Source organism: Amblyraja radiata, chromosome 47 (assembly GCF_010909765.2).
Source record: "Amblyraja radiata isolate CabotCenter1 chromosome 47, sAmbRad1.1.pri, whole genome shotgun sequence".
Classification (NCBI taxonomy): domain Eukaryota; kingdom Metazoa; phylum Chordata; class Chondrichthyes; order Rajiformes; family Rajidae; genus Amblyraja; species Amblyraja radiata.
The window spans coordinates 6,698,315-6,768,634 of NC_046002.1; the positions used below are offsets into that span (position 1 = coordinate 6,698,315).

The following is a 70,320-nucleotide window of genomic DNA, read 5'->3' on the forward strand; positions in this document are numbered from 1 at the left end:
GTTTGATTTCCAGAAAATCGAGATCCCTGTTTGCCCGCTTTCATGCACCCATGCAGTTTGTGCTCGTCTATAGCAATCTTTCTCTTTCCCTCTTGCACCCCTCCACCCCCTCCACTTTTTTCCCATCTTGATATGCATTGCTTTTAGATACATAGATACATAGAAAATAGGTGCAGGAGTAGGCCATTCGGCCCTTCGAGCCTGCACCGCCATTCAATATGGTCATGGCTGATCTTCCAACTCAGTATCCCGTACCTGCCTTCTCTCCATACCCTCTAATCCCCTTAGCCACAAGGGCCACATCTAACTCCCTCTTAAATATAGCCAATGAACTGGCCTCAACTACCCTCTGTGGCAGAGAGTTCCAGAGATTCACCACTCTCTGTGTGAAAAATGTTTTTCTCATCTCGGTCTTAAAGGATTTCCCCCTTATCCTTAAGCTGTGACCCCTTGTCCTGGACTTCCCCAACATCGGGAACAATCTTCCTGCATCTAGCCTGTCCAACCCCTTAAGAATTTTGTAAGTTTCTATGTTGTCACTCTTCGTTGAATCTTCCTCTTAAAACTTGTTGATTCATTTTTGTTTTCTTAAGTTGACACTTTTTTTGTCAGGACGTTCACACCAGTCTGTAGCTGAAAGGATTTTTAATTTTGTAATTTCCTAAAAGTTTGATTAGCGATCAAGGGCAAAGCGTTGACATTTTCATCATATTTATATGATATTAAAATTGAAGTCAAAGTGTGATCTGAATTTAGATTTACTGTCAAGAAAGCCTGTGTTTTCTGGGAGTTTTTGTGAGTTAAAGCGAAACTTAGTTAACTTGGTGTATGAAAGAGGAAGGGTAAAAAGTGTGATTTAACTTGTGGATCTACGATCAAGAAAGTAAGTCTTTTCTTGGAGTTTTCATGAGTTAAAATTAAACTTGGTTATCTTGCCTCAGGAAAGAGACATGGGTAAGATCCTTTCAAGTGGTGTGGTTTCATTATATTGTTTTAAGGTTACATTTTGAAGTCTGAGTTGGTTTGATGTAGTGTCATCTGAAGTGAGGTATCGCTGTCCGCTTTTGCCAACCCTTCAAAAGGACGCAGTCACAGCTGTTGATGGAAATGTCCTCATTCTGCTGAGCGTTGCTTTAAAATCTTAACCTTAATGCGATCCTCAAGCCTGATTGTGGCTGGAGTGCTTTCTGAGCCTGAGTTTTCAGGTGCACTTACTGGAAACAAAGAGCCCGCTTTATGAAAAGTGAACGGCCTTTGTTGAAGACCTTTTTTGTTCCTCGTTTGAGATTTGTGTGTGCAACAATTGACCCCAAGTTCCCCTGATCCTCTTCAGAAATAACCAGGAATCTCACTTGTAGGATGTTTGAACCCGCCTGGCTGAAGTTTGCTTTTAAAGTTGAGGTTGTAAGCTCAGTACTACCAGTATTCAGACTTTGATGTCATTCCGCATTATAAAACCGTGACTTGGTCTGTACACTAGAAACATAAGTGACATTGGGGCAGGTGAGACGTATCTTTGAGTGCTTGTCTATATTTAGGATATGTTATCTTTATAATTGAAGTGCTTTTTTACTGTTTCCAAACCAACACACATCAGTGTATCATTATACATTGATAAACACAAAATGCTGGAGTCACTCAGCAGGCCGGGCAGTATCTCTGGAGAACATGGGTAGGTGATGTTTCAGGTCAAAATCACACCCAACCTGAGATGTCACCGATCCATTTTCTCCAGAGATATTGCCTGACCTGCTGAGTTACTACAGAATATTGTGTCTATCTTCGGTATAAACCAACAGGTTGCAACCTCCCCCCCATTGACGAACTGTGCACTGCAAGGGCCAGGAAGCGAGTGGGTAAGATCATCTCTGACCCCTCTCACCCTGGCCACAAACTCTTTGAAGCACTTCCCTCTGGGAGGTGATTCCGGGCTGTCAAAGCCTCCACAGCCAGACATAAAAACAGCTTTCCTCGAGCAATAGTTCTACTCAACAACCAAAAGCCTCCTTTTGCTCTGGTATTTTATTTTATTCATCACATGTTTAAATTATAATGTTTTATTTTTAATTGTCTACTGTATATTGTGTTGTTACTTGCGGGCAAAGCACCAAGGCAAATTCCTTGTATGTATACATACTTGGCTAATAAAATGTATTCCAATCAATTCAATCTGCAGATCCTTGTTATATCAGTATACTTTGCATACTCGAGACGCAAGGAATTGCAGATGCTGAAATCTTAAGTAAAACACAAAGTGCTGGAGGAACTCAGCAGATCAGGCTTCTGACCCGTAACATCACCTATTCCTTTTCTCCAGAGTTGTTGCCTGACATGCTGAGTTACTCCAGCATGTCTATCTTCGGGATAAACTAGCATCCGCAGTTCCTTCCTACACAGGTCGGGCAGATTTTTGGAGGACAAGAATGGGTGATTTTTCGGGGCGATGTTGAAGAAGGGTCCCAAGCCGAAACGTTGTCCGTCCATGCTCTCCAGAGATGCTGCCTGACCCGCTGAGTTTCCCCAGCAGTCTGTGTAATATACTTTGCATTTAATCTATTACAGCCATGCACCACTTATGATAGTTATGAACTTGAAATCTGGTTTGCTGAGTAAAATTGACATGGGATGTTTTGGCTATAGCAGAGGGTATATATAATCTGATAAATAATGAGTACCACTTTGAGGATATGATAATTGAATGATGAAATGGTTCTGGTTTATGTTTGCAGCACCTATTGAATTTCTACAGTACTGAATGGTTAAGTTACTGGATAATATCCATGGGCCTGGACATGAGTTTGAATCCCACCACAGAAAATGGAGAATTTTAAATTCAAGTAAGCAAATAAATTTGAAATAAAATAGGTTGATTAAAAGATTGCACTGGTGTCTGCGAGGATTTTCAAAAATCAACAGTGTTTAATTGGGTGACGTTTTTGGTTGAGACCTTTCTTCAGACTTGTTTAATTGTTGCTCGACTAAGTGGGTCCCATCGGGTACCGTCCCCTCAACGCGGGGGGGGGGGGGGGGGACGCGGACGTGGGAGAGAAGGAGGAGGAGGCCTGCGGTGTTAGACAGGCACACAGACAGACAGGCACACACACACACACACACACACACACACAATATTAATATTATTCATTGGCTTCTTTTACCTCATCCCCGCCCTATCCACTGACGCATAGCCCCCAACTCGCAGACTTGTTTAATTGTCACATATACTGCCAATGGAACAATTAAATTCTTACTTGCAGCAACATAACGGACATGTAGATACTAGATACTACCCCAAATACTAGTCCAAAGAGCCCCAAATCCTTAGTGCAACCACAGATAGTTCATAGTGGAGGTTAGTGTTGTGTAGTGTTCCATTGCCTGGTAGTAGTTGGGAAGAAGCTTCTTTTCTTACATGATTCTGTGATAACCTCATGTGCCTGTGTTGTTTCGAGTTTCGTTTTGATATGCAGCATGGAAACAAGCCCTGGGGCCCTTCAAGTCCGTGCCGAGCAATGAATACCCATTCACACTTTCTCATCCACTACCCTCTCATCCTTCATAACAAGAGGAGTTGAGTATAGGGGCAAAGAGGTCCTTCTGTAGTTGTATAGGGCCCTAGTGAGATCACACCTGGAGTATTGTGTACAGTTTAGGTCCCCTAATTTGAGGAAGGACATTCTTGCTATTGAGGGGGTGCCGCGTAGGTTTACAAGGTTAATTCCCGCGATGGCGGGACTGTCATATGCTGAGAGAATGGAGCGGCTGGGCTTGTATTATCTGGAGTTTAGAAGCACGAGAGAGGATCTTATTGAAACATATAAGATTATATTAACGGTTTGTACACGCCAGAGGCAGGAAACATGTTCCCGATGTTGGGGGAGTCCAGATCCAGGGGCTACAGTTTAAGAATAAGGGGTAGGTCGTTTAGAACGGAGACGAGGAAATACTTCTTCACACAGAGTTGTGAGTCTGTGGAATTCTCTGCCTCAGAGGGCGGTGGAGGCCGGTTCTCTGGATGCTTTCAAGAGAGCAAGAAAGGGCTCTTAAAGATTGCGGAGTCGGGATATGTGGAGAAGGCAGGAACGGGGTACTGATTGTGGATGATCAGCCATGATCACAGTGAATGGCGGTGCTGGCTGGAGGGGCCGAATGGCCTACTCCTGCACCTATTGTCTATTGTCCCCACACACGAGAGGCAATTTGCGGAGGGCAAATTGCCTACAAACCTGCACGACATTGGGACGTGGGAGGAAAACCCACACAGTCACAGAGAGACGGTGCAAACTCCACACACACACAGCACATGAGGTCAGGGTCAGGATCACGGAGAGGCTGCTGCTCCATCACACAGTCTTCCTCAAGGGAAAGAAAATCTTGCATTGTTACCCAGTCTTAAATGTCTGCCAGTACAGGCTTGCAAGCCTCTCCGTTGGAAGGGCAACGGAGAGGCGATAGGCAGCCGCAATCACACGAATTACGACTCGCCTATGTTTAGAATAGTTCACCTGAATATCCTTTCACAGAAACCTGTTTAATCTTAACTGATCTGAGTTAGGAGTGAGTTTACAGGGCATGTCACTTGCTGTGTGCTTGTGGTGGAAGGAGGCTGGGGATCAGGTGACAGCTATTTGTGTGTTGCCAGCAATTACATCACCTCCACATCAATGGAGTTGAAATGGTCTACTCTTAATGTTATTTTTGTTTAAAATAATATATTATTGGGAAGTCTGATAGATGACTTGGTTCCCATTAACCAACCTGATGTCCCGGTGGCTCAGCACTTCAACTCCCCCCTCCCATTCCAAATCCGACCTTTCTGTCCTGGACCTCCTCCATGGCCAGTGAGGACCACCGTAAATTGGAGGAGCAGCACCTCCTATTTCACTTGGGGAGTTTACACCCCAGCGGTATGAACATTGACTTCTCCAATTTCAGGTAGTCCCTGCTTTCTCCCTCCTTCCCCTCCCCAGCTCTCCCACAGCCCACTGTCTCCGCCTCTTCCTTTTTTCTTCCCCCACATCAGTCTGAAGAAGGGTCTCGACCTGAAACGTCACCTATTCCTTCGCTCCATAGATGCTGCCTCACCCGCTGAGTTTCTCCCGCATTTTTGTCTACATTAGAAGATGTCTGGCTGCGTTTGGTATGTGGAAGATTTATTCAGGATTTAAACTTTAAATTAGCACTGTTTACCTGGATAGAGTGAATGTGGAGAGGATGTTTCCACTAGTGCGAGATTCTAGGACCAGAGGGCACAGCCTCAAAATTAAAGGATGTTCCTTTAGAAAGGAGATGAGGAGGAATTTCTGTAGTCAGCAATCTGTGGAATTCATTGCCACAGATGGCTGTGGAGGCCAAATCGATGGACATTTTTAAGGTGGGGATTGATTGAATTTTGATTAATAAGGGTGTTATGGGGAGAAGGCAGGAAGATGGGGTTGAGAGGGAATGAAAGATCAGCCATGATGCAATGACAGAGTAGGTGATGGGCCGAATGGTGTAATTCTGCTCCTAGAACTTATGAACTGTTTAAATATTTTGCAGACTATATATCACATTTGTCTGTCTGATACTTTGTTGTTTTACAAAATAAAGTTCTATTTAGCAGTTTGGTATGTGAACACAAGACCTCAAAAACCAGAATGAAATAATTGTTTGTTGATCAAAGTGATTATCAGAAAGATAATCTTGCGTTAAGTGCAATCTTGTACAATCTTGGTGGGTGCAAACCTGAATCCGCGCACTTTTCTTTTTGCAAAATCAGGGCGCTTTGCAACCACTTCTTTTGAATTGCGGTGACTGTTGTAATGTAGAAAGTGAACCCGTTCGTTTCCTGCTATTTCGAGAAATTCATCTGTAAATCTGCAGACGACACCACTGTGGTTGGCCGAGCCTGGGCGGGGAGAGATAGAGCATGTGTTTGTGTGATGCCCCAACGATAACCTCTCGCTTAAAGTCATGGAACTGATCATGGATGTCTGTGGAATTCTCTGCCTCAGAGGGTGGTGGAGGCAGGTTCTCTGGATGCTTTCAAGAGAGAGCTAGATTGGGCTCTTAAAAATAGCAGAGTCAGGGGATATGGGGAGAAGGCAGGAACGGGGTACTGATTGGGGATGATCAGCCATGATCATATTGAATGGCGGTGCTGGCTCAAAGGGCCGAATGACCTACTCCTGCACTTATTGTCTATTGACTTCAGAAATGTTTAAGAAGGAACTGCAGATGCTGGAAAAATCGAAGGTAGACAAAAATGCTGGGGAAACTCAGCGGGTGAGGCAGCATCTATGGTGACGTTTCTGGGGTCGAGACCCTTCTTCAGACTGATCAAACCGAGGCTGTGACCTCTAGTCCTAGACTCCCACGCGTGGAAACATCCTCTCCACATCCACTCTATCCAGGCCTTTCACTATTCGGTAAGTTTCAATGAGGTTTCCCCCCCCCCCCCCCCTCATTTTTAGTAAACTCCAGCGAGTACAGGCCCTGTGCTGTTAAACGCTCATCGTATGTTAACCCACTCATTCCTGGGATGGTTCTGGTGAACCTCCTCCGGAGCACTGTTGACCACCTCATGCACTGCTCCAGTTTTGTTTGTTTTCTAATGGGGTAGCACAGTGGTAGAGTTACTGCCTCACAGAGCCACTGACCTGGGTTAGATCGTGACTGCAGGTGCTGTTTGCACGGAGTTTGTACGTTCTCCTTGTGACCGTGTGGGTTTTCTCTGGGTGCTCTGGTTTCCTCCCACATTCCAAAGACGTGCAGGTTTGTAGGTTCATTGTCCCTAGTGTGTAGGATTGTGCTAGTGTACGAGGTGAGTGTTGGTCGGCGCCGACCTGCTGGGACGAAGAGGTTCTTTATCTCAAGTCTAATTGTGTCGTGTAAAAATCACTTTTTTTTTTTTGCACAATTCTTCCTGCACGTCATTGTGCTTGTGCATATGGCAATAAACTTGCCTTGACCTGAATAGTCTCAGTTTGCCGTACATAATAACTTCATAAGTGATAGGAGCAAAATTAGGCCATTCGGTCCATCAAGTCTAATTTGCCATTCAATCTCTCTCCTTCCTAACCCCATTCTCTTGCCTTCTCCCCATAACCCCTGACACCCGGACTAATCAATCTATCTCTCTCTGCCGTAAAAATATCTATTGACGGCCTCCACGTGAATTCCACAGATTCACCACCTGCTGACTAAAAAAAAATTCCTCCTCATCTCCTTCCTAAAGGAACGTCCTTTAATTCTGAGGCTGTGCCCTCTGGACCTAGCCTCTCCCACTAGTGGAAGCATCTTCTCCACATCCACTCTATCCAGGTCATAATCTGGAGTATTTCTGTGGGAGTGCTGCATTGAAGCATGGGGCATTTTTTAGATAGCCATGTATTATGACATTGCTAAACCCAGCAAGATCGAGGTCAGTCAAACTTGGTGACCAAACTGGTGATTGGATTTTCATATTTCTTTGTAATTGTCCTTTGCTCTTTTCCTGGTGAAATGATCTTGCTTTTATTGGGAGATGTTGTACTTTTTGCTGCTTTTGATCATTGAATGGTTTGTTTTCCGAGTGTATAGTGAAAGGCCAGGATAGAGTGGATGTGGAGAGAATGTTTCCACTAGTGGGAGAGTCTGGGACTGGGGATGTTAGAGACATGAGAAGGGATTGTCACTGGGCTATTTTTTTAAATATACTTTTATATCCACAAGTAGCTCATTTATGTTTATATATAATAAAAACATTAACAAGCTACTTGTGGATGCCTGCAGAGTTACCCACTGAGTTACTCCAGCACTTTGTGTCTTTTTTTGTAACAGTCTGAAGAAAGGCCCCGACCTGAAACGTCACCTATCCATGTTCTCCACAGATGCTGCCTGTCCTGCTGAGTTACTCCAGCACTCTGTGAAACGTCACCTATCCATGTTGTCCACAGATGCTGCCTGACCCGCTGAGTTACCCCAGCACTCTGTGGAACGTCACCTATCCACGTTCTCCACTGATGCTGCCTGACCCGCTGAGTTACTCCAGCACTCTGTGGAACGTCACCTATCCACGTTCTCCACAGATGCTGCCTGACCCACTGAGTTACTCCAGCACTCTGTGGAACATCACCTATCCATGTTCTCCACAGATGCTGCCTGACCCGCTGAGTTACTCCAAGACTCTGTGGAACGTCACCTATCCATGTTCTCCACAGATGCTGCCTGACCCGCTGAGTTGCTCCAGCACTCTGTGGAACGTCATCTATCCATGTTCTCCACAGATGCTGCCTGACCCACTGAGTTACTCCAGCACTCTGTGAAACGTCACCTATCCATGTTCTCTACAGATGCTGCCTGACCCGCTGAGTTACTCCCAACGCATTGCCCTTTATTAACTATTTAAGAAGGAACCGCAGATGCTGGAAAAATCGAAGGTAGACAAAAATGCTGGAGAATCTCAGCGGGTGAGGCAGCATCTATAGATGCTGCCTCACCCACTGAGTTTCTCCAGCATTTTTGTCTACCATCTTTTATTAACTGGTTACTTATTTGTTTACCTCCTGTGGCATCTTGGTTTGCACAAATGAGTTGCTGTATTTGCGGTTGTAATTATGCCATACTCTGTAACTGATTAGTTGTGAGGTGTTTGGCATTGCATCTGTTTGTTTTTTAATCTGTCAAAGAGGCCAAATAACAATAGTGCTGCCTGTGTATGAACTGCCAACGTTTTGGAGAGGCTGCAGTCTATTCACAAGTCATAGGAACAGAATTAAGCCATTCGGCCCATCAAGTCTCCTCCGCCATTCAATCGACGACCTTGAAAAAAATTCACCCACACATTCATCTCCTCCCTTGACTACTGCATCTCCCTATACACTGGCATCAGTTAATCATCCCTGTCCTGCCTGCAATTGGTCCAAAACGCCGCAGCGAGACTTCTGACGGGCACCCGTAAAATTGACCACATCACCCCGATCCTGGCCTTTCTCCACTGGCTCCCAGTACGGTACAGAATCAACTCCAGGTCCCTCAGGTCGGCCGACTTGGGGATAGTGACTATCCCGCGGTCTAGGTTTAAGCTCAGGAGTGACTGTGCTTTTGCGGTTGCAGCACCTAGACTGTGGAACAGCATCCCTTCCCTCATCAGAACTGCCCCCTCCATCGACTCCTTTAAGTCTAGACTCAAAACCTATTTCTACTACCTAGCGTTTTTGAGCCCCTCTGAGGGGGCGCTGTAAACAGTTTATGCATGTATTGTTAGGTCTGTGAACCATTGTATGTAGCACATTAGTACCTGCACTGATGTGAAGCACTTTAGTCAATGTGAGTTGTTTTAAAAGTAGCGTTTCTTGGGGCTTCTCATGATATCTCCGTCTTCTAAAGCAAAGATCCTATAGCAAGCAAGATAGTAAACTCGACGAAAAAGACGAAAAAGACGTAGTACAGACATGGGCAGATTCATGGGTAATGTTTGGCCCCATTTCCGTAACCGGCTTCCGTCTCCGCACCAAAGATCCCATAGATCCCATAGAGCAAAGATACTAGTGTGGAGACGGAAGCCGGTTACGGAAACATCCTCGTAAAAATAAAAACACAAACTGTTCCCCCGCAACGTTGATCACACTGCGAGTCGGGTCGGGTTACTGAAATGGATGAAAAAAAGGCCCACGTTCCGCTCCGTTGCGTACTACACGTCAGCCCATTGCATTTAGCAGGAGTGGTCTATCTTGGATCTTTGTTCTCAAGGGTTTAGTTTAGAGATACAGCACGATACAGCACGGAAACAGGCCCTTTGGCCCAACGAGTCTGTACCAACTCCACTGATCCCCGCACATTAACACTATCCTAACACACACACACGCGCGCACACACACACACACACGACAATTTTACATTTATACCAAGCCGATTAACGTACAACCCTGTCTATCTTTGGAGTGTGGGAGGTAACTAAAGTTCTCGGAGAAAGCCCTCGCAGGTCACGGGGAGAACGTACAAACTCCGTACAGACAGCACCCGTAGTTGGGATCGAACCCGGGTGTTGGGCGCTGTAAGTTAGCAACTCTACCTCTGCGCGGCCCAAGTCAACAGTACAGTAAAATTAGTTTGTTAATTCATGTTGCATCTCTAATTTGATTGACGGCATGTGAAAGAATTGGCGTCTGAATGGATGGGTTGTGACGTTGTTTCTTGTTTGCTTTGAAGTTGATTAAGAAATGAGCTGGATACCTTGTGGGCGCTGGGTGCAGTTCTTTAACCTGCACTGCATATGGTTTTGATAGTTGCTACTTCACCTGTTTGTCATACAGTGTAATGTTTCTCCAAGTTGTGGACAACGGGGGGGGGGTGCATTGTAGTCATGAGCAGCATGTTTCTGCTGGGTCGTGTTCATTGTGTAAGCCATGGATGCTTCAAACTAAAGGGTTGTGCGATTAGGATCATTAGGAGTGAGTGTGGATGTCAAGGGATGTCTGGAACTCTCTGCCACAGAAGGTAGTTGAGGCCACAGTTCATTGGCTATATTTAACAGGGAGTTAGATGTGGTCCTTGTGGCTAAAGGGATCAGGGGATATGGAGAGAAGGCAGGTACAGGATACTGAACCATGATCATATTGAATGGCGGTGCAGGCTCGAAGGGCCGAATGGCCTACTCCTGCACCTATTTTCTATGTTTCTATGTTTTTGTACAGTTCTTCGTATGAATCTTACTTTTAATTCTTGAACCTATCCCAGTTCTCCCTCCACTCTTACTGTCTCTGACTACATTCTATCTTTGTCCTGCCCCCTCCCCTGACATCAGTCTGAAGAAGGGTCTCGACCTGAAACGTCGCCCATTCCTTCTCTCCAGATATGCTGCCTGTCCCGCTGAGTTACCCCAGCATTTTGTATCTACCTTCGATTTAAACCAGCATCTGCAGTTCTTTCCTACACATTTTTTTGCTGCATTACTGCGCCGGATTTGATCCTAACTATGGATGCTGTCTGTACGGAGTTTGTATGTTCTCCCCGTGACCAGCGTGGGGTTTCTCCAGGTTCTCCGGTTTCCTCCCACATTCAAAAGATTTGCCGGTTTGTATGTTGATTGGCTTGGTAAAATTGTAAATTGCCCCTAGTGTTCGGGGATCGCTGGTTGGCACAGACTTGGTGGGCTGAAGGAGCATGTTTCCGCGTTGTATCTCTAAACTAAACTAAATGCTGGCAACATGGACAATAGACAATAGGTGCAGGAGTAGGCCATTCGGCCCTTCGAGCCAGCACCACCATTCAATGTGATCATGGCTGATCATCCCCAATCAGTACCCCGTTCCTGCCTTCCCCCCATATCCCCCGACTCCAGTATTTTTAAGAGCCCTATCTAGCTCTCTCTTGAAAGCATCCAGAGAACCGGCCTCCACCTGAGGCAGAGAATTCCACAGACTCACCATTCTCTGTGAGAAAAAGTGCTTCCTAGTCTCAGTTCTAAATGGCTTCCCCCTTATTCTTAAACTGTGTGTGGCCTCTGGTTCTGGACTCTCCCAACATCGGGAACATGTTTCCTGCCTCTAGCGTGTCCAAGCCCTTAACAATCTTATATGTTTCAATGAGATAACCTCTCATCCTTCTAAACTCCAGAGTGTACAAGCCCAGCCGCTCCATTCTTTCAGCATATGACAGTCCCGCCATCCCGGGAATTAACCTTGTAAACCTACGCACCACTCCCTCAATAGCAATGGATGGATAGGTTCAAGAATTAAAAGTAAGATTCATACGAAGAACTGTACAAAAACATAGAAACATAGAAAATAGGTGCAGGAGTAGGCCATTCGGCCCTTCGAGCCTGCACCGCCATTCAATATGATCATGGCTCAGTATCCTGTACCTGCCTTCTCTCCATATCCCCTGATCCCTTTAGCCACAAGGACCACATCTAACTCCCTGTTAAATATAGCCAATGAACTGTGGCCTCAACTACCTTCTGTGGCAGAGAATTCCACAGATTCACCACTCTCCGTGTAAAAAATCATGTCCATTACACAGCTACATCTCTTCACCAGATAAAAGCCGTCCAGGGTCTGACCTCCCCAGAGGAGCGTGGGTGAAGCTCAACAGACTTGGTACTGGAGTTGGGCGTTTCAACGCCAGCGTTTGGAGATGGGGGGGCTCCGCCAGAACCCAGCCTGTGAATGTGGAGCAGAGCAGCAGACAGGCAACCATGTCATCTCTACCACCCACCAAATGGAGCTGTGTCAGGGGCCTGGCAGACATTGATGCCAACAGAGACAACAATAGTGGCGAGAGGAACAAATTCCTTGAACGATATAATAATCTGCCACACTACACTGGCTGCTCAACACCCAGCTTGAGATCTAACTATTCCTTTGGTTTATGTTTCATTCGCAAGAAGAAGAAGCCAGTTCAGCTATGTTTAAAATTTTAAAAAACAGATGCTTTTTTAACAGGAAGTGCGTGATATTTGACTGAGGACCTTGGCCAGTTTTTCTTTTGGGGAAAAATGTGCCTGCGTTGCGATTGTCACCTGGATTTTAAACAAACACTTCAGTAATGATGCCATTTCTGAGCCTGAAACGCGTTCTGTCAGTGCTTGTTACCACAGTGACTCTTGTGAGCGCTGCAAATCTGGGGCGGAGTGAATGAAAATTGCGAAACACAGCCAGTGAGGGTGTTTGTAACTGGATTCCATTTTATGCTGGGAAGCTGCACGCTGCTTATAACATTTTTTTAAAGATATAACACATGTTTTTGATGTATTTTTCATGCTAATTTAATTTGTTAGCTCAGTGCTCTCAGGAATGTGTCTAGTTAGTGCTGTTGGAGGGGAGGGGAGGGAAAGTCTCCCTTAATTACGGGAACAATAGAGTAAAGGGCCTGTCCCACTTTCACAACTTAATTCTTTCATCCTGACCTTTTTTTTCCCCTTGTGGACATTTTTTAATGGGCTGGAACTAAACGTCCCGACTTACCTGATGCCACGAGTACCTACAGCTGGCATAACAAGCCACTATGATATATCTACGAACTCCTACGGACTCGTTACGAACATTCTGCGAGTTTGAATCGGGGAGAATTCGTGAATTACCTCGTGAAAGTGGGACAGGCCCTTAAGTTCATTGCGCAGGAAAGAACTGCAGATGCTGGTTTAAATCGAAGGGAGACACAAAATGCTGGAGTAACTCAGCGGGACAGGCAGCATCTCTGAAGAGAAGGAATGGATGACGTTTTGGGTCAAGACCCTCTTCAGACGGTTTTTAAAATATCCTTGCTTCGTTCAACAGGAGCTCTCTGATTCACTTCTGGAATGTGTTCCAAAGGTAATAAGATGTTGGTACACAAAAATGCTGGAGAAAAATGCTCAGCGGGTGCAGCAGCATCTATGGAGCGAAGGAAATAGGCAATGTTTCGGGCCAAAACCCTTCTTCAGGTGCTGCTGCACCCGCTGAGTTTCTCCAGCATTTTTGTGTACCTTAGATTTTCCAGCATCTGCAGTTCCTTCTTAATTAGTTGTTGAACTGATTTAAAGCTGTGTAGATAAATATAGTATTCATTAGTAAATAGAAATAGAAATAGGAGACCCTCAGATTATCTTTGATCGGACTTTATCTTGCACTGAATGTCATTCCCGTATGTATCTGTACACTCTGGATGGCTCGATTGTAATCAAGCATTGTCTTTCTGCTGACTGGTTAGCCCGCAACAAAAGCTTTTTACTGTACCTCGGTACATGTGACAATAAACTAACCCAAAGGTAGACAACAATGCTGGAGAAACTCAGCGGGTGAGGCAGCATCTATGGAGCGAAGGAATAGGTGACGTTTCGGGTCGAGACCCGGAAGGGTCTCGACCTGAAACGTCACCTATTCCTTCGCTCCATAGATGCTGCCTCACCCGCTGAGTTTCCAGAGGGTCTCGACCTGAAACGTCACCTATTCCTTCGCTCCATAGATGGGTCTAGACCCGAAACGTCACCTATTCCTTCCCTCCATAGATGCTGCCTCACCCTTCTGAGTTTCTCCAGCATTTTTGTCTACCTTCGATTTTTCCAGCATCTGCGGTTCTTTCTTAACCATAAACTAACCCAATATAGGCAACCCTATAAATTTAGACAGTGAACCTTTTTTGATTTTTCACAAATTATGTTCATATGGAGCAGAATTAGGCCATTCACCCCACTGAATCTAGGCTGCCATTTGATCGTGGCTGATCTATCTTTCCCTCTCAACCCCATTCTCCTGCCTTCCCCTCATAACCCATGACACCCGTACTAATCAAGGATCTGTCAATCTCTCTCTTAAATATAGCCAAAGACTTGTTTTCCACAGTCTTCTGTTACCACAAACTGGCCAACTTGCAGACTGGCATGCAGACTTTACAGTAATGGATTCAATTAAATTACAATGGGTTATGTATAATAATCCAATGGTTACCTCCACATCTAATTTTCATAATTACCACCAGACGACATGGTTAAATTGCCCTGATTTAAATTTGACTAAAGTTTTCATTCTGGTCTCGTGGGCACGTCGACATTTTTTTTTTAATGCAGAAATTTAAGCAAGACTGGATTTGGTTTGGAAGGTAGACACAAAATGCTGGAGTAACCCAGCGGGACAGGCAGCATCTCTGGAGAGAAGGAATGGGTGACGTTTCGGGTCGAGACCCATGGTCTGAAGAAGGTTCGCAACCCGAAACGTCACCCTCTCTCTCCAGAGATGCTCCCAATCCCGCTGAGTTACTCCAGCATTTTGTGTTTATGGAAACATAGAAAATAGGTGCAGGAGTAGAGGCCATTCAGCCCTTCGAGCCTGCACCGCCATTCAATATGATCATGGCTGATCATCCAACTCAGTATCCTGTACCTGCCTTCTCTCCATACCCCCTGATCCTTTTAGCCACAAGGGCCACATCTAATTCCTTCTTAAATATAGCCAATGAACTGGCCTCAACTACATTCTGTGGCAGAGAATTTCAGAGATTCACCACTCTGTGTAAAAAATGTTTTTCTCATCTCAGTCCTAAAAGATTTCCCCTTTTTCCTTAAACTGTGACCCCTTGTTCTGGACTTCCCCAACATCGGGAACAATCTTCCTGCATCTAGCCTGTCCAACCCCTTAAGAATTTACAGTAGATGGGCATCTTGTTTAGTATGGACAGGTTGGGCCAAAGGGCCTGTCTTCATGCTAAAGGGCCTGTCCCACTTTCACGACCTAATTCACGACCTCTGCCGAGTTTGCCCTTGACTCGTACTCGCAGCATGGTCGTCACGAGGTCGTGGGTAGGTCGTGATGCTAGTCGTAGGTACTCGTGGCATCAAGTAAGTCGGGATTGTGTGAGGATCGGTTCTCTTTCAGATGGGAGCATCCATTTCATTTCTGTCCTGGGCCTCCTCCATGGCCAGAGCGAGCACCACCGGAAATTGGAATACGAGCAGCACTTCGTATTCCGCTTGGGCAGTCTGCACCCTAGCGGCATAAACATTGACTTCCCAAATTTCCGGTAGCCCTTGTTGTCTCCTCCCCTTCTCAGCTCTCCCTCAGCCCTCTGGCTCCTCCTCTTCCTTTCTTCTTCCCACCCCCCCCCACCCTACATCAGTCTGAAGAAGGGTTTCGGCCCGAAACGTTGCCTATTTCCTTCGCTCCATAGATGCTGCTGCACCCGCTGAGTTTCTCCAGCACTTTTGTCTACCTTTGATTTTCCAGCATCTGCAGTTCCTTCTTAAACAAGTAGGTCGGGGTGTTTTGGAAAAATGTCCACGAGTAAAAAAAGGTCATGAATTTGGTTGTGAAAGTGGGACAGGCCCTTTACTAACTCTGAATCAAAACGTGTTGTTTTGGCATAGAGCTGAAGCTATTGGCTAGTGAGAGACCAGAATGGCAGTGGGTGTATTATTGTAAGGTTGGAGAGTCCATTGTGACTATTCTCAGTGTGACATCTTTTTATTTTATCAGTCGATTCCCCCCCTGTAAATGACAGAATAATCCCCCTTTGAATCGCTGCTATGCAGCCAGTGGAAGATGAGCAGTTTTATTGAATCGATGTGGATATGTTCCTTGATGCCAGGTAGGGAGGGGAGATCGTCACTGATAACAGGTATTGCCTTCTGCACAGTTGCTCTTTGTAGCAGATGAGTGGAGAGCAATTACAATGTTCTCCCAAACACTCCCGCTGTTCTGTGTTCAGTGGAAACTTGTTGAGAACTCTTGTGAGAATAATAGCTTCTGGTTGACCTATTTTTAAAAGGTCCACGATATAGAAATCTACAAGCGACCGCAGGATTGTGTGAGGATCGGTTCTCTTTCAGATGGGAGCATCCATTTCATTTCAATTAAATGTTAGCCTCCACTGATCAATGGCAATATAGTTCTGGTGATGGATTTCACAGCTGGACACCGAAATGTGGCACTTCACCTCTTGTTCTCATTTATCAAAGTTGTCTAAATTCTAGCATTTGCTCTTTTCCCTGGGCTTAATAAACTGCACTGGCACCAATTAGCAGCAGGTAAAATAGAATGAGTGCTATGCTTCGGTATGTGATGGTAATAGACTGCCTCTATACATTTACCACTTGAGTTTGGAATATGCTTTTAAAACTATCAATTCCAAAGTTTAGTTTGGAGATACAGTGTAGAAACAGTCCATGCCGACTGTTGATCACCCATAGATAGACACAAAAAGCTGGAGTAACTCAGTGGGACGGGCAGCATCTCTGGAGAAAAGTCACATTTGACTTTGTCCTGTGCGTGGCTGCCCTGCCAGCAGTTGTCTGTCTTTTCACCGTTTTATTTTATTGTTAGTTAGTTTAACTCGCCCCAGCCACGGTCTGTTTACCCTCCTCCCATCCGGGAGGCGCTACAGGTCTCTCCGTTGCCGGACCAGCAGGTCCAGGAACAGCTTCTTCCCTGCGGCTGTCACACTACTCAACAATGTACCTCGGTGACTGCCAATCACACCCCCCCCCCCCCCCACCCAGACACTCCTTCCCCCAGAAAAATTGCACCACTACTACTGTATGTACGTATATATATATTTATTGCTGATTATTCTATGTTCGCTCATCTGGGTGAGATGCTAACTGCATTTCGTTGTCTCTGTACTGCACACCGCACAATGACAATAAAGATTGAATCTGAATCTGAACCCGAACCCATGTTCACATTCTACACACCAGAGGCAATTCGCAGAGGCCAATTAACTTGTAAACCTGCACGCCTTTGGAATGTGGGAGGCAGCTGGAGCATCTGGATTAAGCCCACGTGATTATAGGGGGAATATTCAAACTCTGTTCAGACAGCACCCGTAGCTGGGATCGAACCCGCGTGAGTCTCTGACTCTATGAGGTAGCTGCTGGTCTGATTAGTAAGTTTGTAGGCGAAACAGAAATTTGTGGCGTTGATTGAAGATAAAGGTTGTCTAAGGATACAGCAGGACATGGATGAGCTGGGGAATTGCCAGCTATAATCTAGGCATGTGAGGTAAAGCACTTTGGGAGATCAATGGAGTAAATGGAAAGGACCTTGGGAGCGTTGATGTACAGAGAGACATCGTCTTTGGCCTTTGAACGCAGCTGAGTTGCATTAACGCTGCTCATCCATTGTAAGGCAATTTCCAATTTCCATTCTGCGCCTCCGAGACCAGTTCTCTCTTCCCTAACCAAGGTTCCGAGGACCCTCTGTTCAGAGGCCACCTTCTTCTTCTTGCGTATGGCGTGCACAGCCTAAAGTTGGAGGACAACTTGTTCTATTTGATCTTATTTGTGCACTCGTCGAAACAGGGCGGACTATGTGAAGTTTGCAATCTTCCAGCCCCTTCAGAGACCAATTCCCACACTGGCTGTCTGATCTCCACAGCCTCCATCCAGCCCCACACTGCCCAGTTTTACCTTCTCCCCAAAATCCATAAGCAGAACTGCCCCGGCAGACCCATTGTTTCTGTCTGCTCTTGCCCCTCTCAATTCATTTCCACATACCTCACTAATTCCATCCTATCTCCCTTGTCCTCTCCCTCTCATCCTGTGGCCAAGTCACCTCGCACACGTTCCCAGTCTGAAGAAGGCTCTCGACCCAATACATCACTTATTCCTTCTCTCCAGAGAGGCTGTCTGACCTGCTGAGTTACACCAGCATTTTGCGTATAACTCCCCTGTGCTCTGATCACAGGACGTTGTGGTAATTGGAGCTGTCCACAGTGTCGTTTGTAGAACGGAGGACAAATTAGGATATTGCTGCTCCACATGTCCAGCCTTTAGCAACCCTATTGCACTAACCATTGTCGGCATCCCTGGAAACTTGCTGATGTCAAAGTGTTTAAAGTTGTAGAGTGACTGTTGCTGAGAGTTTTGAGATTAAAGCCTGTCCTTTGTACTGGAGGCGCATCTTTTGAATCCACTTCAATATCAAGTCTGAGCAAGTCATCCTTCCATGTTATGCTTAAATTAATCTGTATCTTCAACTTTGTTATCATTGACCTTGCACGCTGTGTGGCTGCCGACCTAATCTCCTCGTGGTTACTTATTCCCCATGACCCTCGTCAGTGGTTCATGGGTTTCTCTTTCTCCCCCTCTCTTTCTCTCCCTCTCTTTCTCCCCCTCTCTTTCTCCCCCTCTCTTCACCCCTCTCTGTCTCTCTCCCTCTCTTTCTCCCCCTCTGTTTCTCTCTTCCTCTTTCTCTCCCCCCCTCTTTCTCTCCCCTTCTCTTTCTCTCCCCTCTCCCCCTCTATCTCTCCCCTTCTCTTTCTCTCCCCTCCCTCTTTCTCTCCCCCCCCTCTTTCTCTCCCCCTCTCTCTCCCCCCTCTTTCTCTCCCCCCTCTTTCTCTCCCCCCTCTTTCTCTCCCCCCTCTTTCTCTCCCCCCTCTTTCTCTCCCCCCCTCTTTCTCTCCCCCCCTCTTTCTCTCCTCCCCCCTCTATCTCTCCTCCCCCCTTTATCTCTCCTCCCCCCTCTATCTCTCCTCACCCCTCTATCTCTCCTCACCCCTCTATCTCTCCTCACCCCTCTATCTCTCCTCACCCCTCTATCTCTCCTCCCCCCCTCTATCTCTCCTCCCCCCCTCTATCTCTCCTCCCCCCCTCTATCTCCTCCCCCCCTCTATCTCCTCCCCCCCTCTATCTCCTCCCCCCCTCTATCTCTCCTCCCCCCTCTATCTCTCCTCCCCCCCTCTATCTCTCCCCCCCCCTCTATCTCTCTCCCCCCTCTATCTCTCCCCCCCTCTATCTCCCCCCCCTCTATCTCCCCCCCCTCTATCTCTCCCCCCTCTATCTCTCCCCTCTATCTCTCCCCCCCTCTATCTCTCCCCCCCCTCTATCACTCCCCCCCCTCTATCACTCCCCCCCCTCTATCACTCCCCCCCCCTCTATCACTCCCCCCCCCTCTATCTCTCCCCCCCCTCTATCTCTCCCCCCTCTATCTCTCCCCCCCTCTATCTCTCCCCCCCTCTATCTCTCCCCCCCTCTATCTCTCTCCCCCCTCTATCTCTCTCACCCCCTCTATCTCTCTCCCCCCCTCTATCTCTCTCCCCCCCTCTATCTCTCTCCCCCCCTCTATCTCTCTCCCCCCCTCTATCTCTCTCTCCCCCCCTCTATCTCTCTCCCCCCCTCTAGCTCTCTCCCCCCCTCTATCTCTCTCCCCCCCTCTATCTCTCCTCCCCCCTCTATCTCTCCTCCCCCCCTCTATCTCTCCTCCCCCCCTCTATCTCCCCCCCCCCTCCCTCTCCCCCCCCCCTCTATCTCCCCCCCCCTCTATCTCCCCCCCCCCTCTATCTCCCCCCCCCTCTATCTCCCCCCCCCCTCTATCTCCCCCCCCTCTATCTCTCTCCCCCCCTCTATCTCTCTCCCCCCCTCTATCTCTCTCCCCCCCTCTATCTCTCTCCCCCCCCTCTATCTCTCTCCCCCCCTCTATCTCTCCTCCCCCCCCTCTATCTCTCCTCCCCCCCCTCTATCTCTCCTCCCCCCCCTCTATCTCTCCCCCCCTCTATCTCTCCCCCCCCTCTATCTCTCCCCCCCCTCTATCTCCCCCCCCTCAACTCTCCCCCCCCTCTATCTCTCCTCCCCCCCTCTATCTCTCCTCCCCCCCTCTATCTCTCCTCCCCCCCTCTATCTCCCCCCCCTCTATCTCCCCCCCCCTCTATCTCCCCCCCCTCTATCTCCCCCCCCCTCTATCTCCCCCCCCCCTCTATCTCCCCCCCCCTCTATCTCCCCCCCCCTCTATCTCCCCCCCCTCTATCTCCCCCCCCCTCTATCTCCCCCCCCTCTATCTCCCCCCCCCTCTATCTCCCCCCCCCTCTATCATCCCCCCCCTCTACCCCCCCCCTCTACCCCCCCCCTCTATCCCCCCCCCCCTCTATTCCCCCCCCTCTATTCCCCCCTCTATCCCCCCCCCCCTCTACCCCCCCCTCTACCCCCCCCTCTATCCCTCCCCCCCTCTATCCCCCCCCCACTCTATCCTCCCCCCTCTATCTCGCCCCCCCTCTATCCCTCCCCCCCCTCTATCCCACCCCCCTCTATCCCTCCCCCCCCTCTATCCCTCCCCCCCCTCTATCCCTCCCCCCCCTCTATCCCTCCCCCCCCTCTATCCCTCCCCCCCCTCTATCCCTCCCCCCCCTCTATCTCTCCCCCCCTCTATCTCTCCCCCCCCTCTATCTCTCCCCCCCCTCTATCTCTCCCCCCCTCTATCTCTCCCCCCCTCTATCTCTCCCCCCCCTCTATCTCTCCCCCCCCTCTATCTCTCTCCCCCCCCCTCTATCTCTCTCTCCCCCCTCTATCTCTCCCCCCCCCTTTCTCTCACCCTCTCTTTCCTCTTTCTCTCCCCCTCTCTTTCCTCTTTCTCTCCCCCTCTCTTTCTCTCCCTCACGCGCTCTGTCTCTCTTGCGCTCTCTCTCTGGAGGCTGTGGAGCTTGTTGAGAATTTGTGTCTAATTTTGGAATGTTGTCGACTTGATAGTCCCCCCACGAAAAAGCTTCAAAAGCGGCGGCGGTCTTTCTGTGATGATCTGATGATGATATGTGGCCCATTGTTCTGTTGATGCGTGCACTTAGCCCATTCATCTTCACCACTCTCTGACTCTGAGGTTGGGCTGCCCTTGAAACGGCCGAGAGCTGCCACAGCACCCGCCAATTCTGCTGACTCTGCCTCTGCTTTTCAGAGACTTTGCTTCCTTTTCTTTCGCCAAACGCTCTTTTACCTTTTGCTGTCCCTTCATGCTGGACTCGTCTGCCGAATATACTCGTGTGCGCGCTTCTGTCCAACTTCACTCTCAGCAGACTTTGTGCACTTGAGATGGAACAAATTAACCTCTAGTGTGAATTGTAATTCAAACTTCAGGTAAAATGTCCCTCCTGTGATATTTGAAGCCCTGGTGGGTATTAAAATGCCACAAGGGGTGTTCTACATGCTTTAATTGGCTGTCCTTAATTATTTTACTATTTGCTTTGGAAAATACCAAATTAAGGGACAGAAGTTTAGGGGTAACATGAGGGGGAACTTCTTTACTCAGAGAGTGGTAGCGGTGTGGAATGAGCTTCCAGTGGAAGTGGTGGCGGCAGGTTCGTTGGTATCATTTAAAAATAAATTGGATAGGCATATGGATGAGAAGGGAATGGAGGGTTATGGTATGAGTGCAGGCAGGTGGGACTAAGGGAAAAAAGTTGTTCGGCACGGACTTGTAGGGCCGAGATGGCCTGTTTCCGTGCTGTAATTGTTATATGGTTATAAGGGTAAAATGTTAACGACTTCTCGAGCGGTCGGTTGCTGGTGGAAACTAGTGATGGGTAGACAAATATCGAACTGGTGATTATTAGTGAACAATCCCAGAGGACTGTAGCAAATATTGTAGAGACAAGAAACTGTGGGGTGGGGGAAATGGGATTGCATGGAATGCAATGACACACAGTGCTGGAGTAACTCAGTGACTCAGACAGCATCTCTGGAGAACATGGATAGGTGACATTGTGGGTCTCGACCTTAAATATCTGGGAGTCCACATCTCTGAGGATATGACATGGACATCACACGCTGCAGCACTCGTGAGTAAGGCAAGGCAGCGCCTTTACCACCTCAGGCAATTGAGGAAATTCAGAGTGTCTCCAAGGATCCTCCTGTGCTTCTACTCAGCGGCTGTGGAAAGCATCTTGTCCGGAAATATTACTATCTGGTTTGGGAATTGCTCTGCCCAGGACAAGAAGGCTCTGCAGAGAGTAGTGTGTTCGGCCGAACGTACTATGGGAACGTCATTCGCCCCTCTGCAGGAACTATACATCAGGAGGTGCAACTCCAGAGCCAATAAGATCACAGGAGACCCCTTCCACCCCTGCAACGGACTGTTCCAACTGCTACGGTCAGGCAAACGCCTCCGTTGCCATGCTGTGAGAACGGAGAGGTTGAGAAGGAGTTTCTTCCCAGAGGCCATTCGGACTGTAAACTCCTATCTCACCAGGGACTAACTTTACTGAACCATTCTACTGTCTAAAAAAAAATTAAAAAATTTCCCCTTTTTCCTTCCGCCCACAATATTTAATATGCAAAAGAATATGTGATTCTGTTCCATTCTGTTTGTAGTTTGTTTGTTTGTTTGTCTTTTTGCACAAAGTCCGCCAGCATTGCCACTTTTCATTTCACTGCACATCTCGTATGTGTATGTGACGAATATACTTGACTTGACCACGTATCCTTGGTCTCCAGAGACACTGCCAGACCTGCTGAGTTACTCCAGCACTTTGAACACGAGTAACTCCAGCACTTTGTGTCATTGCAGCAAATACTGTCCCATTTATATATATATGTGTGTGTGTGTGTGTGTGTGTGTGTGTGTGTGTGTGTGTGTGTGTGTGTGTGTGTGTGTGTGTGTGTGTGTGTGTGTGTGTGTGTGTGTGTGTGTGTGTGTGTGTGTGTGTGTGTGTGTGTGTGTGTGTGTGTGTGTGTGTGTGTGTGTGTGTGTGTGTGTGTGTGTGTGTGTGTGTGTCTGTCGCGCACACACAACATTCTATAGATATATACACGTATAGATATATATATATAGATATATAAATAGACATATAAATTTATATATATATATATATTTGTGTTATATAATGTGTGTGTGTATGTATGTGTATGTATATGTATGTATATGTATGTGTATGTATGTGTATATATATGTGTGTGTCTGTGTGTATACACACACACACACTAATTTTTGAAACAAATCCTGGTTAATCAGTCTGATGTCAGCAGAAGGGAAAAGTGCTTGCGACTTTTGTAGTGTTACTAACTTGGGAGGAATATAGGTTATTGTGGGTCAGGCAGCACAATTTTGTTCAAGGCAATCTATCTGACAGAGACAATTGCAGAGGTATTTGAAGATAATTAATTTGTTGGGTTGTGAGGTGTGGGTCCAAGTTGGAACACTTGGTAAAGATTGAATAATCTAAAAAAAGAAAACTACTATTTATTAATGGAGTTCCGAGTCACTAAGAGATATTGTGTTTTGAATATTTCCTCCCAATAGATGCGCATTATGAAACATTTGTTTTACTTCTTAGCAGCATTTTAACATGAAAATCCAAAGATCTCCTTCCTTTTAAGCTTTGTTAAGTACTAAGTGTGCTAACGATAACATCACTACTTGATTACCGATCAGTGGATGGCTCCTCGTCTCGCCTCTACCCTTCGACCTGTCCAGTGTGGGAGGCCCTAACAGGAGACGAATCTCCCACTGGCATAGCTCTAGGGGTCACTGAGACACACAAGCCCCCCCGACCATGACAAGGTTGTAATCCAACGGGGAGGGTAACACCAAAGATGCTGGGGTAGCTCAGCGGATCAGGCAGCATCTCTGGAGAAGACTGCGGATGGAAGAGTCTCGATCCGAAACGTCACGTATATTCCTTTTCTCCAGAGATGCTGCCTGATCCGCTGAGTTACTCCAGCATTTTATATCTATCTCCAGTATCTGTCGTTCTTTGTTTCAGTAAATAACGGTAGCCTTTTTAGGTTTACAATTCGGGGGTGGCACAGTGGTGCAACGGAAATCCTTTTTCTCTTTAGAGCCTCTAATGATCCTCCTTTGCAAACAGTCGTCCCATTAATAATAATAATAATGGATGGGATTTATATAGCGCCTTTCTAATACTCAAGGCGCTTTACATCGCATTATTCATTCACTCCTCAGTCACACTCGGTGTTGGTAAGCTACTTCTGTAGCCACAGCTGCCCTGGGGCAGACTGACGGAAGCGTGGCTGCCAATCTGCGCCTACGGCCCCTCCGACCACCACCAATCACTCACACACATTCACACACATTCACACACAGGCAAAGGTGGGTGAAGTGTCTTGCCCAAGGACACAACGACAGTATGCACTCCAAGCGGGATTCGAACCGGCTACCTTCCGGTTGCCAGCCGAACACTTAGCCCATTGTGCCATCTACCACACACGGTGCCTCAGGAAGGTGCCTCACGGTCCCATTGGTATCTTTGGACTGTGGATTTGTAGCACAAATCAGAATTTTCTACCAAACAAACTGGGAGAGATTAACATTCCTAATTTCCATTTATCCCCGTTTATTACCATCAAGCCTAATTTAGTTGAGAGATACAGCACGGCAACAGGCTCTTCAGCCCATCGAGTCTGTGCCGACCATCAGTCCCCGTACACTAACACTATCCCACACGTGCAGGGACCGTTTATAATTTTTACCAAAGAAAATCAACCTACAAACCTGGACGTCTTTGGAGTGGGGAGGAGACCGGAGCATCCGTAGAAAACTCATGGGGAGAACGTGCAAACTCCGCACAGGCAGCACCCGTCGTTGGGATCGAACCCGGGTCTTTGGAACTGTATGGCAGCAGCTCTGCCGCTGTGCCACCAATAAAAACAATCTTTACCTCGCTTGTTTATGCCTACTATATTCTGTTGTGCTGAAGCAAAGCAAGGATGTCATTGTCCTATCTGGGACACACGACAATAAATTATCTTCTACCGCTGCACCACAGAGAGCATACTATCGTATGGCATCTCTGTGTGGTATCTCAGCTGCACGGAGGCGGAGAGGAGAGCTCTTCAGCGCGTCGTCCACAGAGCGCAGAAGATCATTGGGACACAGCTACCGGCCTTGGAGGGCATCTAATGATAATAATAATGGATGGGATTTATATAGCGCCTTTCTAATACTCAAAGCGCTTTACATCGCATTATTCATTCACTCCTCAGTCATACTCGGTGGTGGTAAGCTACTTCTGTAGCCACAGCTGCCCTGGGGCAGACTGACGGAAGCGTGGCTGCCATTCTGCGCCTACGGCCCCTCCGACCACCACCAATCACTCACACACATTCACACACAGGCAAAGGTGGGTGAAGTGTCTTGCCCAAGGACACAACGACAGTATGCACTCCAAGCGGGATTCGAACCGGCCACCTTCAGGTTGCCAGCCGAACACTTAGCCCATTGTGCCATCTACCACACACGGTGCCTCAGGAAGGCCGTCAGCATTCACAAAGACTCCACACACCCTTGTAATGGACTGTTCGAACTACTTCCCTCCGGCAGACGTTACAAGGCCTTCTACGCCCGCACCTCCAGACTCAGGAACAGCTTCATTCCCAGAGCTATAGCGGCTCTGAACCGGCCCTGCTGAGTGCCCCCCATCCCCCCTGGACTGTCTCCCTCGGATGGCCACGTCGCACAGGCACATCTGCACTTTAGTCTGTTTGAACTGTTTTGACTATTTTACTGTTGCAATGTTCTTTTTACAAACCATGTTCTCGAGGTATCTAAATCTAAATTTTATTAGTTATTTAAGTTATGACATCGGATGGAAGCTGCATACCAAATCTCGTTGCGCTTAGGTGCAATGACAATAAAATATATTATTATTGTTATTATTATTATTGAATCTTGTCTGGGGATATGCTATCGTTATCATTTATTGGCATTGAGTTGCTTTCTTGAACCACAGCATACGGTTACGTTTCTCCTGTGGTGCTGGTGAACATGAAATCCCCTCTGCTGATGGGAAGGAAGTTGCAAGATTTTGATCCAAGTCCTGCATGTTTATCACTATCAGAAACTTGAAAACTTAACGCAATGTGGTGTAAATTCCAAAGTTCTCCAGTTGCTTCCAAAGCTGTGACTCATCATCTCTAATCCCCTCTGGCAACTGCTCACAATTGTAGCTTGGTCGACAAAAATGCTGGAGAAACTCAGCGGGTGAGGCAGCATCTATGGAGCGAAGGAATAGGTGACGTTTCGGGTCACCTATTCCTTCGCTCCATAGATGCTGCCTCACCCGCTGAGTTTCCAGAAGGGTCTCGACCCGAAACGCTGGTCATCAAAGTGAAACTGCTGGGTTTCAGAATTACTGGTGATCTATCACACCCAAAGAGTTTGCTTGGTGTTTGAGAAGATTTTCATCTAGCACAATGTTGACGTTGAGTGGCCACAAAACAGTGACGCAGAGTTACAAATTGAAATGGTATGATTTAGTGCCGGGGCTTTCCAGATATTATTTCACTAATCGACAGCTGAATGCTCATTTCATCTTGCTAACAATACTAAGTCTTGTAATAGGTGGTTTCTTTTTCGTAGAAATAACTGCCAAGAGCAATTTCATATAAATGAATTGCACTTGCCCTCCTAGTTTGCCACACTCTCTCCTTTCTCTATAGAGAAACAAAGAAAATAGGTGCAGGAGTAGGCCATTCGGCCCTTCGAACCTGCACTGCCATACAATATGATCATGGCTGATCATCCAAATCAATATCCCATACCTGCCTTCTCTCCATACCCCCTGATCCCTTTAGCCACAAGGGCCACATCTAACTCCCTCTTAAATATAGCCAATGAACTGGCCTCAACTACCTTCTGTGGCAGAGAATTCCACAGATTCACCACTCTCTGTGTATTCCACAGATTCACCACTCTCTGTGTATTCCACAGATTCACCGCTCTCTGTGTATTCCACAGATTCACCACTCTCTGTGTATTCCACAGATTCACCACTCTGTGTATTCCACAGATTCACCACTCTCTGTGTATTCCACAGATTCACCACTCTGTGTATTCCACAGATTCACCACTCTCTGTGTATTCCACAGATTCACCACTCTGTGTATTCCACAGATTCACCACTCTCTGTGTATTCCACAGATTCACCACTCTCTGTGTATTCCACAGATTCACCACTCTGTGTATTCCACAGATTCACCACTCTCTGTGTATTCCACAGATTCACCACTCTCTGTGTATTCCACAGATTCACCTCTCTCTGTGTATTCCACAGATTCACCACCCTCTGTGTATTCCACAGATTCACCACTCTCTGTGTATTCCACAGATTCACCTCTCTCTGTGTATTCCACAGATTCACCACTCTCTGTGTATTCCACAGATTCACCACTCTCTGTGTATTCCACAGATTCACCACCCTCTGTGTATTCCACAGATTCACCTCTCTCTGTGTATTCCACAGATTCACCACCCTCTGTGTATTCCACAGATTCACCACTCTCTGTGTAACTCTTTTTCCAGGCCTTTCTATTTCATCTGTCTTCCAGGGGTAGAAACATCAAGAGATTCAACACCCTCAAGACGAGGTTCTTACTTGCACAAAAATACAGCCCTGGAGTAACTCAGCACGTCAGGCAGTGGTCACTTAAAACGGGTGCATGAGAACTTAGAAACAAGGAACTGCAGACGCTGGTTTACAGGAAAGGACACAAAGTGCTGGAGTGCTGGCAGCTTGGTGACCATGGATAGGTGGCATTTAGCGGTGGGACCCTGCAGTTTGAAGAAGAATCCCAATCTGAAATGTCTCAGATCCATTTTCTCCAGGGCCTGACCTGCTGTTACTCCAGTACTACGAGTCATTTCTTGTAAAGCAGGGTCTGCAGTTTCTAGATTCGTATGCCCCTCGGTTAAAAGATTAAGGATCGGTCATTTAAAACTATGTTCCGTCATTGGGGATTCTCCCACCAGCGGTGATAATGCATTTGAGTCTACTTACAGGAATTTAAAGAATTTTGAGCCACCTACCTTGGGGGGATAATATCGTGATTGTATGTAACTTGGAGATGGAGAGGAAGTGTTAGACAATTAGCGTATTTAAAAGTATTGAATTACTAGGCCCATTAAATGTTTAAGATGCAGATGCTGGAAAATCAAAGGTAGACAAAAATGCTGGAGAAACTCAGCGGGTTTGAAGGGTCTTGACCCAAATTGTCGCCTATTTCCTTCGCTCCATAGATGCTGCCTCACCCGTTGAGTTTCTCCAGCATTTTTCTCTAGGCTCATTAAATGTCTCCTTTGTTAAAATATACAGGTCATCCCTGGGTTACGAATGGTTCTGTTTTTACAAATGTCCATAAATTAATTTTAGTTCAGAGGCACAGCACGGAAACAGGTCCTTCAGCCCACCGGGTCCGAGCCGACGATCGATCCCCGCACCCTGACACTATCCTACACACACTAGGGACAATTTACAATTTTGCCAAGACAGTTAGCCGACAAACCTGTGCGTCTTTGGGGAGTGGGAGGAAACCGGAGTTGCTGGAGTAAACTTACGTAGGTTTTGTCTAAGTCAGAAACCGTACAACCATCACTCAATATGGTGACCATACCTTCATAATGTTGTAATGAATGATGACATAGAGGACTGATAAGAAAGAACAGTCTCTAAAGATCCAAATAGAATACTAGTTCAACGATTGTAAGAACGAACATTGGACTTTAATAATATGTGGAAGCACATTAGTATGGAGGGATGTTCGTGACACAGGGACTATAAACTGCTACGAAGAGGAAATAGCCGGGTCTATTCTGGCCATGGGTAAGTTACTCGAAGTTTGGTGACAAGATGTTCTTGCACACCAAGGGAAAAAACTTGATGCGTTACTAGTCAGTCAACCCTAGCGATGGTGAGGAAAAAACTATTGGAAAGCGAGGAGTCTACACTATTAGAAGGTAGACAAAAATGCTGGAGAAACTCAGCGGGTGAGGCAGCATCTATGGAGTGAAGGAAATGGGCAACGTTTTGGGTCGAGACCCAGAAGAAGAGTCTCGACCCGAAACGTCGCGTATTTCCTTCGCTCCATAGATGCTGCCTCACCCATTTAGTTTCTCCAACATTTTTGTCTACCTTCGATTTTCTACCGTCGCAGTTCCTTCTTAAATAATTGTACTCGGGGAAGTTTGTGATCGACTCGCTTGACTGAGAGTTGGCAGAGGGGGGAGTATATTTAGTGGTGGACTACTAGTTTTAGTTCATAGTCGCCTGAGTGAAAAGCTTTTGTTGCGTGCGATCCAGTCGGGAGAAAGACCATACATGATTATAATCGGGCTGTTTACAATGTATAGAAACATGATAAGGGAATAACGTTTAGTGCAAGGTAAAGCCAGCAAAGTCTGATCAAGAATAGTCTGAGGGTCACCAATGAGTTTGATATTAGTTCTGCATTGCTCTCTGGTTGTGGTAGGATGATTCAGTTGCCTGATAACAGCCGGAAAGAAACTGTCCCTGAATCTGGAGGTGTTCGTTTTCACACTTCTATACCATTTGTCTGATGGGAGAGGGCAGAAGAGATGTGAGTGGCCAGGGTGCGACTCTTCCTTGATTATGCTGCTGGCCTTGCCGAGGCAGTGTAAGGCATAAATGGAATAAATGGAAGGGAGGTTGGCTTGTGTGATGGTCTGGGCTGCGTCCACAATTTGCTTCAATTATAACAAGACAATTGATGAAATCCCATATGGCAAAGTGATCAGAAGAATTAAAGCTGGTGGGATTTAAGAGAAAACGAGAGATTGGATCACAGGTTTGATCAGTGAATGGAAGCTGTTCACACTGACTGCCACAGGCTCATTGATAGACACGTATCAATGTTTTTGATTGTAAGCCCAAAGAAAAAGATAGTCCTCGAGTTATACAGCCCAACATGCTCACAGCGATTAATGTGTCCCATCTACACCAGTCCCACCTGCCTGCGTTTGCCCCATATCCATCTAAATGGGTCCTATCCATGTACCTGCCTAGATGTTGCGATAGTCCCTGCCTCAACTACCTCCTCCCGCACTCGTTCCGTACACCCACCACCCTTTGTGTGAAAAAGTCACCTCTCTGGCTTCAATTGAATTTCCACTCCTCCACCTCAAACCTATGTCCTGTGGTTCTCGATCCCGCTACTCCGGGCAAGAGACTCGAGTCAAGTCAAGAGAGTTTATTGTCATGTGTCCCAGATAGGACAATGAAATTCTTGCTTGCTGCAGCACAACAGAATATTGTAAGCATAAATACTGAACTGTTTGGTGTGTCTATGTAGCATAGACCATATTTCTACACATAAATAGACAGATAAAGTGCAATAGGCTGTTATAGTTCAGAGTTTGTTTGATGGTGAGTTTAATAGCCTGATGGCTGTGGGGAAGTAGCTGTTCCTGAACCTGGATGTACCAGATTTCAGGCTCTTGTACCTTCTACCTGATGGCAGCAGCGGAGAGGTGAGTGTGTGACCAGGATGGTGTGGGTCCTCGATGATGCTGCTAGCCTTTTTGAGGCAGCGCCTGCAATAGATCCCCTCAACAGTGGGGAGGTCAGAGCCGATGATGGACTGGGCAGTGGTCACAACTTTCTGCATTCTTTTCCGCTCCTGGACGCTCAAGTTGCCGAAGCGAGCCGCGATGCAACCGGTCAGCATGCTCTCCACTGTGCACCTGTAGAAGTTCGAGAGGGTCCTCTTTAGACAATAGACAATAGACACAGACTGTGCGTTTGCTCAGCCTGTTCCTCTCATGATTTTGTACACCTCTGTAAGATCAAATGCAAGATGTATGTGGTTAATTGTTAGGCAGATATATGAGAGAGTTGGTAACACTGGAGCCCTTGCAAATACTAGACATGCATGCTTCAGTTGCAGCAGGGTAACACTCTGGTCACTCGCTGCAGGAAAGATATTTACAAGGATGTTGCCGTGACTGGAGAAATTGAATTTGGGGAGAGATTGGCAAGGATTGTTTACTGTGCAACAGTGGGGGAGATTTTAATCAATGTATTTCAAAATGAGAGGCTCACTTTTCACCTTGCTTCCCCAAGCAGAAAATTCAATGATTGGAAAGCCACAGATTTAAGGTAACTGATAGAAAGATTAAGGGAGAGTGAAAGAAAAGGGCTTTTACTTGTGGTAGCGGGGGGATTGGAACTCATTGTGGGATGGATAGTGCGAGAACAAATCCTCGGTTTGTTTAAGGGCCTGTCCCACTTTCACGACCTAATTCACCACCTCTGCCGAGTTTGTCCTTGAATCATACTCGCAGCATGGTCGGTGCAGGCCGTGATGTGAGTCGTAGATACTCGTGGCTTCAAGTAGGTCGGGGCGTTTTTTCTAGCATGATGAAAAATGTCCACGAGTAAAAAAGGTTGTGAATTAAGTCGTGAAAGTGGGACGGGGCCCTTTACCAGGACCTGGATGAGCCCCGGATGTCCCACAAATGAAATGGCTCCAATCTCAGAGCTAGAAGGTGTGAAAACAGGGCAAAGGGATTGGAGGTGAAGGAAAATGTAGAATAGATGTTAGCTGGGAGAAGGTAAGAACAAAGCAGAGAGATAAATTGTAGTCGGAGACAGTCTAGACTGGTCGCAGAGTTTGGAGGGGGAGGGAAGGAGAGTGAGGGAAAGCAAGGGTTACTTGAAGTTAGACAAGTTATTGTTCATACCACTGGGGTGTAAGCTACCCAAGCAAAATATGAGGTGCTGTTCATCAAATTTGGGCTGGGCCTCACTCTGGCAATGGAAGAGGCCCAGGACAGAAAGATCAGTGTGGGAATGGGAAGGGGAGTTCAAGTGTCCAGCAACCAGGAGGTCTGGTCGGTTCAGGGGGACTGAGCGGAGGTGTTCAGCGAAACGATCGCCGAGCCTGCGCTTGGTCTCGCCGATATACAGGAGTCCACACCTGGAACAGCGGATACAGTAGATAGAAACATAGAATATAGGTGCAGGAGTAGGCCATTCGGCCCTTCGAGCCTGCACCGCCATTCAATGTGATCATGGCTGATCATCCAACTCAGTATCCTGTACCTGCCTTCTCTCCATACCCCCTGATCCCTTTAGCCACAAGGGCCACTTCTAACTCCCTCTTAAATATAGCCAATGAACTGTGGCCTCAACTACCTTCTGTGGCAAAGAATTCCACAGATTCACCACTCTCTGTGTGAAAAATGTTTTCCTCATCTCGGTCCTAAAAGATTTCCCCCTTATCCTTAAACTGTGACCCCTTAGATGAGGTTGGAGGAGGTGTAAGTGAGCCTCTGCCTCACCTGAAAAGACTGTCGGGGTCCTTGGACGGAGTCGGAGTCGAGGGGGGGGGGGGGGGGGGCGGGTAAAGGGCAAGGTGTTGCATCTCCTGCGGTTGCAGGGTATTGGTTGAAAAATTAGCGGCGACCAGAATGAAGGGTAGCGAGAATTCTCGTGCCGTAGGTGCAGCGGTAGTGGGTTGCCAGGAGGTCGAAGGAACGGAGACAACTTTTAAGAAGCCAGAGATCCACGGTTGTGAAGCTCGGCGGACAGTAAGATTACCCGTCGGTTATCCTTGGTTCTGAAAACTACTGCTTGCGTCGATTTTCCCCCAATGAGCTAATGAAATTCACCGGTCAGCACCGGCTGCAACCTACGACAGCCTACGGTAACCTTCCTGGCAACCCACTACCACTGCACCCACGGCACGAGAATTCTAGCTACTCTCCATGGCGGCTTCATTGTGGTCGCCGCTAAATCTGCGGCGACCATAGCGAGGCCGCGACTAGTTCCCAGAATGCGGGAACTCCTCACGAACATGAAGGCGACTACCCGGCAACCACCCGCGAACATGTGGCGACTGCATAGTCTCCTACAGTCGCCTAATTGGACAGGCCCATTACTTTCAAATTAAGGCCTGACATTTCTCAGATGGATTTAAAACACACCAAGACATTATTTGAAGTACAGCCAGGAATTCCTCGGTATCCGAACTAAAGATTTTCCATTAATTGATGTAACTGTTAAATTCATCTCTTAATTAATCCATGACTTTAGACTTGAGAGAGAGAGAGAGATAGCATGGAAGCAGGCCATTCGCCCCACCGAGTCCGCACTGACCAGCGATCACCCCAGACACTAGCACTATCCTATACACTAGGGACAATTTACAATTTACAGAAGCCAATTAACCTACAGCATCAGTCTGAAGAAGGGTCTCGACCCGAAACTTCTCTCCAGAGATGCTGCCTGCCCCGCTGAGTTGCTCCAGCATTTTGTGTCTCCCTTCGATTTAAACCCTTTCTGGCTTAAGTCCTCCCTCCGCCACCTCCAGTTTAAATTCCATTTGGAATATTTTGGAGCGCCAAGAAACAAGAAGAAGAAAAGCAGCATCTGCACAGTTCTTTCCTACACAACCGACAACCCTGTACGTCTTTGGAGTGTGGAGCACCCGAGGAAAGCCCACACGGTCACAGGGAGAACGTGCAAACTCTGTACATCCAGCACCCATAGTCAGGATCAAACCTGATCAGGTCCCTGCAACTGTGAGATTGTGGTCGGTGCTTCTTTGTGAATGTGTGTGAAATATCATTGGATTACAGGGTTAAAATAACTTGGGAAGTTCTGTATAGAATTGTGAAGAAGGGTTTCGGCCCAAAACGTTGTCTATTTCTTTCGCTCCATAGATGCTGCTGCACCCGCTGAGATTCTCCAGCACTTTTGTGTACCTTTGATTTTCCAGCATCTGCAGTTCCTTCTTAAATACTGTAGCTTTCTGAAGAACACAATCTGTTATCATTGACTATGTATAAATGCGCCACACGTGAGATCGATCTTACATTTCCTACGGGGGTATGGCCACTGGATTCAATTTGTTTTCTAAATATGGTGATAGTTTAATATGAGGTGTATGAAATATTTAGCAAGGCCTGATGCCTGAAGCTTCCTTGGGAAGGAGATCGGGAACTGCAGCTGGGTTACAGCAAGGTCGTTGGGTCTGCAGAATTGTGAACTGAAATAACTATAGCCTCTGCTTATTGTATTTTGGTGGGAGAAATATTAATCTCCAGGCTTCCTGCAGTCACGCCACTTGCCATCCAAATATTCAGGGCAGACAAAAATGCTGGAGAAACTCAGCGGGTGAGGCAGCATCTTTGGAGCGAAGGAATAGGTGACGTTTTGGGTCGAGACCCATCTATGGGGCGAAGGAATAGGTGACGTTTCGGGTCGAGACCCTTCTTCAGACTGAAGGTAGACAGAAATGCTGGAGAAACTCAGCGGGTGAGGCAACATCTATGGAGCGAAGGAATAGGTGACGTTTCGGTCGAGACCCGGAAGGGTCTCGACCTGAAACGTCACCTATTCCTTCGCTCCATAGATGCTGCCTCACCCGCTGAGTTTCGAGAAGGGTCTCGACCCGAAACGTCGCCTATTCCTTCGCTCCATAGATGCCGCCTCACCCGCTGAGTTTCCAGAAGGGTCTCGACCCGAAACGTCGCCTATTCCTTCGCTCCATAGATGCCGCCTCACCCGCTGAGTTTCCAGAAGGGTCTCAACCTGAAACGTCGCCTATTCCTTCGTTCCATAGATGCCACCTCACCCGCTGAGTTTCTCCAGCATTTTTGTCCACCTTCGAAGCTCCAGCATCTGCAGTTCCTTCTTAAACATCCAAATATTCAGGGTGCTTTGCCTTGAACGAGTGCTTCCTCTGCCATCTCACTTCCACGCCTTGGCTCTGCTCAGTCCCGCCTGTGCAGTCCAGTTTTGACAGACCCTAAGGGTTAAGAAGACTTTTTTTTGTTTTATTCTCCTACTCCTAGTCAGCTGAAGGTTGATTGCCGGTGTTTTGACAGCCAATTACGTAGCTAAAAAGCAATATCTCCATAATGTTATTTATTCATTCAATTTACTTATACAGAGCAGTAGTGGATTGCATTATAACGTCATACAGCTTTTCAAATCCTGGCATGCTGACTTTGGATCTTCAAAGGATTTGCTGCTGTCTTGCATACCACTATACCATTTTACTATTAGCAGAAGGTAGACAAAGCTAGAGAAACTCAGCGGGTGAGGCAGCATCTATGGAGGGAATGAAATAGGCAAAGTTTCGGGCCGAAGGGTGAAGGAAATAGGCAACGTTTCCGGCCGAAACCCTTCTTCAGACCATAGAAACATAGAAAATAGGTGCATGAGGAGGCCATTCGGCCCTTCGAGCCAGCACCGCATTCATTGTGATCATGGCTGATCGTCCCCAGTCAATAACCCATACCTGCCTTCTCCCCATATCCCTTGATTCCACTAGCCCCTAGAGCTCTATCTAAATCTCTCATAAATCCATCCAGTGATTTGGCCTCCACTGCCCTCTGTGGCAGGGAATTCCACAAATTCACAACTCTCTGGGTGAAAAAGTTTCTTCTCACCTCAGTCTTAAATGGCCTCCCCTTTATTCTAAGACTGGCATAGATGCTGCCTCACCCGCTGAGTTTCTCCAGCATTGTTGTCTACCTATTTTCCAGCATCTGCAGTTCCTTCTTAAACAACTTACTATTAGCAGAGATCTCATTGTGCCTTGATGAAGCATAATTTTTCAATAAAGTATGCACAAAATCCAATCACTCTCCCCAATTTCATCCCAACTGTGACCTCTGTTGGACTTGTCGGGTCTGAAGAAGGTTCTCGACCCGAAATGTCACCTATTTCCTTCGCTCCATGTCAAGTCAAGAGTCAAGAATGTAAGCATGCAGGTACAGCAGGCAGTGAAGAAAGCCAGTTGGCCTTTATACAAGAGGAATCGAATATAGGAGCAAAGGAAGAGGTCCTTCTGCAGTTGTACAGAGCCCTAGTGAGACCACACCTGGAGTATTGTGTGCAGTTTTGGTCCCCTAATTTGAGGAAGGACATTCTTGCTATTGAGGGAGCCCAGAGTAGGCTTACAAGGTTAATTCCCGGGATGGCGGGACTGTCATATGCTGAGAGAATGGAGCGGCTGGGCTTGTACACTCTGGGGTTTAGAAGAATGAAAGCAGCCCTTTGAGCTGGAAATCTCCAAAAGATGCAGAATCCTGAAAAATCTGCTCTCATTCCAAAGTGCTTGGCAATGAAGCAATCCCTTTTGAAGTACTGTAAATATTGTGCAAGTGAACGTGGCAGCCAATTTGCACTCGCTGGTATTTGAGTGACTTTGCAGTCACGATTCATAAGTGCTTCATTAGGTGTTTCAACCTTGCAGAGGGCTTCCAATGTGTTTATCTTACTCTGAAGATCTTGAGAAGGTGCCCCTGTTTGCCTGCACAGTCGAGAAAGGATCCTGCATTTGAATCTCTTGAAGTATTTTTTTGTAATCTCTGGGCCCTCAAGTCAAGAGTTTTATTGTCATGTGTCCCAGATAGGACAATGAAATTCTTGCTTGCTGCAGCACAACACAATATGGGAACATAACACAGAACAGGAGATGAAAGTTCAGTGTGTCTATATACCGTAGAGTCCAGTGGTTCTCAAATGGGGGTACGCGTACCCCTGGGGGTACGTGAATGCACTCCAGGGGGTACGTGAGATTTTAAAATATTTTTTTGCGCTGGTTAGGGGGTACTTGGCTGAAAAAAAATTTCACAGGGGGTACATCACTGAAAAAAGGTTGAGAACCACTGCCGTAGACCCCCCCCCCCCCCCACACACACACACACACACACACACACACACACACACACACACACACACACACACACATACATACATATACACAATAAATAAACAGATAAAGTGCAATAGTAATAATAGACAGTTATTGTTCAGAGTCTGTTTGATGTTGTGTTTAACAGCCTGATGGCTGTGGGGAAGAAGCTGTTCCTGAAGAAGTCTGTGGAATTCTCTGCCTCAGAGGGTGGTGGAGGCCGGTTCTCTGGATACTTTCAAGAGAGAGCTAGATAGGGCTCTTAAAGATAGGGGAGAAGGCAGGAACGGGGTACTGATTGGGGATGATCAGCCATGATCACATTGAATGGCGCTGCTGGCTCGAAGGGCTGAATGACCTACTCCTGCACCTATTGTCTATTGAACCTAAGTGTTTTGCAACTAATGAAGCTGGGTTTCATGAAATCGGGTACCTGGGTCCGATCCAGACTATGGGTTTGTACGTTCGCTCTGTGACCTGTGTGGGTTTTCTCCGGGTGCTCCGGTTTCCTCCCACCCTCCAAAGACATACGGGTTTGCCAGCTGGGTAGACCTGATCGACGTCCCCAGCTTCCCCGAGAAAACGGTCAGTCTGTTATTGGAGGCATTGATGGGGTAGTCAGTCAGAATCTTTTTACCAGGGTGGATGTTCCAAAGACTACATACCTCACGTAGCTTTAAGGTGAGAGGGGTAAAGTTTGAAGAAGATGTAGGTGCCTGGAACGCGCTGCTTTGGATGGTGGTGGAGGCAGGTTTGATAGTGATATTGAAGAGGCTTTTTGATAGACACGGATTAAGTAAGTAAGTTTATTGGCCAAGTATTCACATACAAGGAATTTGCCTTGGCGCTCCGCCCGCAAGTAACACCACGACATACAGTGACAGCTACGAATGACTCAGAAAACACTAAACATTAATAATATTGAAACATTAATGATAAAACACCATTGATCAAGCATGTGAACCAACAAAATACCAGATCAAAGGGAGGCTACAGATTTCTGGCTGTTGAGTAGAGCAACTACTCGTGGATAAAAACTGTTTTTATGTCTGGCGGTGGCAGCTTTGACCGTCCGGAGTTGCCTTCCAGAGGGAAGTGATTCAAAGAGTTTGGCCAGGGTGAGAGGGGTCAGAGATGATCTTGCCCGCTCGCTTCCGGGCATATAGGAATATGAATCGTATGCAGGCAGATATTGGTTTATCCAGGCATCATGTTCGCCCTTGTGGCTAAAGAGATCAGGGGGTATGGAGAGAAGGCAGGGATGGGATACTGAGTTGGATGATCAGCCATGATCGTATTGAATGGCGGTGCAGGCTCGAAGGGCCGAATGGCCTCTACTCCTGCACCTATGTTTCTGTTTCTATGACACAGACACTCAGTACCGAAGGGTCTGTTTCTTGTGCTGCTCTGTATTCTGTACCAGATTTAAAAAGCTGAACCTCAGTCCTTGACACATGGCTGGGGAAAATTCAAGGGGTTTGTGAATTGTAGCTAATTCTGATTTGTTGTTGTTTTTCTCTCTTCTCAGTGACAGCAATGCCACGTTTCATCTGGGAGAAATAACCTGGCAGCTTGTGTAGTGTCAGTGCCTGCTACAGAAAGTAGCCATCTGAACACACAGGTGCCTGTCTGTAGCCATCCTTGCCCTGCTGGTAAGGATTGGGCAAAGGTGCAGAATGGAACAAAGAAATGTGTTGTTAGGGTCTATGAACCCGCCGTTGGGCTTGGATGCAGAGGGTAGCCCTGGCAAGAATACCCCATCGAGTTGCTACAGCAAAGCTGTTGGCAGGAGAGAGGAAGAGTTGGAGGGGACTGCCTTGGATGAGGAAGATGGTACGCACTGGAAGCAGGAGGAGGGCAAAGTGGTCGACTTGAGGCAAGTGCTCGACCCGCCAAACTCGGACCAGCAGCAGTTCTCTGTCAAGGAGACAAACTTTACGGAGGGCAGCCTGAAGCTGAAAATTGGGCTGCAGCCGAAGAGGACTAAAAAACCCCCGAAAAGCCTGGAGAATTACGTTTGCCGGCCAGCCATAAAAACCACCATCAAGCACTCGCGAACGAAGGTAGCCAAGAGTGGGAAGATCTCCGAGGAGAGGGAGGAAGACAGCGAGCAGAAGCGGGTAAGGTTTGCACGTCGCAGTAAGATTTTGTGGAGCTTGGCTCTTGATGACTTTCACTTTTTGATCAAGTCGAGTCAAGTCAAGTCACATTTATTTCTATAGCACATTTAAAAAAACAACTCTCGTTGGCCAAAGTGCTTGACATTTGTTATAAGAATAGTATAAACAAACAAACTATATACATATAGCCCTTGCTCAGTGAACGTCAGGAAAGAGTATAGATAAGATTTTAGTCTTGACTTAAAGGAGTCGATGGAGGGGGCAGTTCTGATGGGAAGGGGGATGCTGCTGTTCCACAGTCTAGGAGCTGCAACCGCAAAGGCGTGGACGCCCCTGAGCTTATGCCTAGACCGCGGGATATTCAGCAGCCCCAAGGCGGCCGATCTGAGGGACCTGGAGGTGGAGTGGTGGGTGAGAAGACTTTTAATGTAGGAGGGGGCAGGGCAAGCCCATTGAGGGCTTTGTAGACCTAGAGGAGGGTCTTGAAATGTATACGCATTGGCTCCGAGCTCATTTACCTTGAAGTATATTCAATAGTTGAAGGAAAGTGCAAAGTGCTGGAGGAACTCAGTGCATCAAGTTCAAGCAGCATCTGTGGAGCAAATGGACAGACGATGTGTTTTAAGTAGGAACTGCAGGTGCTGGAAAATCGAAGGTAGACAAAAATGCTGGAGAAACTCAGCGGGTGCAGCAGCATCTATGGAGCGAAGGAAATAGGCAACGTTTCGGGACGAAACTTTGCCTATTTCCTTCGCTCCGTAGATGCTGCTGCACCCGCTGAGTTTCTCAAACATTTTTGTCTACCTTGGACAGCCGATGTTTCTGGTGGGAGACCCTTACTCTGAAACAGGATCCCGCCCTGAAGCATCGCAGTCCATTCCCTTCACAGATGCTGCCTGATCCGCTGAATTCTTCCAGCGATTTGTGTTTTGCTCAAGATTCCAGCGTCTCATCTGATACACCGTGGAAGCAGGCATTTCAGCCCGACTTGCTCATGCCGATCTAATCTAGCCCCACCTGCCTGCGTTTGGCCCGTATCCCTCTAAACCTATCCTATCCATGTTTAAGAAAGAACTTCAGATGCTGGAAAAATTGAGGGTAGAGAAAAATGCTGGAGAAACTCAGCGGGTGAGGCAGCATCTATGGAGCGAAGGAATAGGTGACATAGAAAATAGGTGGAGGAGGAGGCCATTCGGCCCTGCGTGCCAGCACCGCCATTCATTGTGATCATGGCTGATCGTCTCCAATCAATAACCCGTGCCTGTCTTCTCCCCATATCCCTTGATTCCACCAGACTGAAGAAGGGTCTCGACTCGAAACGTCACCTATTCCTTCGCTCCATAGATGCTGTCTCACCCGCTGAGTTTCTCCGGCATTTTTGTCCACTATCCTATCCGTATACCTGTCTGAATCTTTCTTGTGATAGCACCTGCTTCAACTACCTCCTCCTGCAGCTAGTTCCAAACACCTACCACCCTTTGTATTTAAAAAAAAAAAGTTACCCCTCAGGTTCCTATTTAAATTTGCCCCCACTCGCCTTAAACCAGTGTCTTCTGGTTCTGAAGAAGGGTTTCGGCCCGAAACGTTGCCTATTTCCTTCGCTCCATAGATGCTGCTGCACCCGCTGAGTTTCTCCAGCTTTTTTGTGTACCTTCTTCTGGTTCTCTGTTCCCCAACTCTGGATAACAGAGTGGGCTTTGCAGTTTCATGTATCTAAGTCATTGAGAGTGTGGTTTTCCATCTCCAGTTTCGAGTAGCCAAGGAAATATAATGTTGATAGGCACAAAAAGCTATCCTTCCTTCTCTCCAGAGATGCTGCCTGTCCCGCTGAGTTACTCCAGCTTTTCGTGGCTATCTTCAGTTTAAACCAGCATCTTTTTTCCACACACACAGAGTTGTGAGTCTGTGGAATTCTCTGCCTCAGAGGGCGGTGGAGGCTGGTTCTCTGGATGCTCTCAAGTGAGAGTTAAGGGCCTTTCACGACCTAATTCAAGACCTCTGCCGAGTTTGATCTTGACTCGTACTTGCAGCATGGTCGTCACGAGGTCGTAGCAGACCGTGACGCTAGTCGTAGGTACTCGTGGCATCAAGTAATAATAATAAATTTTATATTTAATGGGCGCCTTTCATACAAAATCTCAAGGACACCTTACATAATAACATATAATCGGAATATAACAAGTAATAAAGACATCACAGAGACACAAATTAAAAACAGGATTCAATCCAAAAACAGAAAATCAAAAACAGTGTGAAGAGGGAGCAGCGGCAACCAATTCGCGCCAGCGTCCACTCTCTCTTCACGGCAGCCATCTTGGACACAGACCTACAGGACTACAATTAGACAAAAAAAATCATCCCCCCACAGTGGATAGCACTGTGGAGGAAGGCACAATGTCCAGTCCCCACCCCATGTTCACCCCAAAGTCATGCCTATTGAGGCCACCGCAATTGCCTCTACGGAGGCCCGATGTTCCTGGCCGTTCTCACCGGGTGGTCTTGCCCCGGCGTCGGGAGAGTCCTTTTGGCGGCTGGGCCACTTGGAACGGCCGCTTCCTGGTTGGAGCCCGCGGCTGCCGAAGCCGACAAGGCCGCGCCGGTTTGGAGCGCCCAGGCTCCCGTTGGTAAAGTTGGTAAAGCTCCAGCGCGTCGCTCCAGCGCGGCGACCCAGGCAAGGGATCGCCCGCTCCACTCCGCTCCGCTCCAGCGCTCCAATGCTGTGCCGCCGCCGAGGCCGAGGTGCTGGGCGGTTCCCGCCAGGAAACGGCGCTCCAAGCCCGCAGGTAGGCCACGAGGACGGGTCAACGGGCAGCCCGGAGAAAAGGCTGCCACACCGACCAGGTAGGGACCTAGAAATTCAGTTAATACCTACCCCCCACATTAAAAAGACCATATCCCCTACAAACAAAAAACAGGACTCACTAAAAACTATTAAAAAAACGGATTTAAAACGGACGGCTGCTGGCTAGCAGCCGTTCACCAAGATGGCTCCTCCTCCTTGAGTAGGTCGGGGTGTTTTTATAGCAAGATGAAAAATGGGTGAAAAAGTTTTTTCTCACCTCGGTCTTAAACGGCCTCCCCTTTATTCTAAGACTGTGGCCCCTGGTTCTGGACTCGCCCAACATTAGTCGTAGGTACTCGAGGCATCAAGTAGGTCGGGGCGTTTTTTCTAGCAAGATGAAAAATGTCCACGAGTAAAAAAGGTTGTGAATTAGGTCGTGAAAGTGGGACGGGGCTCTTGGGGATAGCGTAGTTAAGGGATATGGAGAGAAGGCAGGAGCGGGGTACTGATTGTGGATGATCTGCCATGATCACATTGAATGGCGGCGCAGGCTCGAAGGGCCGAATGGCCTCCTCCTGCACCTATTGTCTATTGTCTACTAAATGCAGGTCTTGCAAGCGACATATGCGTGCCACGAGTGAAAGAAAGTAAACTCTGACGGGAAGTATTGCTTTCCTCAGATTATTTGAATCACTAATACCCCAGACTTGGTGGAGCTCAGTTATTTTGTATTTTCATTAACCCACCATAGTAATCCTTTGCTGTGTCTCCCAGAGGATCAGACAGGCAGCTTTTCAACCAGTATTCTCCCCAGCAAAATTGCTACTTGTCTTGGTTTTTGTTGGGGATATGACTGTAAGTAATCTGATTCATTTTCTTAATACTTTTTATAAAAATGAAAAAACTATATATATTTATTGCAGTTGTCGTGAGGAGAAGAAAGTGAAAACTGGAAATAGAATACTGGTTAATGCATTAAAGGCACACAAAAAAAAATCCACCATTATTGGTTCAAGCCTTGACAGACATGTTTGTTTTTTCAGTGGTTTCTGATTTCAAACTTACAGGCTTTCAGAGTTTAGTTTGCCGGGGACTCTGGCATTCAGCAAAATCTCCTTTCATTATTTACATTTATTAACTCCACCACACATAAAAGTGAAAGCCTGGGCCTCCTAGGGGGTGGGGTGGGGGGAGGGGGAGGGGATAATCGATGTCAACACAACTCCAGTCTGACCAAGGGTTCCAACCCGAAACGTCGCCCATTCCTTTTCCTCCAGAGATGGGAGTCGGGGGGTTATGAGGAGAAGGCAGGAGAATGGGGTTAAGAGGGAAAGATAGATCAGCCATGATTCAGTCCATGCTACCTGCTCCATGGTCGGATAGGATCCACCTGATCTACCGGTTGCCGGACGCATTAAATCTCCTTCCCATTCCCACACAGATCTTTCCTGTCCTCGGTCTCCTCCATTGCCAGAGTGAGGCGAAATGCAAATTGGAGGAACAGCATCTCATATTTTGCTTGGCTGAAGAAGGCTCACGCCTATTTCCTTCGCTCCATAGATGCTGCCTCACCCGCTGCGTTTCTCCAGCATTTTTGTCCACCATCATAATTTGCTTGGGCACCTTACAGTAGTATGAATCTTGATTTCTCTCACTTCAGGTAGCCCCGGCATTCCCCCTCTCTCTCTTTCTATCCCTCCCCCACCCAAGTCGCACTAGCTTCTCGATTTCACCCTACAAACAGCTAACAATAGAAACATAGACAATAGGTGCAGGAGTAGAGGCCATTCGGCCCTTCGAGCCTGCACCGCCATTCAATATGATCATGGCTGATCATCCAACTCAGTATCCTGTACCTGCCTTCTCTCCATACCCCCTGATCCCTTTAGCCACAAGGGCCACATCTAACTCCCTCTTAAATATAGCCAATGAACTGGCCTCAACTACCTTCTGTGGCAGAGAGTTCCACAGATTCACCACTCTCTGTGTAAAAAATGATTTTCTCATCTCGGTCCTAAAAGACTTCCCCCTTTTCCTTAAACTGTGACCCCTAGTTCTGGACTTCCCCAGAACAATGGCCTGTTTACTTTATCATCGTAACTTTTGTTGCATATCTTTCATTCATTGTTCTTTATCTCTCCACATCACTGTCTATACCTCTCGTTTCCCTTATCCCAAACGGGTCTGGACCCGAAACGTCACCCATTCTTTCCCTCCAGCGATGCTGACTGTCCCACTGAGCATTCACTCCACTCCAGCATATTGTGTCTATCATCTCTCTACTTATATTCAAAGTCTCTGGCAATGAAGGCTAGCATCCCATTTGACTTGCTGATTCCTTGTTTTCATCAATTTATATACAAGGGCACCCAAATCCCTCTGGGGGAAAAAAAAAAACACTTTTCACTCTCTTACCATTTAAAAAAAAACAAAACATTAAAACAAATGACCTCACATTTTTCCACATTAATTCTCTCTGCCGTGTGGAAATCCCCCTGAAGCCTTTCTGCGTCTTCCTCAATCTGTACTGCTCCCAGCTATGTAACGTTGGATTTGTATTAAATACAAGTTGCATTAGGGAAAATGGAGGAGGATTGGCCAAGCTCTGTGCCTTCCACCACAGTGATGAATGCTGTGGTGGATGTTTGTGTAAATTTTTTATTGTGGTTGTGTTCTTTATTACTGTACCGCTGCTGGCAACCCAAATACCACCGACCTTGGTTGTGTGGCAATTAAATGATATCAATTATATCATTATATAGCATTGTATGGTGACACACGAGACTGGAGAGCCGGAAGTCCAGAACAAGGGGTCACACAGTATAAGGATAAGGGGGAAGTCTTTTAGGACCGAGATGAGAAAAACACAGAGAGTGGTGAATCTCTGGAATTCTCTGCCACAGAAGGTAGTTGAGGCCACAGTTCATTGGCTATATTTAAGAGGGAGTTAGATGTGGCCCTTGTGGCTAAAGGGATCAGGGGGTATGGAGAAAAGGCAGGGATGGGATACTGAGTTGGATGATCAGCCATGATCACATTGAATGGCGGTGCAGGCTCGAAGGGCCAAATGGCCTACTCCTGCACCTATTTTCTATGTTTCTATGAATGTGGAGCAATGAGGAATCCACTGGACTAAAGGGCTTGTCTCACTTGAGCGTCATTTGCGCGTCACGAAGATGTACATCCCAAAATCCTGGGGTGCCGAGCGCGACTGTTCGTCACTGCCTATGTCACCTCATACCATGCGCGCGTAATGTGCGCCATGACACGTAAATGACAACCAAGTGGGACAGCCCCTTTACTGAGTTCCTCCAGCAGACTGTTCGTACACAGCATTTGTATTCTTCTGAATAGAGTCAGAGTGTTTGTATGTAACTAATTCATCAGTTCACAAGTAAAGACATATTCCAGCTTACCAACAGAAGAGCAAATGGCCAGTTGAGAGACTGTTAGTAATCGTATTTTTAATTCGAGCACCAACCTTGGATGCAGTTTTTTCGAGATGCGCGTGAAAGCAGGCCCTTTGCCCGACCAGCGATCCCTGCGCACTTAACACTACCTCAGGAAGGCCCTCAGCATCCATAAGGACTCATCACACCCCTGCCACGGTCTGTTTCAACTACTTCCCTCCGGCAGACGTTACAAGGCCTTCTACGCCCGAACCTCCAGACTCAGGAACAGTTTCATCCCAAGAGCTATAGCGGCTCTGAACCGGCCCTAATGAGTGCCCCCCACCGACCCCCTTTGGACAGTCTCCCTCAGATGGTCACGTCAATCAATTCAGCTTGTTTATTTATGTATTGTATTTATTTACCTTTCTTGTACATCAGTGGAGCTGCATACTAAATCTCGTTGCACTGACGTGCAATGACAATAAAAGATATATTATATTATTATATACCCTACACACACCAGGGACAAATTACACTTATACCAAGCCAATTATGACTGCAGAAACCAAATTTCGTTTGAACTTCATGCGAGGTTCAAATTTCAAATAAACGGTATTGTATTGTATTGTATATTGCTGCACACGCTGAGTTTCTCCAAACCTGGAGTGTGGGAGTAAACCGAAGATCTCGGCAAAAACCCGCGGGGAGAACATGCAAACTCCGTACAGACAGCACTCGTACTCTGGATCGAACCGGGGTCTCTGGCGCTGTAAGGCAGTAACTCTACCGCTGTAACGCCCCATTATTCAAGCTACCATACGGTATTAGCCATGTGTTCAATAATTGATTCATATTTGAAGGGAATCTTTGCTTTTAATTATTACTTAGTAGTTTAATAATTTTAAAACTGTTGGGAGATTGCTGTGGAAGATGGTTGGTCATGTAATTATTCATCCTGTTATCTACTTCTTGTCGAGTCCACACACAAGATTAGTAGTTGTTCAGCCAGAGCTGAACACAATAGACAATAATAGACAATAAACAATAGGTGCAGGAGTAGGCCATTCGGCCCTTCGAGCCAGCACCGCCATTCAATGTGATCATGGCTGATCATCCCCAATCAGTACCCCGTTCCTGCCTTCTCCCCATATCCCCTGACCCCGCTATTTTTAAGAGCCCTGTCTAGCTCTCTCTTGAAAGCATCCAGAGAACCGGCCTCCACCGCCCTCTGAGGCAGAGAATTCCACAGACTCGCCACTCTCTGTGAGAAAAAGTGTTTCCTCGTCTCTGTACACACTTCTCGGCATCTGCATACAATGGTGTCTGTCTTGTCGCTTCTTGTGCGTGGTGGTGGAAAGATTGGTGGAAACGGGGGCCGCGACGTGAACGCTCTTTCCTTGACCCCCTTCATGTTATCTCATTCTCTTGATCATTTGGGGCATCGGGCAAGAATGTTGTTGCTTATTGCCTGTCAGAGCCTAGATGCCGGGTGGAATTGCACTCTGTAGTTCATGGGTTAAACCAGGGGTGGGGAACCTTTTCATGGTGGAAGGCCGCATTAAGTTAGCTGTAATCTAATAAGGCCGCATTCAAGAAACTTCAATTAGATATAAGGTCGACAAAAGTGCTGGAGAAACTCAACTTGTGCAGCAGCATCTATGGAGCGAAGGAAATAGGCAACGTTTCTGGATAGACTGGATAGACAGAAAGACTGGATAGACTCGGCTTGTACACGCTAGAATTTAGAAGATTGAGGGGGGATCTTATAGAAACTTACAAAATTCTTAAGGGGTTGGACAGGCTAGATGCAGGAAGATTATTCCCGATGTTGGGGAAGTCCAGAACTAGGGGTCACAGTTTAAGGATAAGGGGGAAGTTCATTGGCTATATTTAAGAGGGAGTTAGATGTGGCCCTTGTGGCTAAAGGGATTAGGGGGTATGGAGCGAAGCAGGGATGGGACACTGAGTTGGATGATCAGCCATGATCATATTGAATGGCGGTGCAGGCTCGAAGGGCCGAATGGCCTACTGCACCTATTTTCTATGTTTCGGGCCGAAACCCTTCAATTAGATATACTTCAAAATGTACATTATTTTGTTAACATAACCCTCATGACTTACTAATGTTTTAATTGTGGCTGTCAGTCGGGGAGGATTATTTTGTTGAATCTTCTTCTACTCTTTGGTATTTTAAACACGTTCATTTTAAGATTAAAATAAAAATAATAAAAGATGAACAAAAAGATATTAATAATAATGAAAAGATTTGTTCCACAAAATTTGGATTAATTCAAAAGGTCACACTTAATGGCTTAGAAGCCGCAGGTTTCACACCCCTGGCTTAAACAATCCGATCTCCGTCTAGTGAAGGTACACAAAAATGCTGGAGAAACTCAGCGGGTGCAGCAGCATCTATGGAGCGAAGGAAATAGGCAACGTTTCGTCCCGAAACGTTGCCTATTTCCTTCGCTCCATAGATGCTGCTGCACCCGCTGAGTTTCTCCAGCATTTTTGTGTACCTTCGATTTTCCAGCATCTGCAGTTCCTTCTTAAACACTCCGTCTAGTGAAGTCTTGCTTCTTTCAGTGCTTTTACACATTGTGAATGAAATGGTTCTGACTAGTCTTTGCAGGAGAATGAACATCTGTTGAAATGTGATAAATGCTGGTGAGTACACAGGGTACGTTTTATCATGGTGTTTTTTTTTTTCTTGGGTCAGTTTCCTCTGGGATTGTTCCCTGGTTGTCAGATAGAATCTGTTTGAGTAGTGTTCAGTGTAGATAGACTGATGACTCGTTAGTGGTATTGGTACACTGATTCCCCTGATGCTGTCCCTGTGCCTCTGTGGCAGACAAGATGAATGAACTGACGGATGGCGGTTTAAAAAAAAATAGATAGAGGCAAAGAATTCCTTCATAACCAGATCATTGCTGCATGATAAGATCATGGAATCCTGGATCGTGTTGCATAGGTGGTGGGCAGGAATAGTTAGGAGTTCAGAATTAGGCCATTCGGCCCATCAAGTCTAACCCGTCATTCAATCTGTTTAAGAAGGAACTGCAGATGCTGGAAAATCGAAGGTACACAAAAATGCTGGAGAACTCAGCGGTTGCAGCAGCATCCATAGATGCTGCTGCACCCGCTGAGTTTCTCCAGCATTTTTGTGTACCTTCGATTTTCCAGCATCTATTGATGCTGCTGCAACCGCTGAGTTTCTCCAGCATTTTTGTGTACCTCCGTCATTCAATCTGGCTGATCTATCTTTTCCCCCTTTCCACCTCAACCCCATTCTCCTGCCTGCTCCCCATAGCCACTGACACCCGGTGAAAATATGTCAATCTCTGCCTTAAAATGATCATTTAACTTGGCCTCCACATCCGTCTGTGGCAATGAACGCCACAGATTCACCACCCTCTGGCTACAGAAATTCTTCCGGAGGAGAAATTGCTGGGGTGGGGCAAGCTGATTACTGGGTCTGGTTTAAGTTGGGGAAACAAAGAACTGCAGATGCTGGTTTGTAGCCAAGGATAGACTCCAAGTGCTGGAGTAGCTCAAAGGATCAGGCAGCATCTCTGGAGATAAAGGACACGTCTTGCTGCCTGAATAAATTCTTCCATGAAACGTCCCGGGTAGATACACAAAATGCCCAAGTAACTCGGCGGGACAGGCAGCATCCCTGGATAGAATGGTCTTCAGACTGAAGAAGGGTCTCAAGCCGAAATGCCACCCATTCCATCCATGCAGAGATGCAGCCTGTCCCGAAGAGTTAAGGGCCTGTCCCACTTTCACAACCTAATTCACCACCTCTGCCGAGATTGCCCCTGATTCATACTCGCAGCATGGTCGTAGGAGGCCTTGGTACTCGTGGCATCAAGTAGGTCGGGGTGTTTTTCTAGCATGATGAAAAATGTCCACGAATTAAAAAAAAGGTCGTGAATTAGGTTGTGAAAGTGGGACAGGCCATTTACTCCAATGTTTTGTGTGTGTCTTCAGTCTAAAGCAGAATCTGCAGTTCCTTCCTTACACAAATGTTCAGGGTACCTTGGTAAACTGAACACTGTGAAACTTTCCTCATGAGCTTCGGGTAAATTGGTGTGGACCTTGGGCCATCCGGAGGAGTTTTATTCACTTCTGTTTTGAAACGGGCATTCTCATTTCTCGACTGCACATTCATTAAGGTTCGCACTGAGGTTTAGCAATCTTCAAAATGAGAGTTGCCACGATATCCAATTTGCAGATATCTTGTAAACTTTTTTTTTTTTTTAAGAAGTCCCCAGATGTTGTGGTGATTTGACTCTGCGATTTCAAAAGTGTGTGCTCATCTGTATTTTCATAATCTGCCAACTTCAAGTCAAGAGTTTTTAAACTGGGTCCCATCCCGAAACGTTGCCTATCCATTTTCTCCATCGATGCTGCCTGACCTGCTGAGTTATTCCAGCACTTTGAGTCCTTTTGTGTTTAATTGCCCTATGTACTGACAATGCAACGATTAAATTCTTTGCTGCAGCTTAACGGTATAGTTATTGCAATAACGCACAAATAACCAAATGGCTCTACGCAATAACCAAAAATCTGTAGCCTCCTTTTCAAGAGTTCAAGAGAGCTTATTGTCATGTGTCCCTGATAGGACAATGAAACTCTTGACTTCAAGTTGGCAGATTATGAGAATACACATGAGATTTACAACTGCACACACTTTTGAAATCGCACAGTAAGAGTAGTGACTGATTCATCACCACAACATCGGTCTCGAGCCGAAATGTCGCCCATTTCCTTCGCTCCAAAGATGCCGCCTCACCCGCTGAGTTTCTCCGGCATTTTTGTCTCCCTTCAATTTTCCAGCATCTGCAGTTTCTTCTTAAACATTGTAAAAGCTGATAGTTGGCAGCTTATCTTAGTTGTAAATAAACATGCTGCCGCTTCTGTGAGCCTACGTAAGAGGTCTTAAGGACCTGTCCCACTTTCCCGAGTTATTCACAAATTCCTCAGAGTTTTCCCCTTGGTTCAAACTCGCAGAATGGTCGTAACAGGTCCGTAGGAAGCTGTAGGAGGCCGTAGATATATCGTGGCGGCTCGTTATGCCAGCCATGGGTAATCAGGGCATCCTCCCAACTTTTTTTACTCGTGGGCATTTTTTATCAGGCTGGAAAAAACGTCCCGACTTACCTGATGCCACGAGTACCTACAGCTGGCATAACGAGCCGCTACGATATATCTACGAACTCCTACGGACCCGTTACGAACATTCTGCATGTTTGTATCAAGGAGAAAACTCTGGAGAATTTGTGAATAACTCGGGGAAAGTGGGCCAGGCCCGCTACTCCTTTGTGAGTGTGTGCGTGAATGGTGCCGTGCTGCTGAATTAAAACCTGTTTTACAGTTTTGATACTGAGCAAGGCTGCAGTGGCTCCCGCCCCCGCCTCCACTGCTAGCAACTGTGAAAGCTGCTCCATATGGAGTATGGAATCCTCCCTGTTACTCCTGGCACAGAAATAGGCATGAGCTCAGAGTGACTTGGCTGGCATGAAACAGTTTCACGGGCCAGGTTTACAGTTAGGGTAATGAAAGTTTCCAGCCGGCAGTGCTTTGTTAAGTCAACATATGACGTTCGGTCCCTGGGCCTGCTGACGTAGCTGGGCATTGTTGCATGGATGAGTCTGTCTGCACACGTCCCACAGTAGTTCAAGTTCAAGTTCAACATGTCTCATGACACCAGAGCCAAATATATGAATCTCAATCGAGAAGGGTCACGACCTGAAACGTCACCCATTCCTTCTCTCCAGAGATGCTGCCTGTCCCGCTGAGTTACTCCAGCATTTTGTGTCTATCTTCGGTTTAAACCACCATCTGCAGTTCCTTCCCGCACATGAATCTCTATATCCTCTGGTGGTAAAGTGGAAAAGTGTGAAACATTCGGCATTTTCAGGTGGCGCTTGCTGTAGAGTCGCTGCCTCACAGCGCCAGAGCCCCGGGTTCAATCCTGGCTACGGGTGCTGTCTGCACGAAGTTTGTACGTTCTCCCCGTGACCGGCGCAAGGTTTCCCCTGGGTGCTCCAGTTTCCTCCCACACTCCACAGACGTATGAGTTCGTAGGTTAATTGGCAATTTTTTTTTTTTAATTGTGAATTGTCGCCAGCTTCTAGGATAGTACGGGGATTGCTGATCGGCGCGGACTAAGTGGGCTGAAGGGCCTGTTTCTGCGCTGTATCTCTAAACTAAATGTGTAAATTGTCCCTAGCATGTAGGATAGTGCGAAATATACACGGATTGCTGGTCGGCACGGGCTCAGTGGGCTGAAGGGCCTGTTTCTGCTTGCGTCCCAGAGTAGTAATCAAGTTCACAGTAGTAATCATGTTCAGGCCCTCTCGCCAGATGATGGAGCTCCGGCACCGTAAGAACGGCCTCTGGTTGTTGCTGAAGGAGGCTGGCATTTGAACGCAAGAGGTTTTCCTGGTCACTATTTAGTTTGCTCATCTACAGTACCTTGAAGGAGTTGAGTCATCCCTCTCAAAACTCCCTCTTGGCCTTAACTGACTCAGGTTTTTAGTTTCAGTTTTAGAGATACAGCGTGGAAAGAGACCCTTCGGCCCACCGAGTTTGTGCCGACCAGTGATCCACGTGCACTAATTCTATCGCACTCACGCACTCGCACTGAGTCTCTCCAGCTTTTTTTTTTGTCTACCTTCGATTTTAGTTCTTTCTTAAACGAGAAGAATGTCAAAGTCAGTTGGGACGTGAAGTTATTTAACAATGTATTTGGGGGGAGGGGAGGGGGAGGAAAACCCCAAAGGCCAGAGTTTCTCCCTGATGCCATGATATAACTTTTGTGGTCAAACTATGAGTCAGATTTTTTTTTTAGTTTGAAGCAGTGGATTGTGAGGTTGCAGCGGCAGTGTGCTGGGTCTGTGAGGCTGCAGCAGAAGTATAATGCGGATAAATGTGAGGTTATCCACTTTGGTAGCAAAAACAGGAAGGCAGATTACTATCTCAATGGCGTCAAGTTGGGAAAAGGGGATGTACAACGGGATCTGGGGGTCCTTGTACATCAGTCTATGAAAGTAAGCATGCAGGTACAGTAGGCAGTGAAGAAAGCGAATGGCATGTTGGCCTTTATAACAAGAGGAACCGAATATAGGAGCAAAGAGGTCCTTCTGCAGTTGTACAGAGCCCTAGTGAGACCACACCTGAAGTATTGTGTGCAGTTTTGGTCCCCTAATTTGAGGAAGGACATTCTTGCTATTGAGGGAGAGCAGCGTAGGTTTACAAGGTTAATTCCCGGGTTGGCGGGACTGTCATATGCTGAGAGAATGGAGCGGCTGGGCTTGTACACTCTGGAGTTTAGAAGGATGAGAGGGCATCTCATTGAAACATATAAGATTGTTAAGGGCTTGGACACACTAGAGGCAGGAAACATGTTCCCGATGTTGGGGGAGTCCAGAACCAGGGGCCACACAGTTTAAGAATAAGGAGTAAGCCATTTAGAACGGAGACGAGGAAACACTTTTTCTCTCAGAGAGTTGTGAATCTGTGGAATTCTCTGCCTCAGAGGGCGGTGGAGGCCGGTTCTCTGGATGGTTTCAAGAGAGAGCTAGATAGGACTCTTAAAAAAAAATAGCAGAGTCAGGGGCTATGGGGAGAAGGCAGGAACGGGGTACTGATTGGGGATGATTAGCCATGATCACATTGAATGGCAGTGCTGGCTCGAAGGGCTGAATGGGCTACTCCTGCACCTATTGTCTATTGTCAGTGTGCTGGGTCTGCGGGGCTGCAGTGTGTTGGGCCTGGTGAAGGAAAGCCTGACAATGGTGTCTCTTCTGAATAGCCAGAAATAGCCGCTGTTGCCCTATCAGTTGATAGCAGCTGCTATCTTGTACTTGAAGTGTAAGCAAATGTTTTTATCTCTGCCACGCCATGATTGTGGTTTCCTCCCACAGACCAGTGGTTTCCTTTTTGTTGCTGTTTGTCATGGTACTCGGGTTGAGATCGGCAGAGTAGAAAAGTCAAGCAAACCGTGCCATGGAGTGGGTGCCCTCCAGCTAATCCCCTTCCTCCTCACTATAGTCCTGCTGGGAACATGGGAAGCATTCCACTTCCATGTATTGCCTTGCTCCATGTTGATGCAGTTGAAGTGAACTGTGGATCTAGATCTGGATCTGGGTGTAGAACGCTGAAAAGCTCCAGGTGGGGCATAGCTCAGCACTATGACAATTGGTGCAGGAGTAGAGGCCATTTGGCCCTTCGAGCCAGCACCGCCATTCAATGTGATCATGGCTGATCATCCCCATGATGGTGGTGAACATGCTAGTTGGGATTGAGATGCTTTTGGAGTTGCATCTTTGTGTGTGTGTGTGTGTGTGTGTGTGGATGTTTTGGAGATCTCTGATGCTGACTGGTTGGGTATCCCGGGACGACAGATGGCACAATGGGCTAAGTGTTCGGCTGGCGACCGGAAGGTAGCCGGTTCGAATCCCGCTTGGAGTGCATACTGTCGTTGTGTCCTTGGGCAAGACACTTCACCCACCTTTGCCTGTGTGTGAATGTGTGTGAATGTGTGTGAGTGATTGGTGGTGGTCGGAGGGGCCGTAGGCGCAGAATGGCAGCCACGCTTCCGTCAGTCTGCCCCAGGGCAGCTGTGGCTACAGAAGTAGCTTACCACCACCGAGTGTGACTGAGGAGTGAATGAATAATGCGATGTAAAGCGCCTTGAGTATTAGAAAGGCGCTATATAAATCCCATCCATTATTATTATTATTATCCCAATCACCTTGCTGTCTTGAAGAGCAATGAGTTAGAGCGTGCCAATGAAGTGCAGTGCAAAATGAAACTGGATCTGGATGTAATAGGCTGAAAAGCTGTAGTTTTGTCTTTAGAGATACAAGTGTGTCGGTTAATTGGCTTGGTATAAGTGTCAATTGTCGTGTGTGTGTGTGTGTCGCTGGTCGGCACAGACTCGGTGGGCCGAAGGGCCCGTTCACATGCTCTATCTCTAAACTAAAGTAGGATTAGGAATACTTTCTTGTCACGTGACTAGGCACAGTGAGATTCTTTGGTTACATTCACAATGAATAGCCACCTACGGTGCTGACAAAGTTACAAAGCTCGCCGGTCCCCCCCACCCCCTTCTCCCCATGTTTTGTAATCCGAACTTTATCAGATGCTTTCTAAGGGCTGAATCGGCCCGTTCGCGGGGTCTTTCAGCGCCCGGCGCGGCTTAAAATCAAACCGATGCATCGTGGCGATCAAGGCTCCCCATGTTGAAGCCCTCGCCGGCCGATGAAAGGCTCACGAACGGGCCGATTCAAGCCCCACGATTCGGGGTGGACGTTGCTGGAGTTCGGAGTCAGTCACCAACCAGGTCAGCTCCCGATGTTGCCGCCCACAGGGCCCACGGCCGAAGCCTCGCGTGTGCGCGGCCGCCAAGAAATTGTGTCTCCCCCGTGTTTTGATAGCGATTTCCGTGGGAACTGGTCCTTCCGCCCACCACGTCCACGCTGGCCATTGATCCCCCCGATCAAACTGTTTCTAACTTACAAAACCGCACGTCTTTGGGATGTGGGGGGGGAAACCAGAGCACCTGGAGGAAACCCAAGTGGTCACACGGAGAACGTGTAAACTCCACACAGGCAGCACCCAAGATCAGGATCATACCCGAGCCTCCGGCTCTACTGTGCCCCCCTGGTTATATTTGTTCTTAAACATATCAGTAGAAAAATCGAAAACACTTGCCTTTCTAACTGTTGTTGGTGATGAAACCGATGTTGAAATGTTACTGAAATTATATTACTTCCGTCACTTGATGTGAGCTATTCCTGAGTCTGTACCACAATGGTGTGGATATGTTACGTTAGTAATGAAAGTATTTCCGTTCATTTCACTGATCCTTTTGATTTTTTTTGTTTAGCTGTGCAATAACCCAATAAAATATTCCAAGGCACAATATTTGTGAGAAATATACGTCTTCTAGATGCGCTGGGACACATCTTCAGTGATGTGATCTGGGGTTATCGCGTGTTTCGGGTCTCGCAGCATCAGACACCCTCGCCCAGGAGACCCAGCCGGGGTTGATGAGGCCCCGACTTGCGTTCCATGGGCAGCAACCGCCCACGGATCAGCCATCTTTCTTAGTGGCCAAAGAAACGCGTCTCTGTGACACCAGAGCCCAAAATATAAATCTCAATCGAGAAGGGTCACGACCCGAAATGTCGCCCGTTCCTTCTCTCCAGAGATGCTGCCTGTCCCGCTGAGTTACTCCAGCTTTTTGTGTCTATCTTCCATTTAAACCACCATCTGCAGTACCTTCCTGCACATGAATCTCTATATCCTCTGGTGGTAAAGTGGAAAAGTGTGAAACATTCGGCATTTTCAGGTGGCGCTTGCGGTAGAGTCGCCGCCTCACAGCGCCAGAGCCCTGGGTTCAATCCTGGCTACGGGTGCTGTCTGCACGAAGTTTGTACGTTCTCCCCGTGACCGGCGCAGGTTTTCCCTGGGTGCTCCAGTTTCCTCCCACACTCCACAGACGTACGGGTTCGTAGGTTAATTGGCTTTGTTTTTAAAAAAATTGTAAATTGTCGCTAGCTTGTAGGATAGCACAAATTGCTGGTCAGCACAGACAAGTGGGCTGAAGGGCCTGTTTCTGCGCTGTATCTCTAAACTAAACGTGTAAATTGTCCCTAGCAAGTAGGATAGTGCAAATTCACGCAGAATGCTGGTCAGCACGGACTAGTGGGCTGAAGGGCCTGTTTCCGTGCTGTTCTCTATACTTTTCCCCTTTAAATGCTCCCTTTAATGCAGTTGCTGCCAACTTTGGGCATCCAGCCTGTATAACTCTTGTCAGAGGACTGGCAGGAACCTGGGGAAATGAATTCAGCTGCTTCTTTTCCTGCAAAGGCTGCGGCAGGAGGTTGGAGAGACCCCGTGGAAAGGCAACGTGTTGATCTAAATTTGTCGACCGGATGGTGGATAGAATGGGGTCGGTGTGACTTGAGTCGGGCATGAATGGCGGGGATTGTCGACTGGGGCTTGAAGAATTGAAATGCTCAGTTCTGCAACACCTTGTCCTGTTGGCAGAAGGTCTCCAGGCACTTCATCAACGCATTACCCCTTTCCGGAGTATTGTGGCTGTAATGTCAGCGCCCGTTCACGATTAATAAATGAGCTGAGATCTTTTCAAAGACCACTCTTGAGTACAGGTGATGTGGATTATCCAGTCTACATGACTGATTTTTATTGTTCTAATGGGGCTGACCCACTGTACGAGTTCATTCAAGCGCTCTCCCGAGTTTAAAAAAAAAATCAAACTCGTGGAAGCACGTAGAATGTACGCCGGAGCTCGGGACGTCTCGTAGCGGCTTGTAACGCTAACGGCAGGCACTCGGGAAACGCGGTAAGCTCGTGAAGATTTTTCAACATGTTGGAAAATGTCCACGAGAGCCCCGAGTACCTACGAGTGGCTATTAACGTAATTCTCCGAGTTCGAATCAGGGGAAAATCGGGAGATACTAGTCTTGAATTAGCTTGTACAGTGGGACAGCCCCATTAAACTCCACGGTGAAGTCTGACATCGGCAGCCACTGTGGGCGGGGGGCACGTCTTGGCTGCGACAGCCTCAACTTGCCTGTTGGAGGTCTTGCATATATCAAATGTTGACAGATTTTAGGCTCTCGAGATTTGGGTCGACTTCAAAACTAGCCCCGAACTCTTCAAGATTTCACATGGACCTTGCAAAGATGCTGCAGAAGAGCTGATGGTCCCACTTTCACGACTTAATCCAGAACCTCTGCCGAGTTTAAAGGACCTAAATTTTGGTAATCTACAAACTCCTACGACCTTCTACGAATATGCTCACGAACTTGAGTGACAGAGGTCGCGTGCTGATGTTGACTTAAGCTATTTTTCCCACTCACCTTTTTTTCTCTGTCCAGCTGCCGAGCTATGAGTACCCACGAATATGTCGGCACCGGGCCTGTACTTGCTGGAGTTTAGAAGGATGAGGAGGAGGGAGGGGTGGGAAACCTCATCGAAACTTGCCTAAGAGTGAAAGGCCTGGATGGAGTGGATGTGGAGAGGATGTTTCCACCAGTGGGAGAGCCTCGGACTGGAGGGCGCAGCCTCAGGACAAAAGGATGTACCTTTTTAGAAAATAGATGAGGAGGAATTTCTTTGGTCAGATGGTAGAGAATCTGCGGAATTCTTTGCACAGACAGCTGTGGAGGCCAAGTCATCGGGTATTTTTAAAAGCGAGATTGACATTTTCTTGATTAGTAAGGGTGTCGAGGGTTATGGGAGAAGGCAGGGGAATGGGATTGGGAGGGAAAAGCAGATCAGATTGAATAACGAAATGACCTATGAGCAGAGATTAAAGCAGTGAATGATAAGGTCTCGATTCGTAAAGATGTCAAAGGTTACCGGGAGAAGGCAGGAGAATGGGGTTGAGAGAGAAAGATAGACAATAGGTGCAGGAGTAGGCCAGTCGGCCCTTCGACCCAGCACCGCCATTCAATGTGATCATGGCTGATCGTCCCCAATCAGTACCCCGTTCCTGCCTTCTCCCCATATCCCCTGACTCCGCTACCTTTAAGAACCCTATCTAGCTCTCTCTTGAAAGTATCCAGAGAACCGGCCTCCACCGCTCTCTGAGGCAGAGAATTCCACAGACTCATAACTCTCTGTGTGGAAAAAGTGTTTCCTCGTCTCCGTTCTAAATGGCTTACCCCTGATTCTTAAACTGTGTGTGGCCCCTGGTTCTGGACTCCACCGACATCGGGAACATGTTTCCTGCCTCTAGCATGTCCAAACCCTCGGCCTCGATCAGCCACGATCGGTGGCAGAGCAGACAGGATGGGCCAAATGGCCTAAATCTGTTCCTGCATCTCCACTGAAGGTATCCAGCTGTGTGGAGAACAGTAGGGGTGTGGATTCAGAACTAAGATGTCGTCAGGAGGTTGTGAAATATAACATGGTGAAGATTTTGAAATTTAAGTGGTAAGGTCGATTGGTAAAATTGAGACACCCAGCAGCAGGTTAAACCGTGGCTTTCTAAACTCATTTCAGAAGATTTTTTTGGTGTGATTGAGGTTGGGTGGCTGAGCATCATAAAGCATTTAATGCTGGGGAAACTCAGCGGGTGAGGCAGCATCTATGCAACGAAGGAATAGGTGACGTTTCGGGTCACGACCCTTCTTCACAAAAATGCTGGAGAAACTCAGCGGGTGAGGCAGCATCTATGGAGCAAAGGAAATAGGCGACGTTTCGGTTCGAGACCCTTCTTCAGACTGATTTTGGGGTGGGGGGCGGGAAGAAGAAAGGAAGAGGCGGAGAGAGTGGGCTGTGGGAGAGCTGGGAAGGGGAGGGAGAAAGCAAGGACTACCTGACATTGGAGATGTCAATATTCATACCGCTGGGGTGTAAAATACCCAAAGGAAATTAATATGAAGGTGGACAAAAATGCTGGAGAAACTCAGCGGGTGAGGCAGCATCTATGGAGCAAAGGAAACAGGCGACGTTTCGGGTTGAGACAAGCGAAATATTAGATGCTGCTCCTCCAATTGTCAGTGGGACTCACTCTGGCCGTGGAGAAGACCCATAAAGCATTTCTTCATACGTGATGTATTTTGATGCACTTACACATAACAAAATTTCTGGTCTATTTAGCTTTAATACTGTTGATCTTAAAATAAGCTTTGCCCATATCTGAAGAGTATCTTTAAAATAAAAAATCTCCATGTATTTTCACAATAGAAATTGCATGGCAGGATTTGATTTCATTTTTGGTTTGCTGCCAGCCAGCCTGTTGCATTCGGAGTACGCATGCAGATTTAGCTTCCATTTCGTGCAGGTGAGGTTGGTACAAGGCTGCTGCCATCATCTCTGTGATTGCTTCCTGTGTCTCACAGGCGAAGGTCGTTTTCTCGTTGGGCTCTGTACCGGTGACGGAGTGTGCAGACTATTAAATGATCTTTCTCCGCCTTGAGCTGTCTAACAGCCCTAAGCAAGAGGACAAATAAGACATGGCTCCTCTGGGACTGATGGGTAGTGCAGTAACCAATAACATGACAGCTATTTTTAGCATCTCTTCCTCACCATTGCAGATGCTCGAAGCTAGTGATAGCGACAAGAGTCTCTCTGATCCAGCGTGCAAGAAAATCTCAGGCTAATCTGTATTCACTTTTTTAAAATATAATTTTAAAATCTGTTGCCATAGAGTATTGCTAGTGCTCCCTCAAACACAATGCGGTTCTCACTGAGGCACTGCCCATTAGCAATGCGTAGGAAGGAACTGCAGATGCTGGTTTACACCGAAGGTAGACGAAAAGTGCTGGGGTAGCTCGGCGGGTCAGGCAGCATCTCTGGAGAAAAGGAATAGGTGACGTTTCTTCAGCCTGAAGATGCGTGTTGACCTGAAACGTCACCTATTCCTTTTCTCCAGAGATGCTGCCTGACCCAGAGTTACTTCAGCATTCCTTTTCGGTTTAGTTAGTTGTCACGTGTACCGAGGTACAGTGAACAGCTCTTTGTTGCGTGCTAACCAGTCAGCAGATCTTTGACCTAGAAAGGCACTATGTTTACATTTTATGTGGAAAATGTTACTCTGGTCCGTGAGAGATGAGCAAATAATACATTAGGAAACAGAGAGCAGTTCATAAGACCCTTCAGCCCACCCAGTCCAACCCGACCAGCGATCACCTGGTACACTAGCACTATCCTACACACTAGGGGCAATTTACAGAAGTTTACAAACCTGTACTACTTTGTAGTGTTGGAGGAAGCCAGAGCACCCGGAGAAAACCAGATGCAGTCACAGGGAGAATGTACAGACTCCGTACAGACCGCACCCGTAGTCAGGATCAAACTGGGTCCCTGGCGCTGCGAGTGAGCAACTCCACCACTGTGCAAACCGCAAAGTGCTGGAGTAACTCAGCGGGTCAGGCAGTATCTGTGGGGAACATGGATAGGTGACGTTTCACAGAGTGCTGGAGTAACTCAGCGGGTCAGGCAGTATCTGTGGACAACATGGATAGGTGACGTTTCACAGAGTGCTGGAGTAACTCAGTGGGTCAGGCAGTATCTGTGGACAACATGGATAGGTGACGTTTCACAGAGTGCTGGAGTAACTCAGTGGGTCAGGCAGCATCCGTCGAGAACATGGATAGGTGACGTTTCACAGAGTGCTGGAGTAACTCAGCGGGTCAGGCAGCATCTGTGGACAACATGGATAGGTGACGTTTCACAGAGTGCTGGAGTAACTCAGCGGGTCAGGCAGCATCCGTCGAGAACATGGATAGGTGACGTTTCACAGAGTGCTGGAGTAACTCAGTGGGTCAGGCAGCATCTGTGGAGAACATGGATAGGTGACGTTTCACAGAGTGCTGGAGTAACTCAGCGGGTCAGGCAGCATCTGTGGACAACATGGATAGGTGACGTTTCACAGAGTGCTGGAGTAACTCAGCAGGACATAGAAACATAGAAATTAGGTGCAGGAGTAGAGGCCATTCGGCCCTTCGAGCCTGCACCGCCATTCAATATGATCATGGCTGCTCATCCAACTCAGTATCCTGTACCTGCCTTCTCTCCATACCCCCTGATCCCTTTAGCCACAAGGGCCACATCTAACTCCCTCTTAAATATAGCCAATGAACTGGCCTCAACTACCTTCTGTGGCAGAGAATTCCAGAGATTCACCACTCTCTGTGTGAAATTTTTTTTTCTCATCTCGGTCCTAAATGATTTCCCCCTTATCCTTAAACTGTGACCCCTTGTTCTGGAATTCCCCAACATTGGGAACAATCTTCCTGCATCTAGCCTGTCCAACCTCTTAAGAATTTTGTAAGTTTCTGTAAGATCCCCCCTCAGTCTTCAAAATTCTAGCGAGTACAAGCCGAGTCTATCCAGTCCCGGGCAGCATCTGTGGAGAACATGGAGAGGTGACGTTTCACAGAGTGCTGGAGTAACTCAGTGGGTCAGGCAGCATCTGTGGAGAACATGGATAGGTGACGTTTCACAGAGTGCTGGAGTAACTCAGTGGGTCAGGCAGCATCTGTGGGGAACATGGATAGGTGACGTTTCTGGATTTGATTCAAGACTGGGATTGGGGTGGGGGGAAATGAGGAAGAAAGATGGGAGAGAGGAGAGTTTGGACAGAGATGCTGCCTGACCCGCTGAGTTACTCCAGCACTTTGTGCCTATCTTCGGCGTAGCCCAGCATCTGCAGTTCCTTCCTACACATCTGGCGTGCGTCTGTTTTGATACAGTGAAGGGGAATGCAGCTGCAGTTGGAGAGGTCTGGTTTGACGGCCGAGGTATTCGGGTGGTACTGGAGAAGCGGGCCGGTCATTTTAGGCAAAGCTGCCGTCTCTGTGCTAAAACAACACCCCGAGACTCCTTGGCTCCACCACGTAGCCATTTGCATAAATTATTCACGATGCCAGCCAGTGTAAGAACAAACCTGTGCTCTCATCACACCTAACCTTGCGATCGCCTTCTCTCAAAACAGCACCGTTCCCTTTAAAGGTGGACTGTCTTTGTACATCTCGCCAAGATGTGCTGGCAGGGACTGCAGATGCTGGTTTAAACTGAAGATAGACACAAAATGCTGGAGTAACTCAGCGGGACAGGCAGCATCTCTGAACAATAGACAATAGGTGCAGGAATCGGCCCTTCGAGCCAGCACCGCCATTCAATGTGATCATGGCTGATCATCCCCAATCAGTACCCCGTTCCTGCCTTCACCCCATATCCTCTGACTCCGCTATCTTTAAGAGCCTTATCTAGCTCTCTCTTGAAAGTATCCAGAGAACCGGCCTCCACCGCCCTCTGAGGCAGAGAGAAGGAATGGGTGACGTTTCGGGTCGAGACCCTTCTTCTCTGGAGAGAAGGAATGGGTGACATTTCAGGTCGAGACCCTTCTCTGGAGAGAAGGAATGGGTGATGTTTCCGGTCGAGACCCTTCTCTGGAGAGAAGGAATGGGTGACGTTTCGGGTCGAGACCCTTCTTCTCTTGAGAGAAGGAATGGGTGATGTTTCCGGTCGAGACCCTTCTCTGTAGAGAAGGAATGGGTGACGTTTCAGGTCGAGACCCTTCTCTCTTGAGAGAAGGAATGGGTGACGTTTTGGGTCGAGACCCTTCTCTCTTGAGAGAAGGAATGGGTGATGTTTTGGCTCGAGACCCTTCACTCTTGAGAGAAGGAATGGGTGACGAAAGATGGATTACATTTGTATAAACTACTGGGCCTTCATATTCTGAGATCAAGCCTTGCCCATTTACGATGAATAATTTTAATATTAGTAGCATTTGAAGCATTTAGTGATTCCGATACAAGGTCCCAGTCCACCCCAGTTGATTGATTAATAATTAGATATATCTGATTATCTTGCTTGTGATGCCTGACTTACTCATACAGTGTAGGAAGGAACTTCACGCTCATTCTGAAGAAGGGCTTTGACCCAAAGCGTCACCCATTCTTCCTCTCCACAGATGCAGCCTGTCCCACTGAGTTGCTGCACCATTTTATGTCTATCTTTAGGGTCATACAGCAGGGAAACAGACTCCTCAGCCCAATTTGTCTTGTGCAGACCAAGGTACCCCATCTGCACTAGTTCCACCTGCCCGTGTTTGGGACATATCCCTCTTAAACCGTTTCTATCCATGTATTTTAAATGCTGTTGTTGTACCTGCCTCAACGACCTCATCTAGCAGCTCGTTCCATTCACCCACCACCCTCTGTGTGCCTCGGGTTCCTATTAAATCCTTCCCTTCTTGCCTTTAATCAATGATTCCTCTACTCGAGGCATTTACCTTATCTATTCCTCTCATGATCTTATCTAGCTCTATAAGATCACCCCTCACCCTCCTGCACTCCAAGGAATAAAGTCCTAGTCTGCCCAACCTCTCCCTATCGCTCAGACCCTGAGGTCCTAGCAACATCTTTGTAAAACTTCTCTGCACTCTTTCCAGTTTGACAATGTCGTTCCTACACATGATCTGGTCATTATCACCTTGCTCTTACTAGGAGCGCTAGGCAATGCATTTCTCCCATCATCACAGCCACATCGTTTCAGATATACCTCATTGCCTGTGAGTTAGAACATTTTACAGCGCAGGAAACGGGCCCTTCGGCTCAGAATGCTTTTGTCGAACATTATGTTAAAGAAGGGTCTTGACCTGAAAAGTCGCCATTCCTTCTCTCCATAGATGCTGCCTCACCCGCTGAGTTCCCCCAGCACAGATTTTTCCAGCATCTGCAGTTCTTTCTTAAACATTATGACAAACTGAAGATAGGGTGTGGAAACACCGTGTCCGTGCCGACCAGCGATCACCCATATCCTACACTGTAGGGCCAATTTACAGAAGCCAATTAACCTACAAACTTGTACATCTATGGAGTGTGGGAGGAAACTGGATCACCCGGAGAAAACCCACGTGGTTTCAGGCTTACAATCTCCGTACAGACTTCACCCAGAGTTAGGATTCAACCTGGGTCTCTGGAGATGTAAGGCAGCAACTCCACTGCTGTGCTACTGTGTCACCCGAACACTCATACTTACTGAGATTAACGTTTTAATTCTAGATTCTCTGTTCAATTTCTTTGTGGGTTTTGAACTCTTGTCTCTGCATCAATGGTCCAGAACTCTTCTCTCCTCAGACGCTGCCTCACCCGCTGAGTTACTCCAGCATTTTGTGTCTACTTTCGATAGTAATATAACCACTGTGTTACCATACCCATAATCTCATCTGCCTGTACATGATCCAAATCTCTCTGTGTACCTATCTAAAAGCCTCTTCAATGCCACTATCATATCAGCCTCATACCACCACCCCAGGGAATGCATTCCAGTCCCTTGCAGCTCTTTTTTAGACCTTAGCCCCACACATCTCTCTATCTTAAAATTTAAGATAGACACAAAAAGCTGGAGTAACTCAGTGGGTCAGGCAGCATCTGTGGAGAACATGAATAGGTGACGTTTCACAGAGTGCTGGAGTAACTCAGCGGGTCAGGCAGCATCTGTGGAGAACATGGATAGGTGACGTTTCACAGAGTGCTGGAGTAACTCAGCGGGTCAGGCAGCATCTGTGGAGAACATGGATAGGTGACGTTTCACAGAGTGCTGGAGTAACTCAGCGGGGTCAGGCAGCATCTGTGGAGAACATGGATAGGTGACGTTTCACAGAGTGCTGGAGTAACTCAGCGGGTCAGGCAGCATCTGTGGAGAACATGGATAGGTGACGTTTCACAGAGTGCTGGAGTAACTCAGCGGGTCAGGCAGCATCTGTGGAGAACATGGATATGTGACGTTTCACAGAGTGCTGGAGTAACTCAGCGGGTCAGGCAGCATCTGTGGAGAACATGGATAGGTGACGTTTCGGGTGGAGACCCTTCTTCAGACATTTGCCCAATTCACCGCTCTCGCCTCACAGATGCACAGCCGGAGGCGGCGGCGGCAGGTTGAAGTACCACCTCTTCACCAGTGCAGCATTTCAGCAAGGTTAGACTCCGGGCACTCTGCTCATTGCCAGGAAAGGTGAGGAACGAGCTGTAACGTGTAATGAATTGATACCAAATTGAATGCTCACCCATCTCGAGAGGCTGCTTTCTGTCAGTGTTGATTTGCAAGCTTGCCTTGCATAGTTGGAGGCAGTGGGTGGTCATCCCTATATCAGTCTCCCCTCTCACCCTGCAGTGTATCTTCAGCCCAACTGAGGGGGATATTAAATTGTTTTGCTTTTTGCACATTGGGGGCAGTGATCTTAACGGCCTGTCCCACTGTACGAGGTAATTCAAGAGTTCTCCCGAGTTTCCCTTGATTCCAACTCGGAGAGTTACGGTAATAGGTACTCTGGGCTCTCGTGGACATTTTTCAACATGTTGAAAAAAGTTCACGAGCTTACCGCGTTTCCCGAGTACCTGCCGTTAGCGTTACGAGCCGCTAGGAGACGTCCCGAGCTCCGACGTACCCGCTACATACATTCTACGTACTAACCATGAGTTAGATTTTTTTTTAACTCGGGAGAGCTCTTGGGTAAACTCGTATAGTGGGACAGGCCCTGTAGGTTCTTGGCTTGGTCACCTGTCCTTACAACATGTCACGGGACTCGACTACATCCGAATTGTGGCGCTGCGGTCCTCTGCTCTAGACTAGTCGCATCTCCTCCCACCTGGCCACATGGGACGTGGCCCACCCAGCGATCCCCGCACACCAACACTATCACACACACACACACACACACACACACACACACACACCACACACCACACACCACACACCACACACCACACACCACACACACACACACACACACACACACCACACACACACACACACACCACACACCCACACACACCACACACACCCACACACACCCACACACCACACACCACACACACACACACACCACCACACCCACACACCACACACACACACCACACACCACCACACACCACACACCCCACACACACTCACACACCACCACACACACCACACCCCACCCACACACACACCACACACACACCACACCACACACCCACCACACCTCACACACACACACACCACACCAACACCACACACACACACACACACCTTCACACACACAAACACCACACACACACACACACACCACATACCCACACACACACACCACACACCACACACACACACACACACTAATTTACCATTTCACCAATCCAATTTACCTACAAACCTTCACCACGTCTTTGAGTTCTGTGAGAAACTTTAGTTCCTGGGTGTACTCGCACTAGTCACGGGGAGAGAGAACATACAAACTCCACACTACACCCACAGTCAGGATGAAAACCTGTGTCTCTTGCGCGCAAGGCGGAAACTCTGGCAAGGTGGCATTTCGGGTCGAGATTTCTCGAGCTGAAACGTCACCCATTCCGTCTCTCCAGAGTTGCTGCCTGAGTTACTCCAGCATTTTGTGTCTGTCTTCGGTGTAAGCCAGCATCGGTGGTTCCTTCCCACACGCGATATTGTGTTTAAGAAGGAACTGCAGATGCTGGAAAATCGAACCGTAGATGCTGCTGCACCCGCTGAGTTTCTCCAGCACTTTTGTCTACCTCGGACTGCCGATGTTTCTGGTGGGACCCTTGCTCCGAAACAGGTTCCCGTCGTGAAGCATTGCAGTCCATTCCCTTCACAGATGCTGCCTGATCCGCTGATTTCGGGCCGAAACCCTTCTTCAGATAATATGTGTTATGCGTGACAGTGTGATTTAAATGTGAACAGGTGTGCCGGTTCCAGTGTATAGTGCAGCACGTTTCCCAGGGTGCGTGCGTGGTGGTGGTTTACGATACGCTTTAGGGCGAAACACTATACTACCTGCCAATGCTCGAGAACGAACTGTTTATTTCAGAGGGCAGTCACGCTTTAAGGGTTTAATTTATTTTAGTGGCAAACGCGGATCTGGCAGCGAGCCCAACTGCTTGATGACAGCAGCATCGCTATGCAAATGTGCCTAGAGCTACACATTCCACTGTACTTCCAGTCACTTGCGCCCAGCAAGCAGCTTCATGTGGGAGCCATGATCCTCTGCTCGACACGGCGGGAGGAGAAAAAAAATAAAAAAAGATAACTCTGTTTTCCTCCATAAATATTTCAACACACATTTGAAACGCCGACTCCCGAAACAGATTACACAATCGAGAGGCGGCAGGGCTGTCAAATTCCACGGGGAACTATATTTTATTTAGAGGGGGGGGGGGGGGGGGGGGGGGGTGGGGGGGGGGGGGGGGGGGGGGGGGGAGGGGGGGGAGGAGGGAGAGAGAAGATAGAAATAGTTCTGGATCCACCAGGCTCGATTAAACCATTGCTGTTGCACCTTTCTTCTTATTTGCTGCCCCAGCCAAAATAAAACCTTTTACCACAATGATTGGGATTTGCAGGTCTGACTGTGCATCAGAATGGTGGATGGGTGCAGAACTAGTGTTTAGATGTAATCCTTAATTCCCGTATATCTTGGAATTTATCACTGGACCAGACGTGTGCGTCGATCAGGTATGCGTTCGTTTGGATTTGATTGCACACAAAACGCCTCGCTCGATGGTGAATCTGGGCGAGCTGACGATATTTCTTGCTCGCTCGCTGAACTGTTGTATGTGAGTTGAACAGTAAAAGGCTGAGCGGGGGAATTAATGGGATCTGTGGCAACCCAATTGAAATGTCTTTTGTCAGATAAAACTGAATGAAGGCGAACCTAGTGGGATGTTGCAATATGGGCTCTTCTGCACAGACACTCGCACACGGACACAGACACGCACACACACGCAAGCACACACATGCAGAAAGACACACACAAACACACAGACACACACACACAGATTGAGACACACAGCCACACACACACAGACACGCACACATGCAGACAGACACACACATACACACACACACACACACACACACACAGATAGACAGACACACATGCAGACAGACGCACACACACACACACGAACACACACGAACACACACACACACACACACACACATACACACACACACACACAGATAGACACACATGCAGACAGACGCACACACACACACGAACACACACGCACACACACACACACACATACACATACACACACACACAGATAGAGACACGCACAGCCACACACACACACACACACACACACACACACACACACACAGATAGACACACATGCAGACAGATGCACACACACGAACACACACGCACACACACACACACACACACACACACACACAGACAGATAGAGACACGCACAGACACACACACAGACACAGACACACACACACACGTATACACACACACACACACACACGTATACACACACACACACACAGCCACACACACAGACAGATAAAGACACGCACAGACACACACACACACAGACACAGACACACACGGACGTAAAAATGTTTTGATGGGTTAATTTGATGTCTAGGCCTGTCCACTGGGAATAGATGTATCGGGACCCAAATATTTGAAGGAACTGAATACCAGATTTGTATGCAGTTTGTGCAGGAGCTTAATTTAGCTCGCTGCAAGGAGATTACGGGAGCTATTGCTTCTAAATTGAGAGCAATTAGATTTGTAGGCATCTCTTAATTTGAATTTGTGGGTGACACATCATTAATCATGGAATCCTCATTATGCCAAACCACCCATCGTCACATCAAAAATCTTTGGGATGTTCTGCCGTCCGTGCAGCAATTATGGTTGTACTCCATTATTGTGATGGAGAGCGGAGTCTCGTCTGCTCCAGTCCACACCCGCCTGGCTCTGCTCCATAGACAATAGGTGCAGGAGTAGGCCATTCGGCCCTTCCAGCCAGCACCGCCATTCACTGTGATCATGGCTGATCATCCCCAATCAATACCCCGTTCCTGCCTTCTCCCCATATCATAGATACATAGATACATAGAAAATAGGTGCCGGAGTAGGCCATTCGGCCCTTCGAGCCTGCACCACCATTCAATATGATCATGGCTGATCATCCAACTCAGTATCCTGTACCTGCCTTCTCTCCATACCCCCTGATCCCTTTAGCCACAAGGGCCACATCTAACTCCCTCTTAAATATAGCCAATGAACTGTGGCCTCAACTACCCTCTGTGGCAGAGAATTCCACAGATTCACCACTCTCTGTGTGAAAAATGTTTTTCTCATCTCGGTCTTAAAGGATTTCCCCTTTATCCTTAAGCTGTGACCCCTTGTCCTGGACTTCCCCAACATCGGGAACAATCTTCCTGCATCTAGCCTGTCCAACCCCTTAAGAATTTTATAAGTTTCTATAAGATCCAAGATATTCTTTTCTATAATACCCCCTGACGCCGCTATCTTTAAGAGCCCTATCTAGCTCTCTCTTGAAAGCATCCAGAGAACCGGCCTCCACCAGTGGAGAATTCCACAGACTCACAACTCTCTGTGAGGAAAAAGTGTTTCCTCGTCTCCATTCTAAATGGCTTACTCCTTATTCCTAAACTGTGTGTGGCCAGTGGCGGACTGGCCGGGGTGTCAGCTTGCCCAATGGCAAGTGGGCCCCTGATGAAGTGATAGCAAGTGGGCCCCTGTTAAATGATAGCATTGTAGTTGTGGGTGGGCCCCCTTTGTCTCCTGGCAACCAATATTTTTAGACTCAGTGTATGGGGCCCCCTGGTTCTGGACTCCCCCAACATGGGGAACATGTTGTTTAAGAAGGAACTGCAGATGCTGGAAAATCGAAGGTACACAAAAAAGCTGGAGAAACTCAGCGGGTGCAGCAGCATCTATGGAGCGAAGGAAATAGGCAACGTTTCGGGCCGAAACCCTTCTTCAGACATGGGGAACATGTTTCCTGCCTCTAGCGTGTCCAAGCCCTTAACAATCTTATATGTTTCAATGAGATGCCCTCTCATCCTTCTAAACTCCAGAGTGTACAAGCCCAGCCGCTCCATTCTCTCAGCGTATGACAGTCCCGCTCTGCTCAAGACTGGGCATGTCACGCAGAGGTTGAAAGTGAGCCATTCAGGCCTCCAGTGTGGACGTATTGTCAGGAGATGGATGGTGCTGGTCAAAGGGTGACTGTCTGCCTTAACATGGGAGTGTAGCAGTGTCCAGACAGCAGTAAATTTGTTCCATTGATTTTTCTAGGGTTGTCTGGTTAATCTTTGTAACTTGGCAAAAACAGCCAGCTGTCAGTACATTTTAATGGCTTTTGTCTTCGTTTGTAGAATCTTTTTTTTACAAAGCTTGCACTTTTGCCGTAGTCCATCACATCTCTGTACATCCCAGAGCGTTTCACCTCAAATGAATTTTTCCGAATTGACATTGTTGCTTGGGTAGCAAAACTCGACAAAAACCGTACACGAGATGAGAGACATTAATCTTGGTTTCATGCTGGAAATGATCTCAGCCAGGACCGATGAGGAACTTGCATCCCCTTTCTGTATCCAAAAGGAGCTTCAGGAACATGCGTGCACAAGCTCTGGCACGGCATTTCTTCATGACGGCGTTCCCTGTACTCTAGAGTTTGGGAAGCTCGGAGGGTCAACAGTTCAATGGCACTTTCCCGGCATTCTTCCCCAGTGGCGGACTGGCCAGGGTGTCAGCTTGCCCAATGGCAAGTGGGCCCCTGATGAAGTGATAGCAAGTGATGGCAAGTGGGCCCCTGTTAAATGATAGCATTGTAGTTGTGGGTGGGCCCCCTTTGTCTCCTGGCAACCAATATTTTTAGACCCAGTCCGCCACTGTTCTTCCCCCACACCCACCCCCACATCAGTTTGATGAAGGGTCTCGACCCGAAACGTCACCTATTCCTTCGCTCCATGGATGCTGCCTCACCCGCTGGGTTTCTCCGGCATTTTTGTGAAGAAGGGTCTCGACCCGAAACGTCGCCTATCCTGCTTTTTCTCCATATGCCTTGATTCCATTAGGCCTAACAGCTATATCTCATCCCCTAAGGATGC

At 47.4% G+C, this 70,320-nt stretch overlaps 1 protein-coding gene across 1 annotated transcript; it reads left to right on the forward strand.

The window, feature by feature from the left end:
* The first annotated feature begins 2,706 nt into the window (after window positions 1-2,706).
* LOC116968894 (histone-lysine N-methyltransferase ASH1L-like) lies at window positions 2,707-39,718 on the forward strand. The gene is made up of 3 exons (XM_033015874.1): window positions 2,707-2,837; window positions 38,121-38,785; window positions 39,651-39,718. The coding sequence occupies exons 2-3, from the start codon at window positions 38,269-38,271 to the stop codon at window positions 39,716-39,718; spliced, it is 585 nt and encodes a 194-aa protein (XP_032871765.1). The 5' UTR covers window positions 2,707-2,837; window positions 38,121-38,268.
* Window positions 39,719-70,320: the final 30,602 nt, after the last annotated feature.

Excerpts from the sequence above, each read along its gene's own strand:
- LOC116968894 (XM_033015874.1), top strand. The coding sequence starts at position 38,269 with ATGGAACAAAGAAATGTGTTGTTAGGGTCTATGAACCCGCCGTTGGGC. Across the intron at positions 38,786-39,650 it reads TCACTTTTTGATCAAGTCGA|ATTCCAGCGTCTCATCTGAT; the intron begins GTCAAGTCAAGT and ends GTTTTGCTCAAG.